The sequence below is a fragment of the Lissotriton helveticus genome, chromosome 3_1 (assembly GCF_964261635.1).
Source record: "Lissotriton helveticus chromosome 3_1, aLisHel1.1, whole genome shotgun sequence".
Lineage (NCBI taxonomy): Eukaryota > Metazoa > Chordata > Amphibia > Caudata > Salamandridae > Lissotriton > Lissotriton helveticus.
The window spans coordinates 1078320412-1078392500 of record NC_136061.1 but is presented as its reverse complement, the minus strand read 5'-3'; positions in this window follow the sequence as shown (position 1 = coordinate 1078392500).

The window sequence follows — 72089 nt, the reverse complement described above, 5'->3', positions numbered from 1 at the left end:
ACAACAGGAACATGAATTACCTAAAATTATCACAAGCACCTACGCTGAATTAGGTATGGATAGTTTGGGAGCTAGAGCATTAAAACCCCAACTCCTGAATGGTCCTGAGAAAGATAACACAAAGCAAGCACCTGATTCTACTAAGAAGAAATGGTACAACAACAATAATAAACATAAGAACAGATCCCAGTCCAGGGGTGGGTCTCCTCAACAGGAGCCCTCCATAAGGAAATACAACCTTAGGAATAGGGATAACATAAAAAAAACCTGACAGGTATCAGGATACTGATACACTTTCGTCTTGTTCCTTTCAGGATCCACAGAGAAACTCTGAGAGAGAAGGATGGTCAGAACACAGACAAGAAGAGCGGACAAAGTTTAGAGACACGCCACGGAATTCAAGCTACAATTCTGAAAAAGAAGACAAGCCACAATCTAAACCTCAGTTGAAAAGAAGAAAGTAGCAGGTCTCAAAGTTAGACATGCCCAGAATTCTGAGGTCTCCACTACTGATCAGAGAACGGGCTCTGACAATGCTAGACAGTGTAGCAGAAATAACAATAGCCCACCAGAATCTGATGGAATTTCTTGTGACAGCTGAGTTGAATGAGTACATCACGGTGGAAACACCTGATAGGAGGATAAGTGTCCCATATAGGTTACATGAAATAAATCTCCAAACGGAGGGGGGAAAACCCAAAAGACAAAAGAGTTAAAGGTCTCTTTAGGGAGAATTTGACTTTTGACTATGACATACTTTTAGCTGAACAAGATTGACCGCCTGCAATTGTTAGGCATAGCCCAAAGGGAGAAACTGTAATTTTACCATCTTTTTTCGACCACGTTCCAATTTACTTAAAACATACATACGCATGGGAGTGGGCCACAGCCTTTGCTCCAGCACTTTATTGCAACCATGTTGGGTGGGATACTGCGTCACCTCACCATATAATGCCAGTTAAAACTAATCCAGTTCCACAGAGACCGTACCCAATAAAACAGGCAGCGAAAAAAACAGGTCAGAGAGATCTTAGAACAACTTGAAAACTAGGGTGCAATGGAACCTTGCACCACTGCAATGAATTATCCTTTGTTTCCCATAATGAAACCCAATAATTCATGCCGTCTAGTTTTGGATTATAGACATCTTAACTCATACCCAAAAATATTTGCAGTACAGAATGCACAAAGGGCCACATCAATGAATAACATTGTGCGGGAAAAATATAAAACACTAGATATCTCAAATGTATTCTTCTGCCAAAATAAAGCGCCTGAAAGCAGGTATCTAACCGCATTCTCCACATTAAGTTCCAAGCGTCAATTTTGTTGATTCCCACAAGTGTATAAGAATAGCCCCGGGTTGTTCAGCGCTAGCGTAACAGAATTATTTCAAAATTTGGATGAAGAGACATTGTCCTAGGTAGATGATATTTATCTGATGGGCGATGATGTAAAGGAACACTTGACCAGGGTAGACCACCATCATTTTGGGATTCGCATCTGCGGGCTACAAAGTCATCTTTAAAAAATTGAAAATAGCCTACCTCAATGTCCTCTTTTTGGGTAGTGAGCTATCAAGTGACGGTAAAAGCAGGGCAGCTAATTTTTTTTAAAAGTGTGCCCTAATACAATCTCCTAAATCTTTGAAAAACTTACAATCCATATTGGGATTTTTAAATGTTGTCAGAACATGCATTTTGGATTACGCTGAAAGAGTTAAACCTTTCTACGACTTAATAAGACCTGATTTCTCAGTTAGGCATTGGACACAGGAACATACAGACATCCTACGTTCACTACAAGCTGACATGATATCTTCAAAACACTTGCAGACACGCATAAAAGTACGAAATCTGGTGATCCGCATTGTTGTAAGTCAATCCAGGTATAATTACCTAACCTTCAATGAAGGCAAAACGGTACCCTTAGCTTACAAATCACATTTGTATACAAAGGCTGAAATGCGTTTTACATCCACAGAAACATTCTGATGCAGTACAGACCATAGTAGAGAGAGAATGTGCACTGACTCAGGGGAAACGCAAAATTGTCGCAACTCCAGTACCAGCTTTAGAGGCTGTTACAAAGGCTAGCATTCCTAATGCTAAGGCTTTACAACCAAGATTGATACAATGGACTAATTCTCTCACTGCAACAGATGTAGAATACAGATATGACCCAAGGTTGAAAACACAAGTATTCCTGCAATATGAACAAGAATATCCTCTCCCAAATGAAATAATGCCTCTAGATCAGTAAGAATTTGTTATTTACACTGACAGATCTGCTCAGCCGGCCATAGGAATAAACAGCAATACTGCGCTGCTTGTGGGATTGTAAAAGGATGTATGCGGGATGGCAAGCTCCATCCTAGCAATACAAAAACACAGTCTCTAGGAGACTGCAAGGCTCAACTAGCAGAATTAAAGACCTTTTACTGGCACTAATAAATAGGGATCGGGAAATCTCCACACTCATAGTGTGCTATTCATTTTACTGTGTCCAGTCAAACAACAAATATCTCAGTTTCTGGGATCAAAATGGGTTTAAGCACAAAATGCTATGGGAACAGGTAGTTGAGTTAAACGAACTACTGAGAGCTCACGTGATACACACGCTGAGTCATCAACATGATGATGTTCACATTGCAGGGAATTCATTGGCTGATGAAGCTGCGAAAGGGGCTGTACGAATGGCTTCCTTAGCTGCAATCACTCGTTCAAAAACGAGAATAGACTGTGATATTATGGTTGCTGTCATTGCCACACGCAATACCTTGGCTGTACCAAAAAAGGTTCCACACAAATACTTCTACAAGTTAGATGCAAAGAACATTCCATATGCTAAGATTCTTGGAGTGGCAATAGAGTAATACCCAATATGGATCGCAGATTAGGTTTAATTCTAGCTGCACACGAGGGTCTAGGTTCCGCACACGCAAAAATTACCGTAACAGTTTAATTACTGAAACAAAACTATTTGTGGCCTGGTTTAACAAAACAGATGAATACATTTGTATTAAAATGTACATACAAGGAACAAGAGCAATGCATACGTCCATGTGAACTGGGTATAACTAATCAGTCCAAAAACAATGTTCACAGGGAACTCATTTCAACAATAGATGTGGAAAATATTATAAGGAATATTACTTCTTTTTGACAAACTTCAAATTATGTAGTTAGAATTGGGAGTTATATCCATCTAACTCTATTGTTATATTAGATAAACATAGGATCAGTCAAAGAATTTAGATTTGAAGCCCACAAACAATGAATTCACTTCAGCTGAAACTAGGCGTAGTTTTTATTTTGCAACAACATTCATAGGAAAAAATGTTTTAAAGCTATTACTGTGTATTCACACTATATATACGATATTAAGTGATCCAAGTGACTTTTGTACCCCAGGGTAGTGACAAAAACCAACAGTGAAATATTATCCAGTGACTAATAGAAAACAAAACAGTTGGTTATTGGAATATACTGGGAGGTCCCAAGTGGAATCAATTTATTAATTCAATCAATACCGATTTTTTTGGGTGTCCTAGGACTTTCCCTTTTTAAGAAGTCGACGACGTTTCAACCCTCTCGCGTTACGGGGTCTCTTCATGACAAGGGATTCTGGGGACTGCAATGGGACAACTAATTAAAATAAGGAATGCATAAGGAGAGCATTGAAAAAAAGATCATCTACAGTGGGTTTACCCCAGGAAAAGATATTAGCCGAAGGTTTTAATTAAGAAAATCTTGATGTAGATAGTCAAGGAGGTCAGGTAGATTGTGGCAAGTAATCTATAATTGTGGTGCTGCAGTCATTGTGCGGTCTTAAGATACCTATACATAAAATGCACTAATTAGATGACATCAGCATGATGGTGGACAAGGTGTATGGGGAACACTTCTTGTACTCATCAGGCCTGGAGATTCAGCTAGGTAGACGTTGGGCACAGTCCGCAGTGGTAAAGAACATCAAGATAAGGAATTTAACACAATGAGATGGTCCATCAGAAATGTATTAATGCATTGAATGTGACATCTGTCAGTAGATGACGGGTTCCACCGTTGCGCATCCAGGGTCCAGCGCAGACACCTGGATCACTCTGTCCCCCTACACTCGGATGAGGCTTGTAAGTACATCTTGGTGGCAGTGGATTCATGCCTGAAATTCCTATGGGTATGGCCTAAGCGCTCAGCTGACACTCAAACTGTTATAAAAGACGTTTGTGTCTTTATAGGGACATACGCAGTTGGCACATTACATTCTGACTGTGGCCCCGCGTTTAGCTCTACAAGGAAGCCATGAAAAGCTTGGGTTTAGCATTGCGGTACTCCTCTCCACACCCTCCTGAGGGAAATCTGGTCATGGAGAGGAAAAACTGTGACTTGAAGCAGTCTTTAATAGCTAGGGTATGAGATTGGGGTGGTAGTTGGGTCAATCACCTTTATGGGGTACAGCGCACCCTCAACAGTATGCCAAGAAGTTTTCTATGGGGTGTCACTCCTTATGAAGTCCAATTTGAGACGTGAATGTGGGTAACTGATCTCGATTGTGAAGGCACAGTGCCAGAAGAAAAACAATTTGACATCAATAAATGTTTGGCTGTTTCACAGGATCTGAATGAATCCAGAGCACTACAAAGTTATGTGCAGGTCAAGTGCACTGCCACTGGGGATGCCAAATCAGTCATGGCAAGACCAGTTTGGATCCCAAAAGAAGGGGTCTGGTCAGAGAAAAGCTTGAGGACAAGAAAGAATTTAGGCCATCATACAGACAGCCTGTACCTGTCAAGGCTGTGGAAGGAACAAGAACAGTACTTCTTCCGCCTCTTGCTGCAAAAAAGAAAAGAGATTTGTCTCCATTGATCTCACCCAACCACACTATGTGGCCGATACTGAATAGTAGGCCTCGTGGGCTCCTGGGTAGCCGATGCTCTCCTCTTGCTACCATTCAGGAAGCTCAGACTGAAAGACTCATGGCGATCAAAGAGTTTCCAATACAAAGAAATGGAATATCCAACAATGAAATGGAACTCATTCCTGTTCAAATTGAACATCAGAACTCAAGTGAAACACAAATGTCAATTTGACTAGATACTAATAACTACATAATTATGCCTCAAAAAGAGACACATGCCAGTTCCACAGCACCTGCTGAGCTATCAAATATAGATTGAATTGCATCTGGCTATTTCATTGATTTTTATACCTCTCTCTTGATCCCAGCCACCCTGAGACAATGCCAGCTCTAGTTTCCCATAAGCAAGCAATTCCTGAATATAACACTTTTCTAAATAATAATAATTTAGTCTCAACTTGGCTCCAGCTCTGGATAATATCTGCAATATTGTTTTTTCTGTTCTGGATTGGCCTAGTGACTGTTTTCTGATTACAAGTGAACGGAAATTATCTCCCAGTACGCTCTGCAGTATCCAATGTGAACTTGGTCTTGAAACCACAGACAACATTACATCGTGAACAAAGAGACTTGTTGCCCGTGAACATTCTAGCTGTTCCAACTCCTGATGGTATTGTTTGGGACAGAGTTGATTATGATGTATTTGGCCCTATAGAATTTTTGAAAATACCACATTTATTTAAAGTTTCTTTAAACGATATCATCACCTCCAGTACATTCTCTGACCATTGGGATTTTGAAACTGTTATTAATATGTTGTCTGAGTTAGAGAAATCTGATGCATTTTGAAGCAATGAAATTTTACAAGACACATTTGATTTTCATCAGATGTACTGTTATTATCATTATGGTCATCAGTTTTTACAAACATCAAGTATCCCTAGAAATGTTTACACATACCATCAATGGAAACATTGTCCAACACCACCAAAAGGTGTTTCAAAAAGTTTTGCACAGAAATTTTCATATTTTTCAGGGTTTTACACTTCTGACCTGACCTCATTTTCCTATAAGGTTGCACCTACACCTGCACAGAAAAATATGCTGACTAACACCAGACAGATTTACACTGCATCCTTTATTGCCCAACTATCTTAACAGGGTTCCAACTTATGGAAAGACACAAGAGACACAAAATCCGTCTGGGGTTCTAAGAATTGGCAAGTTCAGAGAACAGAAGCACTATTTAGAGTATGCCTCATCCTGCTACAAATGATATATATATATTTTTATAAACTTTATTTTCCTCTTATCATACAGCAAATGCAAATGTATAATCAATACAGTTATCTTTGGTAGGTACATCATAGATATTGTGTTATTCTGTATAGTTCACTTAGCAATGGATACAGTCATCTCAAAACATCAGTGATGGTTATAATATACAATACAATGTATGACACGAGCTTAGTAATCAATATGTCCTACGTCTAAATGTCCCAATATGTCCTGAGACTGGCCTGACATCTGCAATCATCCCAATCCGTACACAACAGAAAATGCTGTTTGAATAAAAATATGACCGTGCGAAAATCAGCTGCCTCATGTACATTTTCTCCTCGCCTGTCAAAGTTAATTCCATATAAACTATCCTGTACCCGCTGGTACAATCCAAGAACTAGCTTGGGAGGCAGAGGAGATGCACAACTTCTCGAGATATGTCTTGTATGGGTCCCAGATATCCTAGGGGTGGGCAGTGCTGGGCTTTAGGCTAGAGTAGATCTCACTACGTGTACTACAATGTGCTAGGCTATGCAACCAGCCGTGCAACGTGGGAAAGACTTTACTGCCCCAGTGTAACACTAGCTCCCATTTTGCTAGGAGTAGCCCAAGTGCAGCAAGCTTTCTGACTGGTTTGGGAAAATTGATTGTGTAACCCATCAGTGCTACTTCCGGTATAGGGACAAGTGTAAACCAAGAATGTCCCCTAATGCTTTGTGCACCTGTGCCCAATAGGAGTGAATGTGTGGGCATGTTCAGGTAAGGTCAGTGAAATCTGTGTGCTGGGCGCCACATTTCCAGCATGTGTATGGCCTACCGGGATCAATTTTATGTAATTTGGCTGATGTCATGTAGGTTCTCCTGAGAAATTTAAAGTGTAATAATTTATGGCGACTATTTAATCAGAGGTCTTTAGTTATTTTGCAGCAAGCAGTCCACTGGTCATCTAAAATCGGACGCTCTAAATCGGCCTCCCACTCAGCTCGAAATTTATCATCCACAATAGGGACTTGTGCTATGCATAGCTTATAAAGTTGGGAAATTATGTGTGTACCATTCTTAACCTCAATCAGGAGTGACAGCAATGTGAAGGAGACAGGCTTCAGTGGGAAGCCAATGATCATGGCCCTTAATGCCGAATATAATCTCTTGAGAATGAATTTATCTATGAATGTGGCCTCTTGGAAGCAAGCATCTTCAGTAGCCGAGAAGACGTTCCCGCCCGGGTACAAATCACCTACCGAGCTAATGTCAAATTTAGTGAGAGTGCATTGCACCAGTCTTTCTCCAGTTATGGGAAGCCAACGAGCATTCGGTAGTGGAAGGGCAGAGGAATATAAAACTGCAGTGCCAGTGTATCGGATGATTATCAAACAGTGAGCAACCCAAAATAACCCTTGAGGGCTTGGGTAATATAATAGAGGGGTAGAGGTACCTTCAAGGGATGTAATTTAAATGAGGTATAAATTATAACTTATAATTAATTCAAGCAGGAGAAATCAATCGTCCTAAAGTGTAACTAATACATCAGAATTGAATCGATCAAAACCATGAAATCACATGTAACAAGTAAAAACACATACATAACATATAAACAACAAAACACAAAGGTGTATATATAAAAATGAATTTTATCAAAAGTTTTTTTAAAAATTCAACAAAGCAGAAAATAGGAGATGCAGGTACACCAAAGTTGATGTCAAATTAATGTGTGTCACAGCAAAACCTAAAGAAACATCTATCCCAAATCAAGATTAATTAAACATTGCAGGGATAAGATGATAATGTCGACGTTTCGGTCTCTTAAAGCACAGTTTCCGAGACCATCCTCAGGACTGATGTCACTTATATGCTGCTAAGAACTGCGGTGTAATCCAGAATAAGGATATTATAAATGTGTCGCTGGGACTTGGCAAAGGGGATCCAGGATCGAAGGATGAACCTAGTGATGCAAAGATTACGGGCCTCCTGTAGGTGCTGAGAAGCTGCTACGAACGTGAGCGACGGACGTACTGGGTGCTAATCCGGTAGGGTGTAGGGGTGAACCACTCTAGCTTGAAAAAATGGACTTGGAGATGAAAGCGTCTCTTCACATCAGGGGCCCCAGCCTTGCTGTTCGTCAGATTGATTTCGGCGTGCACAGATACAAGCGGATCTGCCTACCAATTGAGCCGAGCAGTCCTAACATATCTACAAGTCAAGATATTGCTAGAGTTTAAAAGGTCAAAACTACATCTTTTTAAATATTTCCCTGACCTCTACCCCTCTAGTGTATCGGATGAGCATGTTCCAAGCCCAGCTGGTGGTCGACACTGTTTGTATGTCTACTTTACTCCTAGGTTCGCCCCTGGGGAGAACGGCAGCTAATCTCTGAGAGAGGACAAAGTCGGCCTCTGGGCGCAGAAATAGGATCCTCGCATCTGGGTGGTACCAGGCAAAGGAATAACTGCACTGCGCAACTAAATAGTATAAGTAAAAGTCCGGAACTCTAAATCCTCCTCTATCATACGGTAATGTGAGTATCTTCCATCGTACGCGTGGTCTCCCGCCTACCCACAGGGGAGGCAGGAGGCAGGCATAAATTAACCCCTGTAGTCTGCCTACCTATTGTTTCTGCAGCCCAACTGTAAAGGGTGACCGCGGCTCGGAGAAAGGCATGTGGAAGCTCCGAGGCCCGAGACGAATGGAGTTTTTGAACATATACGCTGCCGCTCTGACAGGAATATGCATCCAGACATCACGTGCGTCCTGGGCATTGTAACTAACTGGTTCTATTGTACAGAGCTCTGACACCTTCAGGTAATGTCCGCGCTTTAAAATGCACTCAATAAATAAATATTGTGGGGAACGAGACGTTGATGTTTTACTCCATGCCAAAGGCACGCAGCTGATTTGAGTCGTATAAGCTGCTAATGACCAACCTAATGCAAAGTCTTGCTTTTCACTCGTAACCTGCCCTCGACCAGCAGCAGTCTTTCTCACAACCCTCATTATTTGCGTGTTCTAGTTTTGTAAATGGGAGAGGTTCGTCTTGTGAGCATGGAAGCCACACAAGTACATGACAAGGAGAGACACAGCAGATCTCTCTCTGGCGCCGTTCTTTGTCCTCCTCAGCAGCGGCAGTAGCCGCAGTAATTCCTCCAACGGACCACCGTCTGTGAGCCTGGGTGGTTGGTGTTTGGTGTACATTACAACGGACACAAAATCTTCATGGCGCCACTTTGAGGTGCAGGCACCATCACAGCACAACTTTCACAGTGCACAGCCAGCAGCAATAACTCCAAATGCGCCCTGGCCCGCGCTTCCACAGGCAGTAGAGGGAACTGACAGACATCGTAATTTGATTGGTCACAGGGTAGGGTTAACACTACAGTGAATCTTGCTCAGCTATGATTGATGTGTAGCCCTGGCTCTGCGGAGCTGAAGCCCACAGCGCCCAGGGCTAGCTTTATTGGCGGGGGAGGTCCTTCAGCAAAGACTTCAATGGCTTTGCCGAGCTGGTGACGTCACAACCCTCAAGGCTGTGAGCTCCTCAGCTGGCAAATCTGTGTTGCTGGCTCATGCTCAGAGAGCATGATTTGTGCCTGCCATAAACCTGACTTGCGAACGAATGCTGTCTGAAGTCATCAGACAGCCTGAGTCAGTTTACTGACACTTTGGCACAAAGATGTTTTCCCTCATAGACGTAGTCACACTTGTACAATAAAATAAAAGCACAAATTAGGGGGCAGAACAAGGACGAGGGCGTAGCCCCTCCACCCATATAAAAGAACCGCCACTGCTCGATGCATAAATGAGCCAGATCATTCACTGAGTTTCCAGCATGTCTACTTCAAGATTTCAAGAAATCTATTCTGAGAACTAAGAGGAATAGAAATCACAAAAGCATAATTTGTTATGCCATGCCAATGTAGTATGTAGAGCTCTCTGCAACATTATAGCAATTCAACTATTTAGGGGACAATTCAGAGAGGTATATTATGGTACAAGAAGTAGTACTGCAGAAATACTATATTACCAACTCATTAATGAGTATGCGAATTAGCACTATAAAGTACAACCTCACATACTCATAAATGCCTTTGTGAACGGGCTCAGAAATGGCAACTTCCTATTAACAGAAGTGTAAAGGTTGCACTGTGCTGTCTATTTGTTCTAATTTTATATGAATATTTCCTGAATATTGCTATGAATTTAGATTTTCTTGTGTCCATTTGTAACTTGTCCACCTGCCATCATGTTGTGCAAAGAGCTACTCCCAAGTTTTCACTTCCCATGTGCCCACTTATTTTTAAAAATATAGTTGTGCTGATTTTTTATGTTGTTGAAAGTATTTGGATAGCTACATAGATCAAACAGTACATAGATCAAAAAGACTCTGTCATCCATACAGCATAGTTTATGGAATCCCAGTCCAAGACGTAAATGTGGATGGGAGATTGGTGTTCCCACCCACATATTGTGTACACACCATTGCACACTGCAAAGTTGTATACCTTACTTAATCAATCAGAGATTTGAAGAGATACTGCAGGATCACTGGGTTCTGTTTAGATAAATAAGCGTTCACGATGGGTTGAATGTTGTGACCTGCAATAACTATATGAAGTTTTTTGGTTCAAAATAGGCAGACCTAACCCTAGTATAAAGGGTTCTCATCACACTATTCCATTTCATCCTGAAGTAGAGTAGAATATCCAAATGATTAATGTTGGCCATTTGCCCTTTTTGCAGGCTCAACTCAATTTATTTTGCCTTTTTGCTGAAAGCCATTTTTGCTGGCTGTAGAGATCTGTGCACTTTACCTTTGATAACCAGAGTTGAAGTGCTTGTGCTTCTCCTTTCAACGTGATGAAATTGGGATACCCTTGATTGGTATATTTAACTTATCCATGATACGTCCGTAGTATATGGTACCCACAGGGTACCGGGATCCGTAAGTTAAATGTCACCAATGGGCTGCAGCATTCATTGTGCCACACACTGCAGTGAGCATAAGAACATGAATTGGGAATTAAAGGTGAAGTTGCACCTAGGTCCTGTTCAACTATAACCATTGACTCTCATTGGCAATTTGTGCTTCTTGGAGTTATTTCTACTTATAACTTTAAAAATTCATATCTCTGGTTTCCCTAATTTGATGTTTCTCATTTTGGTATTATTCTGTGTATTACATTGCACTCTAATCACCTAATTACATGTGGGACTTTTGTTGTTTTACATTTCAACTTCAGTACTGCTTTAGCACTGCATAAATACTTTACATTATGCTCTGTGCCACAGCTATTAGGTGTTAAGGTCAGGTTAATTTAGTCACTTTAAAGTTTAAACTTGACAAGGATTGCAATTATTACCTGATGTGGGAGCTTACCACTTTAACTGCTTTAAAAAACTGCAACGTGTTTTGTTCACAGACCAGTCACACCACTACTGCCCGGGTGTTTATATTATACATTTAAATTTTTCTTTTCAGATTTTATTCATGTAGCATAAGATTCACAATAATCCAAACTGCCTCAGTCAATTAATACACTATCATCTGCAGACATGAGCAAAGTAATTATATTGCCACTTTTTTGGTGAAAATACCCAACATACATTTAAGTTGTTAAATAAGTATGCTGTGTATTGAACAATAATGTGATTATTACTTGAGAGTTATTTATATATCATTGCACAAACAGGAATTTATTCAGGGATCAGAATTCTGAGTTGTGTTATAAACCTCAATGAAATGTATTACGGTGAAGACTATGTAAAGAAATAAAACATGCTGATTTTGGTGTGATAAATATAGACTATGAAAATTATATCTCATTTCTGAGGCAAAAACTCAGAACGAGTTCTTTACTACACTAGTGAATACCTAACACTGTGGTATCTGTTTTAGCAAGACATGGTAAATGCCCTTGTGCTTTGGAGGACACAAAAACTGAGCATAACTAGCAATTGGGCTGAAAGGTATCACCTCTTTAATCTGCTAGTAGATTTTACATTTTTTGAAAAAAATTCTAATTTATCTCCTTTCACCTGAACTTATGTGTCAGAATAAAGCTATTCAATCAAGTTTGAAAGACGTTTGCCTAATCTCCAACTATAATAATGATTCAATTACTAAATGGCATAAAGAAGTTAAAAACTTTGGCCAAAGTTCTATATTCTAGTTAATGATGTTATTTTAGAGGTTAGTAGACCCGGAGGCCATGTAGCTGTTTGAGGTCCAAAGTTTAAATATTTGATGTGTGAATGGATAACTCCTGCTAGTATGTTCATGGAAAGTAACATTAATAGTATCATAAATGTAGGTTTCCTAAACAACCATCAAAATGAAGAACAGATGTCCCTTATTTCAGTCCATGAGTCCTTTGGCACTCTTATATACTCTTATTTACTCTCAATATATACATGCATTTTTAAGAGTGCAATCTGAACGTTCCCTCTACTTAAACTTTTCTTTTAGAAAATAAGGTTTATTGGCAATATAAAATATTGAAAAAACCAGGAGTATACCAATGGGAGGTCTGTAATGAGCTGCAACAAGGAGTATATTTTTTTGGTTTGCTCAAAAGAGAATAGATTGAAATGGATGTTGTTATCTACATTCAGAGAAGTCCGACTGAAGAAACAAGAGGTACCAAAGAATGATTTGTTGATGCATGCTATAATATGGTGGCTCATCTCTCAAAAAATGAACAATCCTTGTGTTTTACAACTGTGCCTAATTAAAAGATTTAGGGGTTAATATTGAGTGTTCCACTAATTTGGGAGGAAAATACTATACACTGTAAATAGCGGATATTTGTTTTTTTTTCATTTATCTGGTGCACTATTAATCAAAATCCTATTTTTGCACCTAAGTGCACAACTCGGAATGTGCTTTGTAGATGCTCCCATATGCACCTTTATTGCGATTCCAGCAAGGGCTTAAAATAAAGATCCATTTTCAAGCAAAACAATCTAACCAAGGTTGCTCTTCAAAAATGCTTCCAAATGATAAGCACTCACCAGACACACTGACACACTAGGCAGATTGATGGTCAACTGTGCGGCGGAACTCGAACCTTAGAAGACACAGAGCAAGATAGATAGGAAGAAAAGGGAGAAAGAGGTAGGAAGGAAAAGAGGAAAATATTGAAAAAGGAGGAGAGCAAGCATGAGAAGGAACATGCAAGAGTGGGATTAAGAGACATTAAGGGCCTGATTAAGATTTTTGCAGATGGGTTATTCCATTAGCAGGGTGACAGATTTCCCGTCAACCGTAATAGAAATCCCATAGGATATTATGGGATTTTTTATTTCGGCGGACAAGATATCCTGTTCCGTTGTGACAGACTAACCAGTCTGCCGAAATCAGGCCCTAAGTGTAAGGTGGCCGAAGAAAGAGCAATGAGATAATATGGCGTAACCACTTTCATTTGAAAGCATAATGGATGGACTCCTAAGACAACTTGGGCCACTGGACTTAATATTATTTTTTATTTTTTTTACAAATCAACTACTAACAAGACACCGGTAACGCCATCATCTGTTGTGCTTCATAGTTTGTATTTAGCTTATGTACATCATCTCATTTATAGAGTATTCAGCATTTATAGTGTCAAGATTTTCACTTCAAAGGAGCCCTAATCTTTATCGAAATTCAGAAGAATAAGCTTTTGTTCACACATACGAGTGCTTTTCTTGATCTATTGTATAGTACGATTGACCGTTGAAATTACGATCAAGAACCACATTATAATCAAATGGTCTCTAGTCAGACATTCATGAAAAATTATATTAGATGGATCTCTTGCTCCGTTTACACTTAACTTGTTTTCATTTCCGTACATTTTTCGTTACTTTCTCAGAAAAGGCATTTTACGGTAATAGAAAATATCACGAACACCATTAAATTGTAGAAGTTCCTAATAATGATTACCTGTGGGTGCAATAATATTGTACATGGCTTTCTGCACTAAGTTATAACGGAAAACGCAAACATGAAAGTATGGCAGATAAATCAACAAATCACTGACTGGAACAGGTGCTGTTACAGCTCAGCCTGAGGGCGAGGCACAAGGGAAGCGCTTGTTTACTATTTCCTGAAGGCTCAAAGGAATCAAAGAGAGAAAAAGAAATTGGAATTACAAGTCATGACAAGACTTAAATGAAGAAGATCAGCAAATGCTGTGTGTGGGGCCAATACACTCGAACCTTCTGAAGGACATTTTCAAGGTTACCAATGATCTCTGTATGTTATCATTTAGCAACAATTAAAGTTCTAATGAGTAAGATTAGTTATTGCATATTCAGTCATTGAAATATTTAAAATAAATTAACGGAGATTGGAAATACTTCTTTATACAATAACAAACCAACTCTCAGAAAAGTGTGTCTAAATTCACTTGAGAAAATATGTACAGCACCGAGAATGCTGTGTTTTGTGCGCACATGTATGAAAAAGAAAATCGAACGAGTGAGGTTAAAAGCACAACCAATAAATAGTGTTATTTGTAGAGAGCAGCAGAGAGTTGAAGAAACAGGGCTAAGTGTGAATACACGGAAACTATTGTTGTTGCTAACAAAACGGCTGCAGTAATAAGGCAATGGAAGAATGTAGGGTGTCCTCTGTTGCTTTTTAAATAAGACTGCACTTTACTTTGTGAATTACCAGAACAATCAAACGAGTGCATTAGCAAACTATAATAAGGTTATAATGGGGTACTCCGTTGCCATACTGCAGACATTGTAAGGTGCCAAAAAACAGGACAAATGAACAAAATGAAGGAAAGACTATAAACAGGATATGCACCAGGGCGACATTACTTTCTGTAATATGATTTTTGATATTAAAAGTTTTGGTTTTGAAAGGTTTGCTCAAAGTTTCATCTTCTGAGGAAAAAGACATGGTTTTTAGAAGCATTGCAGGGGTACTCTGGGCTCTATAGTGAACACGTAAATGCTCCTCTGTCCTTCATCTGAGTAGTGGAAGACAATCATAGTTGGGGTGCAGTGGACCCCTCATATTCCTTAACCCGGGTGCCACTGCGGCTGGTGCACTACTCTCAGCTACCCTCTCATAGTCATTGTAGACCTGAGCACGCCAATCAAGGCGTAAGTGGAGAGGAGGGGAACTGGAGAGCAACAGCTTTGGAATTGAAATGTGTTAATGAAAATATATTTTTACCAAATGAGAATGTCAGGGTAGTGTGAGGGAACAAGGTGAAGCAAGCAAGATATTTCTGAGAATACTGACTGACTTTGGGACAGAAGACATTTTCTGCTACATATTGTGAGAAGGAACACAGCTAAGTGGTCCATAATAAGACACTGCAGGCATATTTCCAAGAACTGACGCATCTGCATTGATGCGTCAGATTTTTTGCGCCTGACGCAAATGCCATAATACCACCGTGGATGCACTGTATTTACAATACAGTGCTCCCTGGCGCAAGGATTCATGGATGCATCAGAATTTCTGACACATCTGTTGGCGCTAAAGTGATGCATTGCTGGAGTTGGTCGTTAGACTGACGCAACTCCAGCTTTGCGTCAGAACACAGAGGTTAGTACCATAGTAAAAGCTCTGTGTCAATCCTTACGCCTGGTTTGAGAAGGCATAGGGAGGGATTTTGACGTAGTCAAGTCGTAGAGTGATGCAGTAAAAAGTTGTAAATTTCACTGCATCAGTTCTACATGGATTTTAAAGTGGGAACACCTACCTGACGCAGGGGTCCAATGTGTCAACGTGTAACTGACACGTTGGGTCCAATGTGTCAGTTAGTAAATATGGAGCTGTGTGGGGCACTGGTTGCACTGCCGCTGTGTGAAAAAAATGCTGCTGCTGCATTAGCTCATTTTAAATATGCCAGATTGGCAGTTCAGAGATGATGCATGAAACAGAATTTCTCACTGAGGCATGTTGACAAGACAATGAATTTAATTTGATAATCAAAAGATCATATTCCACTAGACATCCTGGGTTGTATGAGATAACCATTTTTAGAGGGAGGGTCATTTAGGGAACACCTTTGACCAGCCTTTGCCAGAGCAGGAGATATCTTCCAACAAGGACATAAATCATTATTGTGAAATTGAACCCTGCTCAGGAGATACAGATTTTAGAAATGTAATAGAATTTGGGAGTGAAGTAGACGTTTTACTTTGCCTAAAAAGATAGGATCAATTTTAGGACATCACCAATGAAATCACATGCACAATGAGGTTGTATTGTTTTTTTAGTTCAAAATATTTTATTGATTTTTGAAAGTTAAAGGACAACACTAAAAAGTATATGCTATTTGTATATGTAACATAAATATGTTAAAACCTTAAAATACTGCATTCGAGTTATAAATATACTTAGAATACCTGAGAATCATGTAGCTAGAAGAAAAAAAATGTTGAGTAAGGAACAAACAAGAGCCACAGACTACAAATTACATTAATAACAAACAACACATTCAATTATTAAATATATTACATGTATATAGCAATATAGTCATCAACTGGTCTCCAAAGCTTTTGAAAGATTGGAGTATTTTTACATGGTCCCTTAAAAGATAATCACACTCCACTTCTAGTAAATATGACTGAAGACCACCATGTATGAACCGATAATGCTACGGTGGATTTCCAATTAATGAAAATGGATTTAATGGCTACATTGATCGTAAGGTTAAGAGGGATATTATAGGGTTCAGTTAATTTGGAGGAGAGTGAAATAAGTAAGTGTATCAGTGATGGGAAGAATTTTGAGTACAATATACCAAATTTTTTTTCAAAACTGTAATATTATTATACATTCAAATAGAACATGTTTTAGAGCCCATTAATGTTGCTTGCAATGCCAACAAAGAGGGTAGTCTATACACTAAGCCTTGTTTAATTTACATCTAGTCCATAAACAATTAACAGAATAAATGCAGTTGTTTGTGATAAGACACAGGAAACCACTCCATTATATGTGCTAGACAAATTTGCTTACATTCACCTAGGGATAATTCTATAGAGAGTTCTGCATTCCAGTACCTAGTAAGACAATTCAAGTTAGGTTCATGGGTAGTGTTTAATTGCCTGTAACATTTTGAGACTGTAAGAAGAGAAGCAGGAAAGGCCATAATACAAATCTCTGAATCAGGGGTAGTATGTTGGGGTAACAAAATGGGAAAAAAAATGGGTATAGCATTGCATAGAATATGATACGTATGGGCTCCAGTATAAGGTAGTAAGAATTTTGGATCTCATTACAATGTCGGGCAGACCACCACCAACAGGCTGTTGGTGGCGGTCTGCCTGACATTCAGGATAGCGGTCCGACTGCTGGATTACAATTCTGGCGGCCAGAGAGCAGTGGTCGGGGTGAAAAACTCCTACAGGCTTAAGGAGGCTGATGGGGTGGCGGTCAGACTATAATCCCTACAACAGATGCAATGCCTGTGCAGACACCGTCATAGGGATTGCAATGTCCCTTCCCTCAACATTTCCATGGTGGTCCCACCGCCATATAAAGGCAGACTGAAAGGGACTTTGGGGCCCCAAGTAGTGCCCCCCAAACATCCATGCACTGTGTGCCAGGCAACATATGGTGCTTGGCACATGGTGCATGGATGGATTGGAAAACATGCCTTTTGCTACTGCAGCTTTTGCTGCAGCCTTTTTCTGGGCTACAACACAAGCCACAGTAGAAAAAGTCAGTTTCCGACCACCAACATCGCGGTCTTATCAATATATGGCAGGTGGGACCGCCAGCTACTTTTCAGGAGGTCTCAGTCCCGCTTCGATGGCGGTCGTAAAGAGGCCCTTAGTTTGTAATTCAGAAAATGGCAATATAACACCCTTATCATAGATATCTTCAAGGTAACAAATATGCCAGCATGTATCCATGAATTCCAAAATTTGATAGTTTGATTACATTTCATTTTAGGATTGTGTCTTAGAGATAGTTTGATAGAATCTGAGACGTGATGAATATGAAGAATTAGGATCGTATTTTTAGTTGGTAGATGAAATAATGGCAGATGATTTAAGAAGTTTATTAGAGTTAGCCATGATAATAAAGTTGATAAAGGAAATAAGGAAACCAACTGTTATTCCACTTGAAGCCATTTACGTGAATGAATAACATTAATGAATGAAAACTACTAAGAACCTTGTCTTAAAATAAATGCTTTGTGGCAGTTTAAAGGATCTGATTAACTAAATCCTCCATTGAATTTGGAGAGCATAGGTTTGGCATATCAAAGTTGTGGTAGTTTAAGATGCCAAAAAAAATTGGAAATAATACTATCTAATTTTATAGCATGTGAGAGGTACTTGTAATGGGAGCATTGAAAAGGTATAACAAAGGAGAGGAGCTAGTACCATTTTAATAGCTGAAAGTTTACCCCACCGGGAGAGGCATAATGGAGACCAAATACAAATGTTAATTGTGATCTTGGCAATCACAGAATCTCATTTTAATGTAATTGATTGTTTAATAGAGTGCAAAAACTGAATTCCTAAGTATTTTAAACTCTCTTTTTGCCAAATATTATCAGCATTTTTCAACATATCTGGAGTGCAGGGAACCGATAGGGGAAAACTTCAGTTTTGTTAGTGTTCAAGGTATATCCAGAAACATAGGAGTAGTAGTGTATAAATTTGTGTACGGAAGGTATAAAAGTGGCAGGATTACTAAATAAAACATAATCTGCATTAGCAAATATGTTGAGTGGGATGTTTGTAATATTGATTCCAGTGATTTCATTGGAGTTTCAGATATTAGATAGTAAGAGCTCAATAGCTAACAAAAAATAAGGGGTGATAATTGGCAACCTTGTCAGGTACCTCGATATAGATAAAAGAATCAGAAAATTGTACCATTAATAAAAAAAACGAGCGGAAGGGGAACAATAAAAAGCTAATGCCATTTCAATAAATTCAGATAAAAAATTTAAAGAGTGATATTGTATGAAAGGGGGATTGTCAGTGAACTTGTCAAAAGCTTTCTCAGAATCTAGCACGTGAAGTTCGGAAGGTGAAGTGTATGTTGGGATTGCTTCTATCACAAGAAACAAAAGTTGTTTTTTATTGGCTGAGAATCTCTTTTTCAAGAAACATATTTGATCTATATGTATGAGTGATGATAAAATGTTGGACAGTCATGTACCAAAACTTTGCAAAATCTTTATAGTCTTGCTTATGAGTGAGATAGAGCGATCATTAGAGACAGGATAAGGAGCGAACTTTGCAATTTTTGCCGGGGTGTAATAAAGTCTATTAATAACAAAGAAATTTTTTTTTTTTAGACAGGCAGGTTTAACAGATCTGTACAAGTTCTTCAGTGACGATTCATATAAAAGGTCTGCTGGTGGCTCAAGTGGGGTTCCGGTCCACACTGCAACAGGGGCAGGTGTCTCATGGTCTTCAGCCTCTAACAAACTGTTGTACCACATAGAGATTTCCTTATTCAATGGGCGTATCCCTTGCAGCAAGTCTTCGATCCCCCTGTTTCCACTGATCTCCTGTTTTCTGCCTCATACCATGATGTTAACTGTATGTACTTGAATCTTGAGAGCCCTGTGCCAATCCTGGCCCTAAGGTAATCCCAGGGATATATCCCCCCAGAGTCCAACAGTTCACACCAAATTTTGACACCTGCCCTCTTTATCGGTAGTGCCAAACCATCCTGCAAACAATCCGGGGTTCCTGGGGCATCCCATACAGGGGCATTATCAGAGTAGTAACCAATGCCCCAGCTAAGCCTGAGCCTGCACCAAATCTCCAGAGATGTCCTTAAAACCTTCAAACGAACCCTCTTGAAGAACCTAGGTGATCCAAATTTATACAGAAAAGCTTCTCCATCTCCTCCCCCTTCTACCCGCACCATTTCGCCTAACAACCTCCCCCAGGCTGATTCTCCTGGCTTTACTAATAGCATCCGTATGCTTTTAAACTGAAACGCTGCTGCGTATAGCCTTACATCTGGGAGCGGTAACCCCCCTTTTCTTAATCTGCGTCTGAGTTTTTTCCACGCCAGTCGAACTCCCTTGTTGCCCCAAATAAAACTGTTGATCTTACTCTGTACCTTAATCAGACTTTTACTCGAGAATGTCAGTGGAATTGAGGAAAAGAGGTATGACAGTTTAGGAAGGATGACCATCTTTACTAAGTTGGTTTTCCCGTATATGGTCAGTGGGAGATTTCTCCATCTACTGAATAGACTGTCGATTTCTTTTACCACCCTCTTTAGATTTAACTCGGGGATCTTTTCAATTTCCTTCACTACATAAATCCCCAGGTATCTCATCTCTTCACTTTCGGTACCTGACCACTCCAGATTCCAACACATCACCTCCGTCTTGGTTCTATTAACAAGGAACCCAGAAAGTAATCCAAACTCATTCATACACTCTTCCACCCTTGTGATAGCTGTATCCGGGTCACTCGTATACAGCACCAAGTCGTCGGCATACAGAGCTATTTTTGATCCGTATTGTCCTGATCTGAAAGGATAAATTGACTCATCCAATCTAAGCATCTGGGCCAGCGGTTCCACATATAAATTAAACAAAAGAGGTGAAATCGGACACCCCTGCCTAGTTCCTCTCTGAAAATTAAAACTCGCTGTGAGGAACCCATTCAAAAATATTCGGGCAGAGGCACCCTGATAGCAATTCTGCAAAGTCTGTATAAAAATAGGGCCAAAACCCATAACCTTCAGAACCTCCCATAAATATGCCCAGCAAACTCTGTCAAATGCCTTGGCCGCGTCGACCGCGACAACGGCCAAGGGTTCTATCCTCTGGATAGCCAGGTCGATGTTACCTATAAGAAGCTGTATTTGTTCCTGGATATGTCTACCTGCGACGAACCCCTTCTGATCTGGGTGTATTAACCCGGGTATCAGTTTGGCCAATCTCCCCGCTAATATGCCCATAAAGATCTTATAATCGGCATTTAGCAGGGAGATTGGGCGATAAGAGTCTGCCTTTTTTGGATCCTTGCCTGGTTTCAATATCAGAACTATTATTGCCTCCTTCCAAGTTTAGGGACCTTTCCATCCAACCCATAGATTGAATTAAAGGTATCTTCCATGGGTTCTAGTAGCTCCTCTTTGAGATGTTTATAAATTTCATTCGGGAGCGCGTCTGATCCTGCAGCTTTTTTATCCTTAGATTTATTTATCTGAGCTAGAAAGAGCTGGAAGTTGCTTGTTACTGAGAAATGACTGAATCAAACATGGTGGGGGGACCAGGTCTTCCCTGTACAGTTCTGAGAACATAGAGAGAAGACAGGTCTCTATATCTTGGGTCTTATTTGAAATTTCCCCGCCGGCGTTTATTTTAAGTTCTTTTATGTCATTCCTAGCTCGGTCAGTTCTGACTTTCCATGCTAATAAAGCCCCAGCCTTTTCTCCATATTCATAATTTTGCATCTTACTTGCGTCCCACTGCGCTCTACATTTGGCTTCTAGTCTCCCTCTATATTCTGATCTTGCCTCTTCCAACTTCCCCAAAATTTGAGTAAGTCGCTCCTGGTCCCCATTGCCAGCTCCATCTCTTTCTCTCTCCAAGCCACCTATCCTCTCTACAATGCCCTTTAATACCCCTGCTTCAATCTTGTTCTTATAACAGATGATTCCATGGAGTTTCCCCCTGAGCCAGGCTTTATAGGCGTCCCAAACTACATCGGGTGTTGTTGAGTCGGAGTTCAACATAAAAAACTCCAAGGTCGAATCCTTTACTGCGGCAATCACATCAGGGTCCTGTAGCTTGGTCCTATTAAGGGTCCACCTTAATGACCGCCGCTGTACCTCCTCAATCTGATATACAATATGTAGAGGTGCATGGTCAGACAGATGACTCGGAAGAACTAAAATCTCCCTTATGTTGGCTAATGAACCTCTGTCTAAAAAAATATAGTCAATCCTGGAGGAATGACGGTACTTTTTACTAAAAAAGGTAAAACCCTTCTCGTTTCCCTTTATTTCCCTCCATAGATCAACTAGGTCCATGTCGTGGATCATATTAACTAATGCCCTTCGTACTTTTGCTGCCCCTTTATAATGACTTAAATTGGACCTATCTTTGAGGGGGTCGATCAGAACATTAAAATCCCCCCCTATCACATATGGTGGTGACTCCAGCATCAATATCGATTGTAATTTGTAGATATAATCTGGATCATCTGAATTTGGACCGTAAAAAGAGGCACAGACTATATCACGATTTTCAAATGCTAATGTGGCAGTCAACCATCTACCAGATGAATCTGACTGTGCTTTTTTTATATCGCATGGCGTCCCTTTTTTAATTAAAATGGCAACCCCTCTGTTTTGGGCTGTTTGTTTTGAAGCACCAAAGCTCTTTACCCAAGTAACATTCGAGAAAATTGCGATGCTTTCTTCATAGCTCAAATGTGTCTCCTGTAGCAGACATATTTGTGCTGTTGACAATTCTAAATGTTTAAGAATAAGCCTCTGCCTCCGAGGGCATCTTAAGCCATTGACGTTCCACGAGATAAATATTGCCCCATTAATCCTTGAAGTCACCCCTGCCATCCTTCTCTTTTCCTACCTGTCATTGTCGACCCTTTTGTGAGGCAAGACTTATCATAGTTACATAAAAGGTTTAGATGAGGATGATTTTTTTCTTCTTTTTTCCCACTGCTCCCCCACCGCGTGCCCTCCCTCCTACCCAACCCCCCCTCCCCAAACCCCGTGCCCTCTCTACCCATGAGGAACCCTCCCTACTAATAGGCGAAGGCCTATTCAGCCATCTCCCCCCTCCATGGAGCAACCGTATGATCACAGTTATTATTATTGTTTTAAAAAAAAAAGAATTCCTACTAGTTGCACATTATTCTAGTTAAAGACCCACTTAATCCACCTTAGTCTATTTCGCTCCCTGCCCCTCTTTGCTGTCTCTAATCTTGACTATAAGAGCGTCAGCTTCCTCCCCTGACCTAATCAGGTGCATGTGGTTGTTCCACATTACTCTCAGCAGTGCCGGAAACTTCAACTGTGCCTTGGCTCCTAAACCATTTAACACCTCCAGTCTTTTCCCTAACTCCCACTGCCTTGCTGCAGTAATATGAGAAATGTCCGATCTTATATAAAAAGTAAAGGGATTGGAACTGTTGAAGTGTATGGAGCCTACTTTTAATGCAGTGGAGAGAATCTGTTCTTTTATGGAGTATGTCAAAAAATTAACCAGAATTTTTCTGGGTTTCTGCTTTGTAAGATTTCTCTTGAAGGGGTCACGGTGAACTCTCTGTATGTCATGCAGCAGGTCCACCTCTGGCATATCTTTTAAAACTGTCCCCTTCAGTAGAGCTATGACAAACCCCTTGATGCCCCCCCCCCTCCAAGGACTCTGGCACATTCAAGATTCTCAAATTGTTCCGACGCGAATAATTTTCCAAGCGTTCAATGTCTTCCTTAAGCTCTTTATTCTGTGCAGACAGCTTAGTAACCTCCGCCTCGGTAGTTCTTACCGACTCCTTGATCTTAGGAAGCTCCAACTCCATTACCTCAGTCCTGAGAGTAACTTCATCTACTCTCTTAGTCAGTTCTTCACATGAAGCTTTAATTGCTGCTTGGTTAGCCTCAGAGACTGTAAATCTGTTGGCCATCTCGGCTTGATTAATTTCAGATACCTTAAACCTACCCGTGATTTCTTCCTTCATGGCCAATAGAATATCGACCAGCGAACCTGCATTTGCATCTGGTTTATTTGTATGTAGCACATCACCCGTACCCATACCTGAACTTTCAGAGGGGTCAGACCGGGATTCGGATACATTTTGTACTATGCTCGACAAATCTGTCGAAGATCGTTGTTTTATAAAAGTGCCAATACCAAATTCCAATGTGTGGCCTCCATCAAAGATACAGTTGTGTACCTACTACCTATCCTTTTTTTTTTTTTGTCCTCATCTCACCTTACAAGCCTCTGTGGGTCTTATGAAGCCGCCTTCGTTATCTGTCGCCCCTACGGCTTACCGCACTCGCTTGGGTCGTCCGACCAGTCCCATTGTTTTGTTAGGGACCATGGTGTAATCATAGGACCAATGATGTTACAGTAATCTTAAGTTCTTACCCCAGCTCACAAGGGGATGCCACATGTTCGAGATCTTATCCTCCACTCCATCATACTCCAGTCGTGCCATGGAAAATGCAGCTTTAAGCCAATCCTCCCTTTGCGGGGGTAGGGGGTCCTTCCACCTCTTACACACTTCCCTTCTTGCCAACAATATCAAATTCAATAGTAAACCCCTATCTTTCTGCGAAAGGTTCTGGCTGAGGCACCCATCATCTCCAAAGAAAACCAATTGCATATTTATCTCAATGTTGGTGTTAAATATGTCCAGTAGATTGTCACCCACCTCAGCCCAGAACCTTGTAAGTGTTGGGCATTCATAAAAAATATGTAAGTCGTTGGCAAGAGGTACTGCACATCTGGGGCATTTAGGGACAGGACTGGTTGGAATCAAGTGTGTTAGCTGACCAATACCTGGATGAACCACCTGAGTTTGAGGATGAACTCTACTTCCCAGACTGAGTGTGCTGCTGCCACCATAGAACAGTTTAATTATTTCCTGCAGAACCTCCTTCTTTGCAAACATAACCAAAAAGGCTAGTGGAACATTATGCCAGATTTATGCTGCCCCACCATTTTTTAGTCACATATATTGGCGGATCGCAATTGGAACAGTGTGCAGTGAAGAAGCCTCCACAATTCTTTCATGATATGGGAGATAACAACTGACACCCTTGCATGCCCATCCTTTTTTGCATCACTTAGCAGGGCTGCCCCAGAGCGATCATTAGAGACTTTAGTTTGGGCTTTATCTCGTTTAGGTAATGGTATTATTAAGGCTTCAGATAAAGATCCCCAAACCATATCTGATTTACTAAAATCAGTAACTAAATGGAGTAAATGGGGAGTAAGGACATTAGAGAAAGCTCTATAAAATTCTGTAGGAATGCCATCTGTTTCTGGAGATTTTTTGGACTTGAGTGAATTGATTACTGTTCAAATTTCTTCCTCAGTTAAGAGCATATCTAGTTTGGACATTTTATGTTGGAAGTTTAGCTGAGTCCTAAAAAGCATCTCTCAATTGAGAGTCAAGGAGGTTAGGTTTATTATATAGTGAAGAATAACATTTAAGGAATTCATCGATTAACTCAGGAGTAGATGAAGCAATTGTACTATCATCTTTATAAATAGCATGAATTTGTTTTGTTTTTTAATGTGAAGATAATCCACTAGAAAAATTCCCAGAGCTATTAGTATTAAAAGAAAATGTACCTTTTTGGTTTGAAAGTGTTGCTCCAGCTTTTTTAGTTATGAAGGAATTATATTTGTATCTACGTTTTTGAAGGGTAGTTTTGAAGTAATATTGGTGGAAGAGATAAATATCCTTTCAAATTTAGCAACTTGTTTTTCCAAATTAAAAAGTTTTTTATTAAATGATGTATTTTCATGGGCCATTATAGAGATTGTTTCCCCTCGCATATATGCCTTAAAAATATGCCACTGTATATAGGGGATGTAACACCTTCAGAGTTGAGATAAAAATAACCTTGGATAGCAGAGAATAACCTCTTGGAGAATAACATCAACATTCATGCACCATCGAGGGTGAGTATGAGAAGATATGTTTATCTTCAAACACAGTGAAATGATTGCATGATCATAAACTTTGATATTTCCAATCAAAGTTGAGGTATGGATTTTATCAAATGTCTCTGGAGGCCAATAAATAAGGAGAAAAAGGTAACATTTTTATGTGCTGGGAAATGTACTCTCAAAGCGTCAACAAGCTTTGTATCTTTAAATAGAGTTTTAAGCGAGTAAAAAGCTTTTGGAGGTATAAATCCTATCGAAAAGGGGATCTCATATCAAAATAAAGTCTCCACTAACAATAAGAGTCACATTTCCAAGTTGAATAATTGTAGAGGTGATGTGACTCCAAAACGGCATATCATCAAAGTTGGTCTGTATACGTTAATCAAATGTAATACTGCGGTACCAGGTTTCACTTTAAGAAATAGGAATTTGCCTCTTGAATGTGAAAGTTTATCTAAAATATAAAGTTGAAGTTTCTTTAAAAATAAGATTTGCACTCCATTTTTCTTACATATTGCAGGGAAGAAATCATTTGACCTATCCATTTCCTTTGCAAAGATTCTAAAATCTTATCATTAATTATGTGTTTTTTTGTAATAATCATATTTCTGCTTTATGCCTAAATAAGTAATCTGTAATTTTTGAAAGCTTAACAGGATTTTGCAATCCTTTAACATTTAGAGAAACAATTTTAATATTGTGAGCATTATCCATAACTTAAGGTATGAATTTAAAAGACGAACAGGAAAGAATGTTAAGAAAGGAAGAAAGGGAGAAATGAAGACCTATGAAGTAGCTCGAAAGAAAAGAAAAGAAAAAGGAAAACCTATACAATTCTAGCTAAGCAGAGAACATATATAATAAGGTTGAGACACACATGTGCATTCAGAAGATTAGCTTGGTGGTAGAGCCCATAATAATCATTATATCGTGTGGCCACGGCCAATAACTAAATCAGAAGCAGAGATCCCTACAATGTCTAAGTGGCATCAGGTTGATGGGTCTTGTGTATCCACTGAAAGTGTGAGCAAGAATCCAGAAATGCTTGAAGATCATCTGGTCAGTGAAATGATTTAGTAATGTCATCTTTCCTACTGTGCATGGTGAAAGGATCAAAAAGCCCATATTTAAAACCAGAGATTCTTAGTCTTAGTCGCACAGCTGTAAAGAATTTTTGGATGGCAACTGTTTCCTTAGCAAAATCTTGGTGAATAAAGACAATAAGTGAGGGGATCTCTCATGCTGCTTTGACTATCGGAGCAAGATGATGATGCCAAAGAGCTTTGAAAATTACTTGTTGTCATTTGACTTGCTAAGGTTTGCAATGAGATGGAATATGATACACTATATCGATTAGGCATTAGCACCTGCAATCATTGCCCTCCATGTCTTCAGGCAAATTGAAAATCTGCAAGTTATAATGCCTATTTTGATTATCCATATCCAAAATTACTCATATGAGAAATGTTTGTAGCAAGTGGAATTAGTTGGTCAATTCTTGTGTTATTGTCATTAATTATGTTATCTGGAGACTTCATGGAGAATCAGTCAAGTCTTTATGAATATTTTTTATTTCATTAACAACATTGTCAGTGTTAGATCTAACAGCTTGCAATTCCTCCAATATTGTATTAATTGAAAGTTCAGAAGAGTCAACAATTTTAGACGTCCGAGGTGGTGGAGATACAATGTTAAGCTGGTGAAAATTCACAAGAGCAGCAGTGGACCATCCAAAGCTATGCCCTTTCCTTGTGGAATTCTGCCTTTCTTGATAGGAACTCTGGAGAGAAAGTAAGCTGAGCCAGGGTGAGATTCTAGGCACGTCTCTGAGGACACAGACAAGGAGCTTTGCTGTAGAAACCCCACAGAATATACTTCAAGACATGGGAGTAGGATCTAATGAGTATTATGAATTACTGGCCCCAGAAACCAACCTAAATAATTCTTCATTCCTACTGGCACTCCGGAGATCACCGGTGGATGGCCATCTTGAATCACATGCTCGTGTGTCCCCTCAGTGAGGTTGTATTCTGATAGTCAAACTCACATCACTTGTATACAACTGATTATTTACATTGTCAGGACACTGCCATCTACAATAATTTGCCTTACATAAATGGAAAACTTTACATTCTCTTAAAAGCTAAACAAAATTAACAACTACTGCACAATAAACATTGCTTTAATAAAGTCACACTTACTAACCGAATGAGGAATTGTACAGTTTAAATCTAAGTAAAGTTCAGAAAAGTTGCATATAAAAAAAATAGAAGTCGAAATCTTCTGGTAAATACAGATTTGTGAGAATAAAAGCCAGAATCCCAATGTCAGCAGCCCTCCGGAAGTGGTGCACCACTAATCTCTCCACCCACCACAACATCGGGGGAAACACGCACAGGCCGGGCCACAGATTTCCGTGGTGGTACCCCACAGCCAGCGGCCGAAGAGGGTGGTCCGTACCTTCTTGCAGATGCGATAGGATCAAACTTCAATCTGGTACGTGCCACAGAGAGCACCGATCTCTGCTCCCCACTGGCCCTGGTCGCAGGTCGCTGCTGGAGTGGACACCCCGGTGGTCCCTGATACTGGAGTTGGGCAGATTATGCCAGGATTTTACAGAGGACAGTAGGGCAGCCGTGGAGCTCTTCTACCACGCGGCCATCTTCTCCGGTGCCAAACCATGACCGCCCATTTTTTTTAACTGAGCCTAGATTTATTTGAACGCATTTAGGTAATGACTGAGTTCACATACAGTTCTTGGTAGGACAATATAGTTGCTAAAACTTGAGAAACCAAAATAAATCAGATATTTGCTAACCTTTTATGTATACTTTTTAGTAAAATATACAAACACAATATTATGTTTACTTAAGGACCCCTTATGGTTATACGTTGAAAAACTGACACTTTTATTTTGAGGTGTCTCACAAATTACTTCTTGCACAATTAAATATCATGATTTTCTAATTGTATTGACCGGGCCAAAATTGCTAATAGCTGGTGAATTTGCTGTACGAACTGGAGAAGCTGATTGGCTGCAACATAAGGTATATTGAATAAGCCATGAAATGTAAAAGTATTTTGCCAAGGATAAATACCCATATTGAAGTACCCAAAAAAGTAAAGGGTTGTAAAATATAGTTTTATGTACGGAGTGAGGGGTGGCAGAAATATTAGATTGGTTCAGCCACAGATTTCAATAGGTTTGTAACTAAATAGAGATTCCCCGAATCACTCCAGGGGCAACAATACCTGGATGAGTTGCAGCTACTCTAACTGCTTGGAGTAGAGAGAATGGGCACATTTTTTGTGTTGTATTTTTCATATAAATATCTCATTTTTTAGATATACCTGTTAATTATTTGTATGTGCTATTGCTATTATTTGAATGCAATTTATTTTTACCAATCGTTTCATTATTTTTTCATTTTTTAAAGTATAGAATTGAATGTTTCCATTTTATTTTATTATTACGATATAAATATGTTTATATTATAAATGATATTAATATTTCTAACTTTAATATGCACTAAGTAATTCACTTGGTAAGGGAGGGTTGTATTATGGCTCTCCTTTTTTTTCCTCATTCACGTTAACAAGCTGGAGCAGGTCTTAATTGCATGGGGTCAAGATTTGCCTACGTTAGATGGCGAGCTGGTTCAAGGCCTTTTATATGCAGAAACTATGGTTTTAATATCTGGGACAACCCAGTGGCTCCAAGTTGTATTGGATTTTGTAGTAATTATATGGACACACTTGATTAAAGCATTAATTGTATTAAATCACACACAATGACAATTGTCCATGGTAACACCAAAAGCATAACCCTTATATAGGGCAGCACACTTTCTAAGGTTAAAACCTTCCCATACCTTGGCATCTTGTTTTAGTCTCCTATCACCTGGTCACCATATATTAAGAATAGGAGGCATGTTTATGCAAGAAGTATTGCCACAGTTTTTGATTTTGCCACTAAACTAGGACATAAGTAATTGGGGGCCATGCCTGAGATTTACAAAGCAAAATATGTGCCCATAGTATCATATGGTTGCAATATCTGGGGCTATGCTAATATTACCATTTTGCAGTGTGTTAAGAATATGTTTTTCAAAAGGCTTTGGGCACTTCCCAACAGCTCTTCTACATTTATTATCCATGAGGAGCTGGGACAGGGCTTTCTGTGTGATAAGATCTGCTTGAGACCCCTTATTTTATGGCTGTCCATTTGGCTCAATCCTGAGTTGGAGGTTAATTGGATGTTCCTAAAAAATACTTAGGGCTAGATCAGGCTTTACCCAACCATGAATTTTATATGTTGGGAAGTGCTTCCTCAAACTAGGTAGACCCTCTCATTTTGAAACTCCTGAGAGTACTGTGAAAGCGGTTCTCATCTGGGTACAGGAGGCATTCGTGGGACTGTTCTGTGATGAAAGGGAAGCACTTGATTTATCCATGATCTCAGTTAGCTTGCACACACCTGTACAGACTAATTTGGAAATAATGCCTAATCTTTTATATGATTTGCCCAATTCACACCGTTATTTATTAACCCCTTCTGTGCTCATGACGGAATGGTTCCGTCGTGAGCACAGGTGCAAGTGTGCTCATGACGAAGCCATTCCGTAACAAGCACATTTGCACAAAATCCCTCAGCAGAGGGATTTTCTTTTTTTTTGCCTTGGGAGGTGGAGAAGAGCTTCCCCAACCTCCCATGGCACGCTGATGTCATTACACTGAAACCAAACCTGAAACTTCACAGTGTCGGAGCTCGTGGGGCTATCTCAGCCCCCGAGCACCAAAAACACATGAGAGAGGTATCGATGGAAAGGGGAGAATCTCCGCTTTCCAATGGTACCCTTCCCTGCTTGGGGATTGCCCTAGGAGTCCATTCCCCAAGCAGCGATCCACCCACTAGCCACCAGGGAGAGGGAGTGGGCCCTTGGCTCCTCCCATTTAATCTAGCCACAGCCAGTCTTTCTGCTCTCCCTGAGGTACTGGCAGAGATAGAGTTCAAAATCTACAGCTAGACACTTTGAAAAAAAAGGGTCTGTTTTCACTGTAAAAATGTGGTGTGTCCAATGTGTGTTTTGGGTTGTTTCCTGTCGCCGGCACTAAGCCTTTCCAAACAAGTGGGGTACCATTTTTATCAGAATACTCTGGGAAATGTTGGGTGGGTGGAAGTTTGTGGATCCATGTAGATTCTAGAACTTTACATCACAGAAACGTGAGGAAAATGTGTTTAAAAAAAAATAAGGTTTAAGGTTTGCAAGGGATTCCGGGTAACAGAACCTGGTGAGAGCCACACAAGTCACCCCATCCTGGATTCCCCAGGTGCCCAGTTTTCAAAATGTATAGGTTTGCTAGTTTTCCCTAGGTTCCGGCAGATCTAGGTTTCAAAATCTACAGCTAGGCACTTTGCAAAAAAAGGGACCGTTTTCACTCTAAAAATGAGGAGTGTCCATGTTGCGTTTTGGGCTGTTTCTCATTGTTCGCACTAGGCCTACCCACACAAGTGAGGTACCATTTTTATCAGGAGACATAGGGGAACACAGAAATGTAGAGCAACTGTTATTACCTATTGATTTTCGATGCATTTCCACCATCCACATGTAAGATAATGTGCAAAAAAGAAGTCACAAAAAATAGAAAAAGTAGGTTATGTCTCAGTAAAATACCAAAACTGTGTAAAAAATTCTTCCTTTCTGATAAAAGTATGTCTTTGAATGGTGGGAATATGGTGATTTCAACCCTTTTTTTATACCATTTGCTGGAGAAAAAACACATGCTCCCTTCTGCTGAACTTGTTTCCAATTTTTTTTAAAACAAACACAATTTTGCTGTATTTTGGCTAATTTCTGGATCCCCTCCAGGGTAATGAACAAACCCTGGGAACCTTTAAAATCCTCATGATTTTGGAAGATAAGAACTCTAATTTGGCGTAGATAACTTATATGGTCAAAATGTTACAGGGGCCTAATCGCTAACTACCCCAAATAGACAATAAAAGGCTTAGCACGGAGAGAGGGAGGCCAAGCAGCGTACAGGTTAATATGCTTCAGGCTAAATATGGCTCTTTTTTTAGCATCCCTAGGGAATGGACTCGTGATGCTGAACACCATCCATGTATTTGTAATTCATTATCAAAATAAGACACTATGCACTTCATTTTCTTTTCTCTAATTTATAAGTATCTTACATTACGTTTTTTAAGACCATTGCTAGCCAGAATAAATTTTACTCAGGCTAGACCATCCCTGCTTTTTCTGCAATTACTTAGGGCAGAAATACAATGCTGGGTCGTTGGACCACCGGCCGCTATTGCGGTAGGCAGCAGTGGTCCGACTGTCGGATTTGGATTAGGCTGCCAGGCTGGTGGCCAGAAACACGGCAGAACCACAGTAGGGGCATGCCACAGACACGGAATAGGGCTGCAGCACTTGCCACTGCCAAGCAGCACCTCCTGCACGTCTGTGCATCGCGTCCCATGCACCATGTCGTGCATGTCTCATGGTGCACGGAGATAAGTGGGGGATCTATATGTGCCCCCAGGGGCTCTATGCATTGGCCTACGGAGGCATGTGGCCCTGTTTGGGGTCTGTGATCCCTTTCCGACAACCTTTTCATGGTGGGGTTCCCACTATGAAAAGGCTAACAGAAAGGTATATCAAAATCCTGATGGTGGTGCCTGCCTAGGCACCGATGCCATTCCGGACTGCTCCTCCAACCACTGCACCGTCGAGACCCATGATCCTGGCTGGGATGGAGGTCTTGCATTCGAAGAGTTGTCAGCGGTCCGACCACCACTGATAGCTTGCCAGCAGTCTGACTACCACTATCATAATCAGTCTCTCAGTGATCCTTTTATTTGTCAATCGGTTGTCTGTTTTTCAAATTGTGCTTTCAGACTGAGGTAACATATAACTTATGTTGCATTATGTGATAAGCTTGAATGTATTGCTTGTAAATTGTTTGAAATTTTAACTCTATTTGACTTTTATGGTTTTCAGCTTTTATACCGAATAAAGTATTTTGATGATGTTGATGAACTTTAATATCTAAATTGAATTAAACTTTGTGCTAAATATAGTAAATTCAATATATTCACCTGTTTTTTTTAATTATTTTATGGCCCACAATATTTTTGTTTTGATCGTTTTGTAGTTTACATCTAAAGCATGTAAACACATTTGTTTTGGCTCCCAATATTTGTGGCCACATTTAGTCAAGTCAAGTCAAGTCAAAATATATGTTTATTATGACCTTGGTCTTTAAACAAAACAGTGAGTAAAACGCCGATTTGAGTATGTAACATAAAATTGTACACCTATTATTTTTAAAAACGTGTCCATTAAAATATCATACACATCATTTTAAAACTACATAATTTATATACAAATGTTAAAACCTGTACACATTTTTATCCCTCCGAGGGTCTCTTCTGCTAAACTAAAAAAATACAGTAATGCAGGTTATTCTTTGGCCCTTAGCGCCCCAAGGGCCTCCTTTAAGAACTTCCCAAGGGCTATTACAATATCCAAGTATGGGATTTCAGAAAGGAGTTTCACCGCCTGAAACCTTGTTTTTACCTCATATTTTAGAAATACTGGGCGCAGCCACCTTTTCCTATATTCTAGAAGTACCACACAGTCTAACAGGAAATGCATCAAGTCCCCCTTAGTTCTCAAGTTGCACCTACAGTGACCTTCCTCATCTAACATTCTTATATTGAGGTCTCTGTTTGTTACCCATGGATTGATACCAATTCGAAGCCTCAGTATCTCTTGCCTGAGGCCACGGTTGGGTAATCTATCGAGATATGGGAACCAATTATCCTGGGGCCACGCATTTAGCATGTGTGCCACAGATTTTTTCTTAGTTAGGTAACCCATATCAGTTGATTTCGAGACCTCTTTCCCCCTTTGCTTCAGATCGCCTTTGGAGATAAGTATTTGGAATGAACTCACATCCAGTTCGATCTCCAGTGCATTGCAAATCCCCTTCAATTTTTCCCTACTGGACTTTGCCCATTTTAACTCGCTTTTCTGTATTTCTTTACGACACCAATATGCTACTTTTTTACTTTCGGGGTCGTCTAGTCTCTTCCAAAATCTGATCACAGCCATCTGGGTTAAAGTCACCCAAGACTTTGTACCTAATTCAGTTCTGATGGCTTGTATCATTGCCGATTGAGGAAGAGATAGGAGCCTTTTTATGCAGTTGCCCTCTATTGTGTCCCAAGATCCCTTACCGCTCAAGTAAAGGATCTCTGCGCCATATAAAACTTGCGGGGGAATCATTGCATCAAAGGCTCTGAGTAATGGACGGTGTGATTTCTCGCCATAGTCCCCATTAAACCTTTTTAGGCCGCATATGGAGGAGAGTGCCTTTACTTTTTGCGATTCCATGTGGGTAGACCAATTTAAGGCCCTGTCGAACCAGATACCCAGATAACGGTACTCATCTACGGTCTCAAGTTTAATGTTCCCTATGAACCATCTGAATCTGCATGGCTTTTTCCCAAAGCATAGGGTTTTAGTTTTGTCCAGATTGATGGTTAAGAATTTATTAGCACAGTAGATATTGAAAGCGTTTAGCTTCCTTTGGAGGCCTCTCTCGGTCTGGTCTACTATCACCAGGTCATCCGCATACAATAAGCAGGGTATCTTGTTTCCATCCATTTTAGGACTGGCACTACCTTCCACCTCAAGGTGTGCCGGGAGGTCTGACAGAAAAATCGAAAATAACTGAGGGGCCAGCACACAACCCTGTCTTAGCCCGTTGACAATAGGTATTTTGGGAGTTAGGGAGCCCCCAATGTCTTTAATTACTTGCCCCCAATTTTCCCTATGGAGTTCTATTATTATAGTGAGAAGGTCATTTGGGATATTTAGCCTCTTTAATGTATCCCAAAGGCTAACTCGATCCACAGAGTCGAAGGCTGCTTTGAAGTCGACGAAACAACAGCATAACTTGCCATTTTGTTCCGTCGACTTCCTCGCCATCGCCCATAGGGCAAACCCGTGGTCTATTGTCGAGTGGCCCGGTCTAAAACCGCCCTGTTCTATGGGGATTATTTGGTGCGCCTCAACCCACATATTCAGTTGTTTTAGGACAATCTTAGCGAATACTTTTTCTCCAATGTCTAGGAGATTAATCAGCCGATAGTTTCCTGGAGCGTCTTTGCTCCCCTTTTTATGGATCGGCCTGATTATGGCCCCTTTCCAGGTTGGGGGAATTACTCCTTCTTTTAGTACTACCTGGAACATCTTTGCAAGGAATTTTGCCCACCATTTGACCTCAGTCTTCAGGATTATTGCAGGTAAATTGTCTGGGCCTGCTGCCCGGGTTAACTTAAGATCTTTTATTGTGTTCTCGACTTGTTCTTCATTAAAGTTAACTAAAAATTCATCTGAGATTCCTTGCCAGGATTTGGCCTTCATCTCCTCTCTAGGACCCCTCACCCCGTATAATTCTCTTATATAGGAATCCCATGCTGCCTCACTCACCACACAGCTTAATTCGCCCTCTGATGATCCAGCTGCTGCCTTTACTAGCTGCCAGAATTGCCTTAGGTTTTTATTCTCTATGGCGCTTAAGAGTTCTTGCCAGCATTTTTCTTTATATGACCTTTTTGCTTCAAGGGCCATTTGCTTGAATTCTTTTTTCAGCTTCGTTAGGTACTCATATCTCTCTAGTGTAAACTTCTTTTTTTGTTTCCTTTGTTCAGCTCTTATCTCCCTTTTTTTATTTTGGCACTCCACAGAGAACCTTTTGCTACGATTTGAATGTTTTGCCCTTATCGGCTTATCCCTTTTTAATTTTATCTCCAGGCATTGAACTAGTTCTTCTAGTTTTTTCATAAACCATTCTAGTTTTTTATTCTCATAGCTTTCGGGGGCCGTTTTTAGGTGTTTTGATATTTCTGTTCCTGATATTTTGTCATAGAAACAAGGAATGCCATTTAAAAGGAGAGAAATGACCCATAATTTCCTTAATGGTAATATGGCATACGACATCAACAAAGGGATAGAACATTAATGAAAGATCGTATTTTCAATGCAGGCATTATTAATCACTGTGTACATAAAAGGATATACTAAGCACATTGAGGGTTGATGAATGTCCACATTTATACTCTTAATGTTTGGATATTTTTAAAGTTTGGATACTTTTTGTTTTCAATTTAGGAAACTAGGATTTACCAGTTATTCTGAATGGGCTTCTTGCTCGACTTTATTTTCTATAAAGCATTTAGATAAACTACTTTTGAATTTTGAGGCTCTGATGGTCTCAAATGGTCTCGTGATCTGAGTTGACAATAAATACTAATTATTTTTGGTAGAATGTATAATTTAAGAAAGTGCACTTAATTGCCCACTGAACAGTACAGGTACTTAATTTCCTTTTAAATGAGTTTACAACTGATTATAGTTCTGTGCTGTTGCGATTTAAAGCATACTGTTAGCCAAAAGCATCTTGTTAATTTGCATTACAATTTACACACAAATGACAATCCAGTGAGTTTTTTGTATGGCATTATTCTGGTTCACGCTCAGATACCTGTTGATCTGACAGGGTTACTTACTCTTGCGGGGAGATAACAATAAAGCAATAGTGTAACCAAACATGATGGGTCCATCTGTAAAATGTGGCAAGGAACCTTCAAGACGCCGATATCTCACAAATATTCATAGCCTTGGACTGATAGGGATCCTCTCGAAGGATGCCCCCTCCCCAGCACCAAAGGGGCTGCTAGGGCCTGTGTTACACGTCTGCATTAGTGGGTTAGCAATACATCCACTGAAGACAGTGGGGCATATTATCAAGGGGGTTTATCTCCGCTTTTTTGGCTTTAAAAGCCAAGAAAGCGGAGATAAAATTATCTCCCTATTACCTAGCTGTCGCTAACACCAGTTAGCGACAGCTAGTAGGAGATAGCGACCATCTTGGGCCCCACTTTGCATGTCAGTGATATTTATCACTAATGACATGCAAAGTGGGCGTGCCAATATGTTAGCGACTGGAAACAGTCGCTAACATCGCTATCTCCTATTACCAACTTTTGGAGATATTCGCGCTAAGCGCGAATATCTCCAAAAGCTAACACCTACCCTGAGCAGTTCTTAGCCATGTTATCCAATGGGAGGTGGATAACATGGCTAAGAGCATTAGCTCAGTAATGCATGAATATCGCGGACTTTTCAGCGATATTCATGCATTGCAGCCGTTTTTTATCGCATTTGCAATAAACATTGGTAATACCAAGGTTTATCTGCGATAAAAATCGCCGCAGCTCAGCGGTAAAATTTTGTCTCTAACCAAGCAATAGCGATAATTATCGCTATTGCTTGCTAATATGCCCCAGTGTTCCGCCAATCACATGTGCGACCACACTGCCAGCATCTTTTAGTTGAAGATATACAGTATTTATTTATTTATTTATTTATTTATTTTAAAGCTTTTATAACGCGCTCTATAACTAAAAAAATAGTATCCTGGCGCGTTGAAGGCAGAGCAGTGTGGGAGAGAACAAAATATCTGGAAATACTGATAATAGGGAGTTTTAGACAGTGATATTGAAGAGGTGGGTTTTAAGGCCTTTCTTGAAAGCACTAAGAGTCGATGCAGTTTTTAAAAAAAGAGGAAGAGTATTCCAGGATTTTGCTGCTCTCACTGAGATTGATTGGCCGCCGAGTCTGGAGAATTTGAACTTGGGAACAGACATTTGGCACAAATTGGCCGATCGCAGAGGGCGGTTAGGGACATACAGGTAGAACCTTTTTCTCAGGTAGACAGGGCCAGTTTGGTGGATAGCTCGATATGCCAACACTAGAATTTTAAACAAAATCCTGTGAGCAACTGGGAGCCAGTGAAGAGCACGGAGAAGGGGACGAGCACTGGAACGCCTTGGGACATTAAACAAAAGTCTGGCAGCGGCATTCTGAATAACCTGAAGACGGTGGATCAGGTAAGCCGGCAAACCAGAAAACAGTCCATTCGCGTAATCCAACCTAGAGAGTATTAACGCCCGAATAACAGTCTCTTTAGCTTCTTTCGGTAAAAGAGGGAAGAACCTGCGTAGAGTCTTTAAGGTAGAAAAACAGACCCCCGTGACTTTATTTATATGGTCCTCAAACTTAAGGTTCTTACCGAACCACACCCCCAAATTTTTCACCGGACCTGATGCGGCTTTTGGGGGAGGTAGGTCGGTAGGCCAAAGACATTTACTAAAATCCTCAGGAAAAGAGCCATAAGGCAGGATCTCGGATTTGCTCTCGTTACATTTTGGCTGGGCATTTGCTAGCCATTGAAAGACAGAGGATAGGCAAAGTTGGGCCGCCGACGTATCTAAATTATCTTTGGACCAGGTAAACAAAAGTTGAGTATCGTCGGCGTACGCCATAATTTTTGCCCCTAACTGCTCAGCAAGGTAAATCAGAGGGGTGAGATAAATGTTAAAAAGCAAGGGGCTTAACAGAGACCCCTGAGGAACACCAGTAGAAAGTAATTTAGGGGTGGACGCAAAGGGAGGCAACCAAACTTGTTGCGTGCGGTTATTTAAAAATGAGGTCAGCCAATCAAGTGCGGAGCCAATGATACCTATGTCGGCTAGTCTAGAGAGTAGAAGGGAGTGAGGCACCGTATCGAAGGCAGCAGAGAGGTCCAATAAAATCAGAGCCGCTCTGCCACCTCCGTAGTAGATCCCTAAAAAGCAACCCTATCCTCCTAGTATCGTATCTATTGACCAGTTTGACACCATCAACAATCATATTCGACTATAGATGTTATCATCACGTGTGACGCACGGTGACAATGTCCTAAAATGGTTTATCTCCTTTCACACAGACAGCTGTTTCTCCAATTGGACGGGTCCATATTCTGCAGGGGTCTAGACTCACTGCCTATGCTATTCAACCTGGATGTGTGGCAATAGGAGTAAAGCTCACCAAACATGATATTTATTTCCACAAATGCACAGTAGACAACCAGACCATGATAACAGACATAGTATCAATCAATCAAATAATCTTTATTCGGTTTCAGATATTAAAACCATGAAAGCACAAATAATAATAACATCTGATAATCAACAATCCTCACAGGGATCAGCCAGCATTTGAAAATAACTTGTAACATTGGAAATGCTGCTATACCAATAAAACAATTCAATCAAGATCAATACAGTAAAACACAGCTCTGAGGAGATGACCTACAGAAGAGCAAAACCATATAAAATACATGATACCATGGAAGGGATGGAGGGAGCAAGCGGACGCAGTAAGTAAGCATTGCGCCGCTTTGGGGCTTTCAGGGTTGACGTAGAATCGTGTGGGACATAGTGAGAATGTTTGTTTTTATAGTTTTTAAAGCAATTTTAATCTTTAACTCTGCACTTTATTTCGTATTTCACTTGCACTATTTGTACCCTCCTCCTACCTGACTGCAGCTCTCAGGGGGCATCTCGCCGGTCCGCCGCTGGGTTTGTTACCTGATTGATGTGGAGAGAGTTTGCTCCTTAGGTTCTGTGCCAACATCACTTCCGGATAGCTGCCATCTTGAGTCAGGTGATGGTCTAGCCTATCGCAGCACAGCAGTCAACTGCTTGAGATGGCCCAAACCTGGGTGCGCAGCAGACGCCCACAGACGGCATGCCACCGGCACGTCAAAGGAGCACCAATTGCAAGCCTGTCTGCACCCATCAGGAACACGCTCAGCACCAGCCATGCTGTCATTTTTCGGTCTGAAGACCTCTCTCTGAACCCTACTATACACTATAGCTGTAATATTCTTATGCCGCTCCAAGTGGGTGGTACGTTGTGCTCTGGTTCGCACATTGATCCCCACCTGATTCAGGGAAGTGAGCTGTGGTCAAAATGTGGCCTTACTGCCAAGATTACCTTACCATCTACATATACCCACACTACTTATAAGGCACACACAAAAAGGTATTTAATATTCTCATTAATGTCAGATCTTTAAATAAGGATGCTATTGCTTTTCGATAACTCCTGGAATCAAACCAGATTGAAATCGCCTTTGTTACAGAGACTTAGGCTGACGCCTCCTCGGACCCAAATCTCATAATGGCTCTACTCTTAGGGTATAAAATTCATATATTAGATCAGGAAGGGAAAAAAGGTGGGGTCATTGCCATTATTCTTAAATCTGGTTTTAAGTCAGCTATTAAAACAAACTTGGATATTAAGGACTGTGAATCGCTTAATTTTAAAGTTGAACTGTATGGCCAACACTCTTTTAGTGGGATCCTACTTTATCGACCGCCTAATCCCAAGGCCGCTTTTTTTGGCAACCTAGGCACTCTTTTAGCTCGCAAAGCGGAGCACCCTAAATTTACAGTGCTAGGAGATTTTAACTCTTATTTGGAAAAAATTGCTGAACCTGAGACCAAAACCCTTTTAGATCAAATGGATAGCACACAATTATGACAACTGGTGAAGGGATCAACTCACAGAGGTGGACACTGTTTACATGGTATCTTCTCAGACAATCCCTATCTTAGCTGGACTGGAGTCTTGCCCATGCTCTAGTCTGATCACCAGGCAATGCTATTTGACATACTACTGCTGCACAAAAACTATTTTAAAACCCCTAGAGAACCCTATGTCATCTGCCCTTGGAAGAAAGTTGAGGTTAACTCCCTTAACCCTATTCTATTGGAAACCTTATCGGACCTGTCCCCTGACTCTGATCTGGCCGCAGTTTAATATCACGATTGGCTTGCCTCGGCCATAACGCAACTAGCGCCCCCCCAAACAGTGACTCCGACCCAGGAGGTTTCCATCAGAACCCTGGTTCAATGATACACTGAAAGCCCATAAACAACTCTGTTGAAAATTGGAGAGAAAGTGGAGACTTGAAAATAATGTAAAGACTTGATTGGAAAATAAGACATGTCTCCAGACATAGAAGAAATTCATTCGCAGGGAAAAGGCTTTGTATTTTGCCAGGGAAATCACAGCAGCCTACAACTGTCCTAAAGCTCTGTCCACCACCGTAAAAAAACTTTCAACGCTACCGAATGCACCCGACATTAATATCAGTCAAGAATTCTGCAACCCTCTTGCAGATTTCTTTTTGCATGAAGTTAAGTCTGTCTTTGACTTGTTTGGTCAACAGGGTAATCACTTAGTCAAAACAACGGGCCAACTTTACAAGTTGCAAGCAATCCCTCAGGACTTAACACAAAACTCCTCTGAACCAATCATTCTGACTCTTTCTTTTTTCTCTATGCTAACAGTATAACAAATCGCTAAACTTATTGCGACAACTAAATCAGACCCCCCCCCTCAGACCCATGCCCGCCTAAAATCCTGCATATCTCCCCTGAAATTATTGCCATCCCATTAACAGCGAGCTTTAATTCAATGTTCTTTTTTTTTTTTTTAAGTTCAAGTTTATTGAAACCAAAACATAGCATAGAATACAGAATGTAATACACTCAGTCAATGAAAGGTATATGAGATACCAAAATAAAATTGAGAAGGCATAATAAAACGGAATCAATAAACACCTATATCTAAGTCATGGAAAAGGAAAACAAGGGGGGAAAAGGAAACGAAACAAAAAGGGAAGTGAAGTATGAACAGTTCATAAAATATAACATTGTATGCAGATATTAAGACTTAAATAAAATGTATACAATTGACAGCGAGTAATAAATAAGCATAAAACTTTATGAATCGAAGGGAAAATATAAATATGCAAAAGTATGGCGGCTTAACATCATCAGATGGATTTTGGTTGGTAACAATAGTATTTTGAGAAGAGGGAGAGATTTTGGAGAGGTAGGTAGTAAGAGGAATCCATAATAGGTCTCGTTTAACAGCTAACGAAACGGGGGTAACATAATTGGTATCAAGCCTATGGTGAAAACAAATAGCATTCCACCAAGCTGAATAACTGACTTTGGTAGAATCTTTCCAATTGGAGGTAATCAAATGAAAGGCTATGGCTTAACCAAGCTTTTTCGCATTGAATAGAAGGAAGCCTCTGTTCTTCCATTATTAAAAAAAATGAACTTGGATGCCTAGGAGACTACTAATCACAGGCCGATATCTAGACTCCCGTTCCCTGCAAAAGTTATAGAAAAGGCAGTGAATTCCGAACTCTCGGTTTTTATCAATGATAACACCATCCTGGATTCTTCCCAGTTTGGCTTTCGTGCTGAGCACTGAGTTGTCCCTTAGCACTGCCACTGAGGAGCTTAGGCTGACACTTGACGGTGGGGGGAACACAGCTCTGATCCTTCTGGACCTGTCAGCAGCCTTTGATATGGTTAATCATGGGCTGCTGGGGGAGCCGCTGACTTCCATCGGGATCAGGGGAAAGGTGCTGTCCCTGTTGGGCTCTTTCCCATCAGAGCGCTCCCAGGAGGTGGCCATAGGAAACATTGTATCAGCTCCCTTCACACTGCCTTGTGGAGTTCCCCACCCCTATGCTCTTTAACCTTCACGTTACCCCTCTTGCTAGCCTAGTAAGAAGCTATGGATTTACCCTGGCGTTGTACGCAGACGACACTCAGATCATCGTCTCAGTAAGCAATCCAGTCAGTCAGACAGCTACTAGGTTTCATGATTGTATGAACCATATAGCCAACTGGATGTCAGATAATTGCCTGAAGTTAAACTCAGCTAAGACCAAAGTTCTGTTGCAGGGGAACAATCCAACTTTTTGGACAGATAACTGGTGGCTAGTCTAACTTGGCGCCTTGCCCAAACCAGTGCTCAAAGCTAAAAACCTAGGAGTAATTTTTGACACCAAGCTGTCCTTTGAGGCCCAAATCAATTCGGCTACCTCAGCATGTTTTTTCATCTAGAAAATGCTGAGGAAAATCCTTCATGTAATACCCATGGACCTAAGGAAGACGGTGGTGACAGTGCTGAAATCCACAAGACTGGACTTCTGTAATGCTCTTTTTTCTCGTGCCCCTAAGCGTAGCATTAATAAACGTTAGACGGTACAGAATGCCGCAGCAAGAGCATTGCTGGGCAACTCCAAATATTACTCAGTCTCTACGTCCTTGGTGTGACTCCACTGGCTACCTGTAGCTAAGAGTATTCAATTTAAATCTCTGTGCATCGCATTTAAATCCCTTAACAACAAGGGGCCAGCACATCTGGCAAAACATATAAAACCATATACACCTGCCAGAGCCTTTAGATTCACCAATCTAGGATATCTACTTGTTCCCAGAATCAGCAGGGCCAGATGGGGTGTAAAGAGCTTTACGGTCACAACGGCTAGCTTATGGATCTCACTACCCTTCATGCTGAAAGAAGAGCCCAGTCTCCTTAAATTTAGGAAAGGACAAAAAACGTGGTTATTTTCAACATAATAGCACCTCATGGTTCCGCTCCAGTTTATATATACCAAAGGCAGCACCAAGACACCTCAAGGTATTTGTAGAGCTTTATAAATCCTTCATCATCATCATCATCAGCTGGTTAATCACAACTAGACCTGAGCCTGATGGCAGATTCTAAAAAGTTAAGTACATAAAAGACAGTGCTACCTGTCAGCATTTGTAAAAAAATAAAAGATGGGCGCACTTGCTTAAAATTAGCGTTTTTCAAAATTAGAATTAAGAAGGACTTTCTAGGAGTGTCATTAAAACTTCAAAACATCATAAAATGAATAATGACGTGTGGAGATTGACCATCTCAGCCCCAGAACAGTAAACTTCGACCCTTACTATGACCCCTGGGGTGGGTCATGAGGAGGTGGAAAAGGTCAAACCGAAACCTTGTCAGCAGAAATCTATCGCATGAGTTTATGAATCCCAGTAGGTACGGCTCTGCCTTCTTTATCATGACAAAGTGATGTACACTGGGCTTCACGAGCTCCTTTTCATCCCTTGCCATGGCCCGCCTGACATAAAAGGCCTCCTTTATAAGGTTCAAATCTCTTTTGGTTGTCCAGTCCAGGTTGGTAAAGAGATCAACTCTCCCCATTCTTTTTTATTTTTTTTTATTGAGCAGAGCAGAGGTCAGTGCAAGAAATACAAAAAAGTACCTATTTACCAAACATACTTCAGCAGGGATTATTATACACATCATCAGAATAAAATCAGAATAAAATCAAGCGCATGAGAAGAAACACAGCTAAAACCATAGAACCAAGAACATTCAATTTCAGTTACACTTAAACAGTTTAGCAGCTTCAATAATTGACACACGGCTAGTGCAAAAAACTGAATACTCTCCTCCAATTGAGCCTTTAACCTAAAGTGCTAAAGTGCTCAAGTGCTAAAGTGCATAAGTGCTAAAAAATGTTAAAGTGCAATCGTGCCGTATAATTTGTAATAAAGTGCTATTTTTTTTTTTTCGGTAAATAGTATTCGTTTCTATACCTCAGACCCTGTGTGTTCTTAGTATATTCTCGTGTGAAATGCTATGAGGTGGTGGTAGATGCACGAATAGGAAAATATTTCCAAATATTCATAAATTTTCTCGTTGACCCTACTCTTTTAGCATACGCCTCTTCAAATCTTTTCGTCCGTCGCATTTTATTTACCCATTTAAAATAAGATGGTACCTCCTCTGACCTCCAGTTTTGAAGGATTAGAGAACGGGCGACTAAAGTGCAGATTGCAGTGAAAGTTACTTCTGCACTAAGCAAATCCCTTCTCTTTGTTGAAATGCCAAACAAGGCTATTTCGGCTTCGGGTTCAATTACTTTGTTTATGGCCCTGCTGATTGAAGAAAAGATCTTACACCAAAAATCGAACAGCTTTGGGCATGTGTAAAAAATGTGCAACCAATCACCCCCCTCATGAAGCTGACATCTGAAGCATTTGTTTTCTACTCCCAAAAAGCGTTTGCTTAATGCTTTAGGAGTGAGGTACGCCAGCCAACAGGATAGGAACGACATTCTTTTAAAATTGGCCGCTCTGAGAGACTTACGACCCACTTCTGAGATCTGCTCCCACTCCTGCCACGAGAAGGAACAGTTGGTTTTCAGGGATATTTTGGCCAGGATTCCGTCGACTAAAGGAGAAGCTTCCCCCTTCCTAAGGAATTTATACCAATTCCCTAATCCTGTTAATTTTACTTTGTATAGGGCAATAGCCAGTGGCATTTCTCCTGCCGGCACATTATATTTATGTATAAAATTTATGATTTGAAAAAATTCCAAAAACCCCGTTTTTAGTTTATTATCGGACCTGGCCAGAACCTCCTGCCAAGTAATGAGCCTCCCTGAAACAAAGAAGGACCCCAAATCCCCAAAGCCTGTCTCCATCTGGTACTCCTCTATTCTCAAATAGCGCAAACCACCCCCCACTTCCTGATTAAGAACGGACTGTAATCTTTTTATTATATCTCTAATGGTCTTATATCTGGTCTTCTTTGGTAACTTTGCTGTTTTTAAAAATATCGGAACTTGGGAGCCTGCCTCTTGGACCATTTTTTCATAAAAAACATGTCAAGCTGTCTACTAGGTGCCAATAAGCGAGCTGAGATCGGGTGTAAAGAGCTTTACGGTCACAACGGCTAGCTTATGGATCTCACTACCCTTCATGCTGAAAGAAGAGCCCAGTGTCCTTAAATTTAGGAAAGGACAAAAAACGTGGTTATTTTCAACATAATGGCACCTCATGGTTCCGCTCCAGTTTATATATACCAAAGGCAGCACCAAGACACCAAGACACCTCAGGGTATTTGTAGAGCTTTATAAATCCCTCATCATCATCATCATCATCATCATCAGCTGGTTAATCACAACTAGACCTGAGCCTGATGGCAGATTCTAAAAAGTTAAGTACATAAAAGACAGTGCTACCTGTCAGCATTTGTAAAAAAATAAAAGATGGGCGCACTTGCCTAAAATTTGCGTTTTTCAAAATTAGAATTATGAAGGACTTTCTAGGAGTGTCATTAAAATTTCAAAACATCATAAAATGAATAATGACGTGTGGAGATTGACCATCTCAGCCACAGAACAGTAAACTTTGACCCTTACTATGACCCCTGGGGTGGGTCATGAGGAGGTGGAAAAGGTCAAACCGAAACCTTGTCAGCAGAAATCTATCGCATGAGTTTTTGAATCCCAGTAGGTACGGCTCTGCCTTCTTTATCATGACAAAGTGATGTACACTGGGCTTCACGAGCTCCTTTTCATCCCTTGCCATGGCCCGCCTGACATAAAAGGCCTCCTTTATAAGGTTCAAGTCTCTTTTGGTTGTCCAGTCCAGGTTGGTAAAGAGATCAACTCTCCCCATTCTTGTTAAGCTCTTTTTGATGTGCTTGAGCCACAGCATATGTGAGGCAAAATCGAGAGCCAAGCAGTCTTTTAAAATGATCTTATTTAACTTGTCCCCTTACCAGCCCAGATTTCTGGCCAAAGAGATACAGGGTGATACGCTATCAGGTCAGTTATATATGTCGTACCAAGCTCCTCATGTACAGTGAATGAGGGTGTACCCTGAGGAACGGATAAAAGCCATCTCAGGAACATATTTTCTGCAATTTGAAGGTCATCAGTGTTAGTGTACTCCTAGATTTCACTACCATATAATGCCTTGGAAAGACACTTAGCGATGTAAAGCTTTAGTAAGGCTCCCACGGGTCTTTTTCCCAATCTAGAAGCAAAGTTGAATATGGCTGCAGACTCTCTGGTTTAGATGATTTTTATTACGGGTAAGTTGAGGCTCCCATTTCATTTTATCATCTATCAAAACCCCCATGTATGAAAACACACTTGACCTTGGAATGGGGGCCCTACCTTAAAGGTGTGTGACCTACTAAGGATAAAGGACTTAGAATTGTTGACCTTGAGGTCCTGCTCCTCCATGAAATGGACGGAACGGTTTAGGAGCATTTGTAACGCATTTGGTCCTAGTCATCAATACGGCATAATCTGCATACAGCAAAACTGGAAGGCCATGCCATCCTACCTGTTGAAAGTCTGCCTTGGACCCGAGGAGAGTCCTCTCCTAGTCGTTAATATATACATTAAATAAAAAGGGAGTCAAGATGCAACCCTGTCATAACCCTCTTCTGATAGGGAACAAGCATGAGACCTTCATGTCACCCGAGAAATGCACAGCTACCCATGTGTCTTGGTGGAGGTCCTGTAAGAAAAGGACTATATCCAGACTATACAGTGGAGTAGTGTGGCTCACTGGTTAGAGGCGGCAGGCCCGAGAGCAGAAGTCGGCCCGGGACCAGGGTTCAATTCCCGACGCGGCAGGGTCGTGGACCTTGGTCAGCGGACTCGATAATTCTCGCTTCGGTGCTTACTCTAATCAGGGGTTCCACTCGGCAACTCTGGGCATTAGCTTGCCTAATCTCCACAACGGCCCCACCAATTCCGGGGATGCCTGGCTCCACCTTGGGGACTCCCAGCAAGGGACTATCCCACAGGGAAAGCCAGGACGGGTTCCCCAGAGTTATACAGCGCCAGGAGACCTATGGACCGGTAGCAGTGCGCTTTACAAGTTCAAAAACATTAACAAAAACATTAACAACATTATCCCTGTCCACCCCCAGGGAAAGCAGGGTCTGCCACAACCTGCATCTATTCACGCAGTCAAATGCAGAAGAGAGGTCCATGAAGGCCAGAAAGATTGTGCCGGGGCGAGCAACTGTATACTTGTTCGTTATCCCGAAAAGGATAAGGTATTGCTAAATTGTTGAACGGCCAGAGTGGAACCCATATTGGCATATGACAAGATGTTTTTCTCTATAGCCCAGTTGGATAACCTATCTAGATTCGTCCGACCACTTTGACCACAAAGTCCAACAGTGAGATAGTCCTGCAGCAATGTGTACTGTCCCTGTTCCCCGTTTAAAAACAGGGACAATGGTGGAGGTGGCCCATGAGACTGGGGAGCCAGACCTAACAGCTGCTTTGATAAGAGAGGTAAGCACCGGTGCCCAGAACTCCATATTGGACATGTAGAGGTCGGGTGGAATTCCATCCGGTGCAGGGGCCTTGTTACGCATCATACCGGCTATTCCCCGCCTCACTTCTCCCTCCGAAACTGTCAGTCCAGACTTTTCATTATCACCCCTGCCAGGAAAGCTCTGGTCCGGGGTGCCCCGGAGCATACCCTTAAAGTGGCTGGCCCAGCCATCCTCCATAATGTTTACATCAAGAGCACTTGATGTCTCTACTACCAAGATTGGGCTATTGATGATACCCCAAAACATAGTGCTATTCCTTATTGTGCTGGATTTTATAAGCTTGCCCCAGGCATACTCCTTCAAAGATTCTTTTAATTTTTTAAGGGCTACTTTATACTGCATTCGACGGGTTCTGACAAGACCTCTTTCTCTGGGGACAGCATGCAATGCTTTTTTTAGCTGCCTGGCTGCTTGTGAGCATGCTGTGTCAAACTATCTTCGAGCCCTATCTTGTTGACTTTTGGAGGAGGGGATCGTCATTAGGTCAGCGATGGAACGAGAAATGGATTTAAAGCTTTGACAACTGTCTCATACGGCTGCTGCTGTGTGGCCAGACAAACCTGGATCTCTTCCTGGCATTTGGCTACGAAGGTCTCATGAAAAAGACCAGGGATAATCTGCACCCATTTAAGCCTTCTACCCCCGTCTGTGGGCTGTAGGGCACCTCCTCCCCCACTCCCCTTCTTCAGACCCAGTGCAAGCCATCTGGCTTTAAGACATAGGTGCTGTGAATACTTGCTTTAATTGAAAAGTCTGATATTAAGTAAGGAGTGGAGACAAGAATAAAATTAATAAAAGAGTCACTGCCATGCCCTTTAAAAGTGGGAGTGATGTCACACTGGGCAGGGTCCAGTTTTCCCATCGCCGATTGGAGGTTAAAGTCACATACTAGGGTATTTAAGTTGTCCCCCTGCCCATGATGTTCAAAAGGCATGCCAGAATTGCGGGGAAAGGCAGAACCCCCTAAACCCTACGTTCTCGAGCCCCCACAAAGATGAACATTAAATTCACCTACTAGAACAAAATTAGGGGTATGACATGTAGAGGCATTGAAGCTATTCAGGAATATACCCAGATACACTATGTTGCATACCTTAGGCAGGGATGAGACAGCATTATAGAAATTCAGAACCAATAATCTACTGGACCCTCGGGAATAGAACGAGGCTGCAAACAGTGATTATCTATATTCAACTCAACAATGCCGCCTTCTAACCTAAGCGAAACATCGACCACAAGTCCCCCCTTGGCTCGGCCAGTTCTTGATGGGCTTGCAGGCACAAAAAAGATTTATACCCTTCCAACAGAAAAGAGTTGTCAATAGCCCAGGTCTCCTGCAGAAAAATAATGTTGAACGGCTGAATGAAACTGCTCCACTCTGAAACTGGAAACTTACTTGTCAGGCTGGCTAAATTCCAGGAAATGAGAGAGAGATGATTTATGTCCACAGAGTAAAGCCCGGGGTTGCATGATCCACCTGGTACATGAAGTCCGAATGTAAAGAAGGTACCATGGGGATCGTAGACACAGCCCCTCCCAGGTAATCACAGTTATCAAGGAGCCCCAGGGGAGCGAAGGCGTTAGAGACTGGGACAGGTGAAGGGACCTTATGCCACTTGTGAAATGCCTGCAGAAGGGTCTCCTCGAGTACCATGAATTATGTGTTGATGCCAGGGACAAAGTTCTGTAGAAAAAGCCCAAGGGGAGGGCTATGATGGAAGTCACTGGGCCAAGGGGGTGAGCGAGTTGGCACCGTAAAGGATTCTCTCTACTAGATGAGGCCAGTTAAAGTTGATTATCACAAAGTCCCTAATGCTGCTCCTTTTAGACCCTCCAATCCTGGCCACCCTCCGGACCATGATGATGTGCCTCTCAACTCTGTATCCCAGGGTTGTGTTGGTATTTAGCCAATACAAAATGTTATTTTTTAACTGCTAAAAGTCTTTGGTGGAACCTGGCTTCAACACTGGTACATTGCCCAGGACCACAATGTACAGTGTTGCTTCTGGGGGTAAATGGATTGTGTTTAAACCCACGTGCTGAGTACCCGGCTCCCCTAATGCTGGTGTGGAGGTCTCTCATCCACCAAGCCTCGGCTTTCCTTCATCCTTGTAGACTCCAATTGTGAACCTTCCTTTAGCTGTGGAAGCGTGCTGGGACAGAGGTTGGTGGAAATAGGGGGATTAATGCTCCTGAGCGGGGAAGTACAAACTGTACAGACTTCACCCGATGCAGGTTGCAGAGTGTATTGAACAAGGGCCATATTTCCAGCACTGACTGGTGAGACCATTTGGTCGGTACTGGCTATATTACTAGTCATCATGTTATGTTGGAACCACTAAGAGAGATCGCTCTCAATTGTGGCAAGACGTTGCTTAATAGGTTCCAATTTAGAGTCCAGTCCATACATGAGGGAGCCCACACAAGCTTCCAGCATAGCTGCCAGCTCGTCTTTTGAGGGGGATACTGCTCCAGGATAAGTTGAGGTTGAAGAATCAGCCTTAAGTCTTTTTGCCTTGGCCCCCCGTGGTGCATTTACATTTAGCCCCTGCTACAGACCCCCTGCTGAGTGCCCCCTCCTGGACATCCATTCGGGTCACTGCCACTGCTGGATTAGTAACCAGCAACCCAAGACCAGGCATAAATATAGGATCTAGATGTGTTTTGTTGGACCCCCCCGCCTCCTGAGTTTCAATATTCCTTTATTGGCCTAGGTCTTGACCAGAGGGAGGTGGGGGAATTTCTGCCAGTTTGTCAATTTCCAGGGTACTTAACAAGGGGCCTAGCCACTTGCCTGGAAAATAGAGCGAGGGCACAGCTGATTTACCGGATAACGAGAGAGCCACCGAGCCACTTGCTCAAGTTATTTATCAAGGACCCCCCGGTTGCTCGCGGCAGCAGAGTTGAGGGCAAAAGAAAGTTTGTGGCGTCCCCCGCTGAGGGAGACTGGCGTGGTTCTTGGAGGCGAGTAGAGCTCCTCCCCCTCACGGCAGCACATGTGAGGACAAAACAAAGTTGTTGACGTTCACTCTAATGTACCCTACCAGTGTTTACTGTTGGTAGCCTTGGGTTAGCCCAAAAGTCGAGCTGGAGACCTTTTGATGGGTTCAAGGTACTCCTGCCTGGTAACTCTCCTGACCCCCCCTGCAGAAGACCACAGGAGTCTGCTGCTCCCTTCCCCCACCTCTCCTCCCTTCCGCACACCAAGGAAGGAGGGACAATAATTTCAGAGCAGGGGCAATGTCACTGGAGCAGTGGGCATATAAAGAACCGTACCGTATGACAGGGAAAGTGGCGACACAACACCAGGCCAGCAGAGGCATACGGGTCCGAATAACAGAGTAAAAACAAAAAAAACAAAGACACCAACCTGTACCACCGTGGCAGGCTCTCTGACTCAGTATCAGGTTCAGTGCAATTCACTCTGCATAGGTCTCCTATATCCTCCACACTGCCTGGATCTATACAGGCTACTGAGGCAAAGGAGGAGCAGTGGGAAATGATGCAATGTGCTGTCAAAAGGAAGTAGAAAGGCTTAGGCAGTGATTAAGCAGCGGACAGCTTGAGGGGGGAGACCATATATTATTTGCTGTGCAAGCGGGGCACACCAGGAACACCCGAATGCTGCACTTTTGTAAGAGAGGCTTTCTTCTCAAGTTGTTCATTACATAAAAAGCATTTTGCTACCACTCAGTCTTACTACACTATAGAAAAATGCAAAATAATTAAATACTATGAAATGTTAGAGTAAGCAACAACCTGAAAATGAGGAGGAAAATGAAAAAAAATAGTTTGGAAACCCTGATTATCAGATGTTATTTCACATTTCTCAGGAGCACTTTAGCAATGAACAACAAAACCTGCAATGTTGATAATTCCTAGTGCAGAAATATCAAAGTGACACTCGTAAATTCCTTACAATAGTGGCACCAGAGTGCTGTTAAATCCTGACTTGATATTACCTTCAGTGCAGTATGAATTCAGCCTTCTGGTATTGGGGTTGTTGCTCCTGCCAGTTGCAGGCCATTAAAAAAATATATTTTACTACATGTTCATTATTCATTTGTTAATGTTTGGTTTTAGAGTATTGCTTATGGCATTCACTTGACAATTTCATTTTGAGTGACAGGAAAATAACATTTAGTTGAGCAGAAGATAGGTTGAACTGCCAGCATGAACTTTAGTACAATTTTAGCATGCTATTATTTCCATGACATTTGATATTTTTATTCATGGGGCATTAGAAAGAATGTCATTGGTCATTGAAATTAGTTAGATTAGGCATTTCCTGACTGATTTTTAGAAAGTGTCTACACTGTTAAGTAAACATTGGCTACAAAACATTTTAGATGTATAGGGTAAGTATGGTAAGCAAGCCTGAAAGCCACAATTAACTTACTTGTAAGTACCCAGTATGTGGCACAAAATGTACCCGGGACCTGCAAGTTAAATGTCGCTAGGGGACTGCAGCACCTATTTTGCCATACACTACAGTGACAATGAAAACTATGAATTCAACCACAGCACTCTAGTTTCACTAAAGTAACATTTTAACTGCAATTCAACTTGTCAAAATAAACCCTTTTGACAGGCCTAACCCTTCATCTTAAATATTAATGTCACCCCTAAGTACGTGTTACTGGCCATGAAACAGTGTGCCGGTATCTAAAGGGAGGGCATTTAGAAACGCATAATGTTAACATGTCCTTAAAGTGAAAGAGCCTCACAGCTGTTTCACTTTAGCAGGGCAGGTTGTTCCATAGGAGAACACAGAGGTTCTATATCAAACCTAATATTGTTATCTCTGTATAGGAAACTCTAGACATTTAAATATTGGACTCTTTGGAATATTTATTAAAAACCAAATTTATTAGTGAAGTCAGATTTGTAATATGTGTTATGGAAAAGATACTTCTAGAAAGCTACCATTTTCCTGCCACATCCATTGGAGGCTAATTGCAATAAAGTACAGCTTACAGCTGCAGCCTTCTGAGGCCTTAATCCAAAATGAGGCATTAAAACTGCTCCCAGAGCATGAAATAATGTTTGGGTGTGGAGAGCTGTTTCTGTTTCTCTGACAGGATGACCATTAGGCCAGTGCCCTCAAACCTAATTAACTAGAAAGAGCTTTCCCTTTTCACAGGCTGAAGTCACATAACACACAAAAGACCCTTTTTGTGTTCCCCTGGATAACCAGGCTCCAATCACAGTAGGGATAGTGTTACTCCCAGAATGTGTTTGATGTGATCAGAGAGTGGGAGTTTCCATGGCCATATGTCTGGTATTTGCACACAGCCTCTACACAACTGGAGAAGTGTTTCAAAACATTCGATTTTGGCAGAGAGGGGCACTGTGGGATTATTTGCTGTAGTACTCTCAGGAAATGCTACAAAAGTGGAAAGGGTAACCCCAGGTAAACTTTATACCATTAGTTGGGGAGGGGCAAGATGGCGGCCGCAGCATTGGCCGTGTGAGTGCTGTGAGCTTCCTCTCCGCAGTGGACAACGCCAGTAGCCGTTAACCAGCTTCCCGCTTTCCTTTTGTATGGATTGCTAGCTCCGGGTATTCTGGGCTTACTGGGGACGCAGGTCGCCGTTTTCACACATCGGGAGAAAAGGAAAAACACACCCGTGGCAAAATTGTAGCAGGATTGTAGCAGTATCGAAGCTCTGCAGAAAGATCTTGTCGGCGACTTGCTTTGAATTGGGGCAGCTTACCTGCAGACATGAAGGGCTCGGCAGTGCACGGCAGTAGCACCGCCCGGAGTTTGGAGTGGATGCGGAGTAAAGAACCGTGGTCAGTCTGCCGGCAGTCGTTTCTTGTGTGGATCAGATCAGCGGGACTATGGTTCCAAAAGGTAGGGGAGCAAAAACTCGCGGGGCGGCTGGAGCTGCGGGAGCCGCGAGTGCAGTGAGTGCTGCTAGCGCGGTAAAGGCAAGCGGTGATAGAACTGATGTGGCAAATTCGGGCAAGACTAATGGGCTAAGCCCGACTGCTACGGACACCATAGGGTTGAACAGAATGGCGGCCCGTGGTGGTGGTAATGGAGTGGCAACAAGGACTGCTGAATCCTTACACGACCCTGGATTTGTAAATCTAATTCCTTCTCAACCGCTAGATGACCAGAATGAAGTAAGATGTGATGTCTCCGTCAGAAATCCTACTGTTCCTGCAATTTTTTTGAAAAAGGCCAATACTAAAGTTATTACCAACACTCTGCCGGTAGTGAATGTGCAGTCTTCAGTCACTAATAACCTTAACACTGACACAGATAGTTTGACTCTGGGTAATGACTCTGCAAGTGCTTCGGCCGAGGTTCTAAATGCTCTCAGGGGCAAGGAGTCTCACCCCCACACGGTGAATAAAGTGTCAAGTAAAGTGAGTGATGAGGCAATAGATTCTGAGTCAGCTTTGTCAGAAGGCAAATTCTATTTGATGTCAGATTTATCAATTGTAGCTGAGGATGATAATAGCAGCTTCACCGGTGATTGGGGAGATGAAGGTGAGTCGGTGGCCAATGATGAGGAATCAGAGCAGTCTCTGACACAATCTAACGGATAGGGCAATGACGTGCACGAAACTGTCAGACGGAATCAAGACCTCGACAAAACTTCTTCTGTGTTATCTCCTCTCATGCAACCGAGGTGGGAAGGGAAATCCCCGGATGGTCGCGATCAAGAACAAAACCACAGTTTGTCTATTCTGGAAGAAGAAGGGGATGTGGTTACTTTGAATACTATCTACAAGAGCATAATGGCACACCGCTCAGAGACTAAGGCAGAAAGTAGCCGTACTCAGGGAGCAGTGCGGAAGCTCCAAAACACAATGCGACGCATGGCAAAGTCCTACAATGAGCTAGTCACCAGAGTCACTGAAACTGAGGAGCGTATTTCTAGCGCAGAGGACTCGCTGACTAAACAACAAGCAGCTATAGAGACATTACAGACAACAAGATCGGATGTCGAGTGGAAAATAATAGATTTAAAAAATCGCGCAAGGCGCAATAATTTACGCGTTTTGGGCATACCCGAGTCTTCAGAAGGGAAAGATGTCCGCAAGTTTATTATTGAAGTATTTACAGAAGCTTTCCCCGAGTTAAGTGATTGGCAATGGGAGAATGAGGTTGTTAGGGCACACAGATTTCCTTTCACCCAGCGAAAGCAATCTGGAACCTCTAGTGCAGCAGGGGTGTCAAACCCCCTGCCTAGGGCAATTTTAATATGTTTCAACAATTTCATACTGAGAGAGGCAATTTATGATCTGGCGCGTCCAGATAGACGTCGCACAGGTAAAGGGTGTGAGTTTTTAGTGCGTCCGGACTTCTGCCCTGCCACTGTGCAACAGAGATGGCAATTGCGGAAGCTGATTTCTTTGTTTCAAGCCAAGGGGGCACAAGTATTTCTGTTAAATCCTGCCAAACTCAAAGTGATTCATAAAGGTCAAACTAAACACTTCATATCTGAAATACAGGCGCAAGACTTTCTGAAGTCCTTGGATGGTTAATGATATAATGTAATATATAATTTGCAACAGGTTTTTTTGTGTGCTGGGCCCTAAAAATCACCTCTACCGGTATAGGAGTGCTTAAGTAACGTTTTTCTTTACTCTTCCTTAGTCGTTCACTCTTTTTTTATTTAATAGTTTAACCACACACACAATTTATGTATTTGTAAGCAATAACTCAGCTTGCGAGGTGATCAACAAGGATAATTGTTATTGAGGGAAAATGACTGGTTGGCAATTTCTTTTTGATTAAAGGTTTAAATGTATTAGAGATTCCTCTTTCTCTTTTTGACATGGTATATTATACATTGCTCATTATTGAGGATATGGATTCATTTCTGCCAACCAGTGCTGAAATATATGTTTCTTTTTAGGAAGTGGGTTAAGCAAGAATAGCGGGTGGCGGTCTGGTGCGGTCCCTGGGGGAGGGGGGGGCGTGGAGCATTCACACACTCTCATCACTGAGGACAATGTCCTTAAGCCCTGTTTTTGGTAGTAGGGGAGGGGAGGGCGCTAGGGAGGGTGGGGATGGCTCGGGGGGGCCAGGGTGGGGGGTAAACATAAAAGCAATACATGAGTGCATTATCTTTCTTTATTTTTGGTATGCAGGGTGGTGGATGAATGACATTATTGTGTATTTGAAACTATGTAATGATAGCTAGAGATTTAAGACTAGGTACACTGAATGTCAGGGGCCTGAACTCCATTAATAAAAGACAGCGTGTAGCTAGGGAACTTCAGTGGCTTCGCTGTGACATTGTATGTCTCCAGGAGACACAGGTAGCATGGTCCAAAAGGAATCTTCTAGCTGAATTGGGGTATAATGTTTTAGTATGCACTAAACAAACGTGTACTTCCCGTGGTGTTGCTATTCTGGCAAAAAATAATATTATTGGATCTGGCCGGGTATTAGAGTATGGTTTGGGAAGATGGGCAATAACAGAATGTGTTGCTGGTTCTTTAAAATTTACGCTATGCTCGATATACGGATCTAATTTTGATGAATCTGTGATTTTGGATTATCTTAATGTCGAGCTAGCACTCTGGCCTACCCCCGTAATAGTATGCGGAGATTTGAATATAAACCTACAACCAGATTCATTATGCAATGACAGCTATCGTTATGTAGGTAGAAAACCAAAAGTGTTCAAGTCATTGCAATCACTTCTTACTGCGCACGGGCTGATTGATTCATGGTTTCATCTTAGGGGTAGCAACCCCGGTTATACTTTCTACTCTCCACCTCATCAGAAGTTAGTGCGGCTTGATTATTTTTTGGCTCCACAATATCTACTTTCTGGCGCACATATACAGGTCTACCCGAGAGCCACTTCCGATCATGGTGCTGTAGTCCTGACTTTAACCTCAATATCCGCAGCTAGCAAGTCCCGGCCATTCTCTTTTGACCGCAAATTGTTGCTGGATACAAAATTTCATGATTATATGATGAATTGGATTGCTGAGTTCTTTAATCACAACAGGGAGAGCACTGAGATGAGGTTCGTTTGGGATGCATTTCAGGCCTCATTCAGGGGAGAGGTTCTTAGTTGTGGGCTATATGCTCAAAAGCAGGCACCGATGCAGTTGCAGGTGTTATATCAAGGCTTAGGGCAGGCTGAAGAGCGGTTGGCAAGGATATACATTTTTCAAAAGACACTCAGGACTCTGAAGAGGAAGTGGCCCGGTGTAAGGCGAAGGTAAATTACCAGTGGAGTCAAGAGGTGGCTAAAACATACACCACTAAACAGCAATTGCTTTATGAGTATGGGGAGGCAAGTGGCAGGTGCCTGGCCCAGAAGATGAGATCTAGGGAAGCCGCACAAAGAATTAATTCTTTAAGGGACTCCAGTGGGCAACTGGTAGAGAGCGATGTGGAAATAGTGGAAGTGTTTAGGCAGTTTTATATCAGTCTATATACTTGCGAAGCCTATGATGTTAATAAAGCTGCAAAACTACTAGAACGATTTTGCAAACATGGACTTGGACATGGAAATAGCATCGAGGCTAGAGGCTCCGATAACGATGTCCGAACTTGAAGCGGCAATAAAGGGACTTCCTGCGGGTAAGGCGGCGGGTCCTGATAAGCTTCCGCTTGAGATTTATAAAAGTTTTTTTCAAGCCCTGAAGTATGATATATGCTAGTGATGTTTAGGCTGGCGCAGACTGGTGTATACCCTAAATCATGGGACAAGGCCAGTATAGTGGTCTTTAGAAAAAAGGGAAAACCTACAGATCAACCTGCCTCATACCGGCCCATTTCATTGTTAAATGTGGACGGAAAGCTTTATTCTAAAATCTTGGCGGCAAGGCTTTCAGGAGTGATTCCTTTGCTGGTGCCACCGCGCCAGCATGGGTTTATACCCAAGCGTGGAACAACAGATCACGTTAATCGTGTGATCACTTTAATAGATTACGCTAATGGTATGGGTGAAGCCCTGAGCCTTATACTTTTAGATGCCGAGAAGGCTTTTGACCAAGTTTCTTGGCCCTTTTTATGGGATGTGATGAAAAGGCGTGGGTTTGGGCCACAATTCATTAAATCCATACAGACATTGCATCAGCAATCTAACGCTCGGATCTCTACAATGGGGTTACAATCGGCTGTAGTTCCTATACAGAGGGGAACAAGGCAAGGTTATCCTTGTTCCCCTTTGCTATTCGCCCTTTATATCGATCCTTTTTTAAAAATGATTGAGAGCAATCCCAAGATCCCGTCAGTCAGAATACACCAGCAAGATTATCGTGTACTTGCGTATGCGGACGATGTGGCTGTAATCTCCCCCAAACCATCGGTGGCGATGCCTGAGATTGAAGAAATAGCAGTTTTATATGGCTCGGTATCTGGGTACAAATTAAACACTGCTAAAACTCAGATTCTATGTGTGAATATCGGATCTCATAAAGTTTTGAGGGTTTGCTCAGAGGTTGTTTATCTGGGGGTACAGATCAGAGCTTCAGCATCTGCTTTGGTACAATCTAATTGGCAGAGGTTATTGACTGGGATTCGCAAACAACTTGATCATGCTGAATGTCTGCACCTGACATTGGTAGGCAGACGTAATATTTTTTAAATGATGGTACTCCCCAAAATTTTGAATTTTTTTCGGTGCGTACCATTAGAGACCCCTCTAGCCAGTCTCATGCAAATACAGTCAATCTGTATGAAATTTTTATGGTCCCGGGAAAAACCTAGGCGTGCAAAAAAATTCATGGTTTTATCAAAGGCAGTTGGTGGTTGGGCGGTACCTGATTTTGTTTTATATTATTATGCTTGCATGCTCCAACACATGAATATACTACTCACTGGAGCGGGACCTTCTGACCCAGCCGAACAACCTTCAATATACAGTTTACTGTTAGGTACTGAAGTAAGAAATCGCCTTTTTCTTAATCTTGATTGGAATTACTACAAACAGACAAGATTTAAGGTAGTAATTGCAGCTTATAAAGTGTGGAGTGCTATAAAAAAATTATATAAAATTGAAAAGGTTTCCAGATATACCCCACTGACTGCCCATTTTTTCTCCCTAGTGTCTTTTGGGATAGCGTAGTGGTTGGTTGGAGATGGAAAGGTCTAAATTGTTTGGGTAACCTATATACAGCGGGCGGGCTTAAATCGTTTGAACAGCTTAAGGAACAATATCAGTTGTCAAACTCGCATTTTTGTAAATATTTGCAAATACGTGACTATCTGTTGAAAGCTCGCCCATCTATCCAATCTAATCCGCTAATTGAAGCCAATAAGAAAGCAGCAAGGGTAGGGGTACTTTATAACTTAATGTTGGATGCTATGCCTAATGATCTAGATTCACATGTTAGTAAGTGGGAGAATAGATTAGGATGCCAAGGTATCTCATTAGAAACCTTAATTGATTTAGCTGGACGAGTACTTATGCCTGCTAATTTGATTGTGCAACATTATAAGACTATATTCTATCTGTATCACACGCCAGACAAAATTTCAAAATGGGGGGGTGAGCCGGATGGAAAATGTTTCAGATGTGGTGTAGCATAGGCGGATGTGCTACATATTTTTGGCACTTGTGTAGAATTGAGGCATTTGTTAGGGCATGTGGACACATTTTTGTCTGGGATTTTGGGTACTCCTGTCCAGCTTTCATTGGCACAGATTTTATTGGGCATAGAAACTGGGATGGGTGAAGTCCCGGCCTCTAGTAACACTGCTTATCTGATATTTGTAGCTACCGCTGTGCTGAGGCTTTGTATAGCTTCGTGTTGGCTACAAAAAGACGCTCCTTCATTTGAAGCATGGCGGATGAGGTTCCTCTTTATGTTTAACACTGAATATAGCTTATATGCCATGAAAGGGCGACGAAAAAGGCTTTTGGGACAACAAATCTGGTGCTCGGTTAGCTCATATATGGAAACAAATGGTTGATTACCCCTGACCTGACTAGGTTATTAGTTTCTTAGTTTTGTAGCATTCATATGTATCTCTATTTTATTTACCGCTTTGATGTATGATTTTTTTTGTAAAATGGTATAATTTCTGGTACAGCGGAACTTGGTGATGGATGTACTATAATTCATTTGTGTCTTGAACCATCATTTTCCCCCTTGCAATCTTTTGTTGTGAAATATTGTTCTGTACTCATGTATTTTTCTCAATAAAAAAAAAAAAAAAAAAAAAGAGAGGAGAGCATCTCTGGCAGGGTGGTCTGGCTCATGACACTCTGGATCTAGGTGAGCTTAACCTGTCAACAAGAGGAGTGCGAGACACCTTTCTGTTTTACTTTTCTATGAAGGGGGGGGGTACAAAAAGCATGACTCACTTGCAGCTAAGGAAATCTTTATGGATGTTCCCTTCAGATCCAGTGCTTCGAAGACGACCGGACTTCAAAAACAACCAGAGTGGTCTTTGCCCGTCTGAAGGGTTTGAAACTTGATTGGTGAGCACATAGCAAAGACTGGGATTCAAAGAGGACTTGCTGCAATTTCTCACTTGTCTTTTCCAGAACTTTTCTAGGGCAGGGGGAGTTTAACATGTGCAGGTCACTGCTGAGGGCCTTCAGGTGGGCTGTAAGCCACTTCATTGCTGGAGTTACAAGTAAACTGAATATATGACGACCAGGGCACTGGTTGCCATTTAAGGTTTGTGCTAAGTCTCTTTAATGCCGAGTAGGAAAGCTGAAATGTTGGGAAGGGATTTGGTGAGAGGATGGATGCTTTCACTCTGCTAAATGTGGCTATTGGGTTTAAATGAGGTTACATTACTCTGTTGTGGCAACTGATGGGTGGGTAGGGTGATGTGTAAGTCCTTGGCTGAGTTTGTGTCCTTGTTTCTATGTAAAAGAAAGAAAGGAATAAAAGATGAATTTTCTATGAAGTATTACAAAAAAAATATATATACCGTTGGTTGGGGAGGAGCCAAGAGCTACCCAACCAATACTTTGGGGCTAGGCATAAATGTGTCATCCACTATAGACTTCTCAGAAAACTAGTGGACTTGTGAAAGATCAGAAGAGGACTGAACCTAATGTCTGAGACGTTAGAGGAGCCCTCAAGGACTGGATCCTTTTATACCCAGGACAAAAGAGGGGACTCCAAGAGTCATAAGCTCCCCAGTTCAAGCTACAGGGACATAACAAGTTACAAGAGACTTTTCCTGCAACTGCCCAGCTGACCAGTTCCAACTGAACCTGCCCTACACCCTGCTGGTACCTTCTCCTGGAGTGAGCCTTGACCCCCAAGCACTGTTCCTCAGGTCCTGGAACCCTTTGACAATCAGAGAGTACTCCTCCTAACATTCCCACAATCCTGGGGCATAGAACATTTTCTGCTTCAAAGACCTCTGGAGGACCAGGACAAACCTGCAAATCCTATCTGTTGTGGTTGGACCATATACACAGCAGCACATCCAATTTAGAGGGACATCACTGTAATGGTATCTGGCCTCATTGAACCCTCTTCTGCTTCACCCTACCATCTTGCTCTGCTAAAGGAATCTGAGCTCTAAAAATGTAATCAAGTCAGAGCATAGACATTATCACATAGGGAAGGAGCAAAAGTATTCAGCTGGTGAGGGTCTTCTTTGGGTGTGAATTTCAAATGTCTCCCACTTGGTGATTTCCTGTTGAAGAAACCCGGGTTACTTACAACCACCTGCTATGTCTTCCTAAGAATGAAGAGTCGGTCAGACAGTAGAGAATACAAACTTACATCTTTATTAGCAATACTTTGCAGAGGAGTCCATCATGACCTGCACCCTAAGATGTCTGCCGAGGGACTGGCCCCCCAACAGTATACAGTGGATAATCATTTCTCAGAGAAGCCTCCAACCACACCCACAATGGAAAACCACCGGCCTGGGCCGAACATAAACAAAAAGGCACATTAGGATGAGCTAACACCTGCCAGATGGGTACATGTTATCAGGGATCCAAGACCACGGTACCCCTTGATGTCAATAGACCCCAGAGCCACCCTGTGAGGTACCAGGAACCGTTATCTTGGTGGATTTCTGAAGCAAGTCTGTATAATTTCTGTATTGCAGAGTATAGTGTAGGGGTGCTATCAGGAATGTACACGCAGCAGCTGATGCCGATGACGTGACAGGCCCCACGCCTATCAGCCAGAATGATGTCTAAAACCATCCGATTTTGAAGAGTAAAGAGCCTCGTAACCTGAAGCTTGACTGTAATATTAGTCAATATACCTGCAGTTATCTTAATGACTCCCTCAACTACTCTGGCCTGGCGCTGAATATTACAGCTATTGAACATGAGACCCCAGAACGGCAGAATGCCCTTCATTATGTCAGTAAATTGTTGCAAGGAAGTATCTGTCTGATCAATATCATCTGCGTTGACTACTCTCTTAACTCGGGGGGTTAGGACACCCCTAAGAACAGCACCCCAAATACAACTAGCAGGGAAAGCAAATTTTTTATGACAAACACTATTTTACTCTTAGTGGACCAAGTGGACCAAACAGGCCTATCTCAAGTGGGACACAGAGCCGTAAAGGGCTGCTCCTCATCAGGGATAGGAAGACCAAAGGGATACATTTGGAAAACTTCAAGGGAAAGTTATACGTGTCACAAAAAAAAGAAAAAAAACGGCAGAGCCACTATTGCAACAACAGTACCAGGGGGCAAATGTCACCCAGTGTCCTTCAGAGCCTCACTGGTAGACTCCTATTGTTCATCAATGATGGTGCTATGAAGCACTCCCACGGGGGAGCTGTGGGATCGCAGCCCCTGCTGAAAAACAAATCCTCTTCTTGGGGTCAGGTGGGCAGCGAGACTAAGATTCCGGTGTATTAGGGACGTGTTATCCAGGGCAGCCCTTATCTCTGGTGGGATCACCTCGAATAGGGCTGCGTCACTTTCTTCATCCGTCTGCGCCCACCGCAATCGGGCGTCAGAGAAGGGAATGAAGCGTAGCACCCCTCTCCTTCCTGATCAGTGATGCCTTTGTTGACCCAGTGGTCATACGGGAGTGGTAGAGGTACCTGTTTAACATGCGAACTATGGATCCAGTGCTTTCTGCCATCTACTTTCACTGCTGTGCGTGTGGCGAGCAGCACGTGGAGACGTCCCTTCCACCACGGCTCCAAACAACTTCTTAGTTGAAAATGCTTTATCAGGACAAAATCTGCGGTCTGTATTTGGTGCCTGGGCCCCTCTGGTCCTGGCTGCAACATGGTGTGTATCTGTTGGTGAAGAGAACAAAGATCTTTAGACAACTCATACCAATAGTCTACAAGCAGGGGGTACTCTATCTCGGAAAAGCGTTTGGGTCTCGGAACGCCCCAGACATTAGCGGGTCGTCCGAACGCCACTTCGTATGGGGACACCCCTGTTCTAGAATGCGCTGTCACTCTGGTAGATAAAAAGGCCAAGGGTAGCGCATCTGGCCATCACAATCCTGTGCTTTCTTCAATCTTTGCTAGTTTCAGCTTGAGAGTACCATTCTACTTCTCAACCAGACCTGCATACTGGGGTTGGTTTGCTGCATGAAACTTCTGCTTAGTATGAAAGCCGTTGCACACCAATTCAATGACTTTGTCGTGATAATAAAAATAATAATAAAAGTGCCTTCGCCGTCGCCATATCTGTATTTTCTTTAGTGGGGTAAGCCTCAATCCATTTACTGAATGCGCAAATCACTACTAGCACATATTTCAGGTTAGTAACTCATTCCATTTCGATGAAATCCATCTTGAGATCCTCAAAAGGGAAGGAAGGCAGTGCAAATTTACCAGCGGGCATAGGAGTACCTTTCCCAGGGTTATGCTTCAAATGATACATTGCTTCACTAGGGCCTAGATGTAGGTAATTTTATTTTACCACTTCTTAAATACCGAATTTTACCGATTCGGTATTTAAGAAGTGGTAAAATAGAGGGGGGGGATGTAGGTATTACAGATTCGGTAAATACCGAATCGTTAAGATTCGGTATTTACCGATTCCGTAAATACCGATTCGGTAATGCCCATTGATTCCTATGGGCATTGAAGCCCATAAGAAGCAATGGGCATTACCGGATCGGTATTTACAGAATCGGTAAATACCGATTCCAGCAAGGGTGCAGGGGGTGTCTCTTTGACACCGTCTAGCACCCAAAATAGAGGCATGTGTGCCATGTGGCACACAGACATGCCCTAAGGGCATGTCTGTCTGTCACATGGCATAGGTATGCATGCACACATGTGCAAGCACACCAGGATTCGGTATTTTACCACCCAATTGGATTGGGTGGTAAAATACCGAATCTGAAAGGCCTTTGGGACTCAGAAGAGTCTCACCTACATCTAGAAGTTACCGAATCGGTAAAAATACCGGATTGCTATTTTACCGATTCGGTAAATTTACCGAATCGGTAAAATTGGCCCCCTACATCCCAAAAACCCATTTACCGGTCGGTAACGGCCGAAATCGGCCATTACCGGCCGGTAAATGGCCACCTACATTTGGCCCTAGGTGTGTGGCTACCTTAGCGATATTATCATTCTGCCATACTGGGTCTAGTTGCCTGCATATTCCTTTGGCACTGATATGCGCTGGGCCATGGCCATGGTAACAACAGGGAGCACGTATGAATTGGGCAGCAACCATCACTGATTCCCAGACAAGTCAGCCCAACACCCATTCTCATCCAAACAAACTGTTCTCTACTCCCACATTGCCGTGTAGGAGGAGTAAAAGCGTCTACACGGCGGTAGTATGAAAGCTTAATGTTAAGTGAAGGCGAGAACTCACTTTTGGAGTACCCCTGCATCCTTCTCTTCCCCGGGGCGGCTGGTAGGAACAACTAGGATGACTCTGGTTCACACAGAACGAGTGTCCAAAAGTGGAGTGGCGGCATATAAGTGCAGCCCTGATGAAACTGCTTAAATTGATATGGCAGTGAAACATGTCGGCACTGGCAATAGGTAATGGTATGCATGAATAGCTACCAGCCTTTTTAGTATTGCAGCATATAATCACTTCCCTATAAATAAAGTTGGTTAAGGGAACCCTATGCTGTGTTTTATGCACTTGTTTATGTTTTATGTTTGTCACTAGCAGATGCCTCTGCTTTCCACTGTTTGTCACATACCTTTGGTTGTTTGTTTTGGACACTTCTTTTCTTACTTTCTTTGAGAAACAAGTGACTACCGATGATGAGACAGGGGCTTGTCTGGAAATTACATAACAGTTACCACGTTGGTGGCCTCTCCTTGCTGAAACAACTCCAAACACTCATTCTCCCCTATGTCCCTCCTGCTTACAACATGCACATTGGTTAAGCACAAGGGGTGCACTTGAAGCACCTCCCCTATTGGATCTGGGTAACCGCTGAGCCAAACCCAAACCTCTGCCTCTCCCAACCTGCTGCATCAACATCTTCGTCTTCAGAACCTTTGACTTTTTCTCAACCTTCTCTTTGTACTCATTCTCTCTATGCTCATAGTACTGACTCAAAATCACTGGTGGGGATGAAGTTGTCCAAGTACTTTCCGATGCCTGTAGTCTGGCTGCAATCTCGGGAAGCAAATTAGTGACAAATCTGTTAACAAACAAATGAACACCACCCTCCTGTGACAGGACCTGACCACTAAAATCTAGAAAACCCCTTTGAATCTAGTAAAGAAATTTAACACATTTTCGTCCTTCTTCTGACAACAATCAGTCAACTTATCCCAATCCACTCTCATTGGCAGGATATGAGAGTGCATGTAAGTGATAATATGCCCTGTAAAACTAAGAGCACTGCTTTCGGCTTATTACTGGGCTTAGGCTCCACATCCCATGCCTGGATCTAATCCCATGTGCCACCCAGCTCCAGAGCATGGTCCTGCATATGTACCTGCCTTCATATGTCTACCGGTACCAGCAGACCAAAGAACAACTCAATATCAGCTAACGTCATCACTGTGGAAGAGGCCGCCTCCACCAATTCTTTATAATATGCAGTGGGCTTTTTCCGGAGGTCCAGCACCTGACTCTTTAAGGATAGAACCTCACTCCTCTTCCAAGGAGTATAGATCCACTGTGCCTGAAACCATACATCGACTCGTGGTCTAATTACAGTGTCCGTCGAGTCACGCAGTTCTGGTATTTCAGGATGATAAATGGGATGCTGTGATCGTCGGAACCTTTTGGAGCAATCTGCCTCGGTAACCCATCATAGTCGTTACATTGCTAAAAACTTCATTGGGAGCCTTTCCCGTAGCATATACCCTGTTCAGTATGTCATAGATGATCTGCGGGGCACCACCCTGAAAACACTGTTCCCACAGTCCTATTAGCGTGGCTGACATGCGCTTAAGAGCATGCTGCTGTATGAATGGCTCATAATCTTTGATCACACTCCACACATCTTCCACACTGTAGATCGAGTTCTGAACCCACTGAGCTGCTTGATTCGCCACCTTTTGCTTTTCCTCATCACCCACAGCCTAACACACCAACACTCTCTCCATGCGGTCTAGCGCTGCTGCCCAATTCACCCCATGTACCCCACACAGAGGCGTTTCAATATCCGACATTCCTTGGGGTGCCACACTCACAGGGGAAAGAGCAGATTCAGAGACAGGTATCATCATGTAGGGAGGCAGAGTTGTAGGGGGGAGTATCAGTCGATACGGAACCAACAGACAGGGCGGGAGAGCTAATAGCACCCGTCCCTGTGACTGGCGTGGGTAGAGAAGAAGCGAGTGGGGCCGGGCAGAGGCAGTAGTGCTAGAAACAGAAGCACTGGAGAGAGCGGCACTAGGGGTCAAAGACTGGGATGTAGGACCTGTCGGATATATCTGTTCAGGGGCATAAGGAGGAGGAGGGCGAGAATCCAATAGCTCTTCAACAAAATCATTACCCTCCTCTCTGGTAACAAAACATTTATTTGTCCGTAACCAAAACTTTCTATCTGCACATTCTGTGCCCTTCTCTATCTTTTCCCTTTCATAGGCTATGACTTTCTGGGTTATATTTTACGTCTGTCTCTTCCAGGCCACTTTCTCTGCTCTCATACATTGCTGCTTTGCTTCTTTCTGCCATACTCTTAGAGAATCAAACATCGACTGCCTGCTCTTTTTAGTGAACAATTTATCCTGCAAGAAGATCAATTTTTGTTCATCGAACGATTCTGTAAGTGGCCATTGCAGCTCAGCATTGTCCCTCGTATATTTATGCTAAACATAATAAGTCCAATACTACCGTGTTTGATGTATACGTTAAATTTGGTGATCCCTCCTGAGGTGCAGGCTGGATCTCTTCCAATCGAGCATCAGTAGAAAAACATCGACATCCAAAACACCCGAACTTACTTAAACAAGGCATCATAATATAAGACACATTCACCGTCCCCAATTAACAAATATAACATAAGCAAAAATAATAGAAGGAAAATAAACAAGAGAACAATTGTTCAAGAACCAAAACAAAATGGTGCGCAAATCGCCCACTGCAGTCCGGAGACTGTACCAAGTTCAAGAAGACAGGCTCTAGCCCCAGACCTTTTGCTAGGAAAACCAAATTACCAGTTGGTCTGGCAGATTGTTAGCAAACACTCTGTATCTTTTAAAAGGGTCACAAACCCACCAAGTTCAAACCAAACCAGCCCAAAAAACCGTACCATGACACAGCCCGTCAGCTTGTGCCATTCAAGCAAGGCAGTCTAAAAAATGCACTGAGGCAGTCAAGAGACTGTGTATCAAGACACAGCCTGCAGGCTCATGCTGTTCAAGAACGGCGCCATTTTCTAAGAATCAAATCACTCACCTGGTGCACTCAGGTCGAGTCAAATTATTCACCACTGCCGACTGTTTGGACCAAACGGTCAACTGCAAAGTTTTGCCTTCTCAGGACCCCAGCCATTGACCACCAGATGAGGAGTCACCTGATCAGACGGGCGGGGCAGCTGCAAGAACCAAGCTCAATCATGTGGGGTACCCCGATCCGCCAGACCGACCAGACGCACCCCAACCCTGCAAATCACCTTGCGGGGTCTCTGTTCGGGTGCCAGCTGAAGGAAGTGGCCCTTAGGGGCCACCGAGGTTACTTAAAACCACCTGATATGCCTTCCCAAGAATAAAGAGTCAGTCAGATAGTAGAAAATACAAATTTACATCTTTATGAGCAATACTCTGCAGAGGAGTCCATCATGACCTGCACCCTAAGATGTCTGCTGAGGGACTGGCCCCCCAACAGTTTACAGTGGATAATCATTCCTCCGAGAAGCTCCAACCACACCCACAATGGAAAACTTCCAGCCTGGGTCAAACATGAACAAAGAGGCACAGTAGGATGAGCTAACACTTGCCAGATGGGTACATGTTATCACGGATCCAAGGCCACGGTGCTGGGTCTCAGCTTCTCCTAACATGGGAGCAGAAACTACACATTCAGATAGGTATGCGTGGGCAGAATGGCCTATTAGTTAGTAAGTCAAGAAACAAAATTGAGAGGGAGAGACAATAATAACGAAATACAGTGTTCTGCTGAGGCGAGCAGGACAAGGAATGAGGCCTAATTGGGCACAGTCTAAGTAGCCTACTAGGTATTACGAAATGTAAAATGGAGTCACACTCGCTAACTGAAGCCTGCACATTATGGGTATAACTCAGTGGGTTGGATAACGTGAATACAAATGGCATCCATTTAGCCACACACTGCTCACCTAATATAGCATGGAACAAGTGTGTTGCAGGGATAGGAATTTCAAACCTAACACTGTCAAAAGTTAACAACTTCGCAAGACCTTGTCCAACAGCTTTCTGATATCATGGAGATGCCTTCGGCCACAGCCTGTTACCTCTTCGTGCTGAAGATTGTTGGCTTCCATTTCAGAGTAAAAGTCCAAAGGTAAAATGTCTGATCAGGTCAAACCTAGTTTCTGCAACCGGCCTTCGATCCATTGTAGTCTGCCTCTAATCATGCCTGATTCCCAGTCTACCACGACCAGTTGACCACGATTGGCTCATAATGCTTGTAAGTGCTATTCTTATTTAAATATACCTAGCTGTGATTTTCCTTATTGGAATTGTGTCATTTTTGCATAATTTAATTGATTAAAATATTCTCTAATTTCTAAATTGTTTGGTGAATTTGTTGTCTTGTGTTTTTGTTTTGATAGTGCATGAATATTTTACACATTGCCACTTACTCTTGCCTGTGTGCTCTGTGCCACAGCTGCCATGGGGTTAAGTTCAATTTTATTTAGTGACTTTAGTTCACAAGGATTGCGACTATTGCTTGAGATGGGTAGTCACCCCCTAAACTAATACTCCAATTTCCTACAATGATGTTTAGAGGAATAATCCAAGACTTGTGTTTTGCAGTACCACTCAGTGTTTCTGTTTAAAACAAAAAATTCCTTTATAATCTCATATGAAAATTGATTTTGCATTTTTGAATTAACTTTTGGTTTGTTACTTGAACACAACACAGATGACCTTTTGTCACACTCCCTGACTTTAAAACTCAAGTAGGACCATCACACATACCCCTCATCTACCCATCTCACCCCTGCACTACTTAACACCTGTGAGAAACACAGATAAAGGTGCAAATAAGGTCCTGTGATTTTCCTGACAACCAATGACACACCCTGGTATGTATATACAAATGTCAGAATCCCACTAAGGGATGTTTGAACCAATGCTGATCAAAATCCAATAACCAAACACAAATCTCACTAACAACATCCAAAGAAGTCCAACAACCTCAGTCATGTGCAGGCAAATATTGGATAGGCAATGTGACCCTAGACAGAACAGGAATACACATTTTCTCTCTGGATAAATGCACAGACACAATACCCCAACCCATTTAAAAATTGCATTATCAAACACCAATCATGAACACTAACTGTGATCAATAGGACAAATCTGATAACAGAGACATAGACACCACACCAGTTATCAAGTGAGCATGGTGTCACATGCATACCACTGACAAGTGACAGATCAAATATAGGAGAACATAGCACAATTGTGCACGCAAAAGAAGCTCATGTACAAGAATCCACATTGCTGCATGCGACATTCATACAAGAAGTGCACACTACAAATTCAACACACATCAGATTATATTACAATGCACAAACTACTCACACACAATGTAATACAAAAAGAACATAACACACACATGCGCCTGTAAGCAGAAATAGCCAACACAGGCCAAACACTGCATCCATCAACAACAAAACACAACATATGCACATACCAATTCATCACATAGCAAACTCAGCTGGACATGAGGGGGATGCACACCAGGCAAGTACAAGGCAACATACACTGACAGCAGTGCATGCACAACAAGTATCACACATATCTGAGTGCTCCACCATGAACTTCCACACCACAAATCATCACAGCACACAGATCACATCATACTCAGGAAGGGTGGCAATACCTCAGCAAACAAACATGCACCTTAGCCATCAACCACATCTGCACAACTCAGGAAAACCCAGGTGCATCCAACACGACTAGAGGACTGTGCTGGTCAAACAAATGCACTGCACATCAGCAACTATGACTGCAATCAAGTAGAAGAAAATACCACTTAACAAATTGTGATAATGTCCTGAGTGGTACAATATTCCTGTACACAGATCATCTTCCCACAGTATAGTGTCACACTATGAAGTGGTGGTGAGGGTCACACACTGGCAAGGCATGGGGCTGAAGACATGAGTCTGAAGTGGTGTGTACATCAATATTGGACAGGTGAGTAGTGTACAGTGCAAAAACACATAGAGGAGTAGCTCATAATGTATAGGCATCAAAAGCACCTAAAGGGGATGGTATGACTTTTCATACCACATACTATACTTGTCCCAAAAATGTGTCAAGTGGCATCATGTATGAGAAAAGTCACACATAACGTCAGTGTGGCTGAGGAGGTCAGCACAGGGAGCACAAACTTAAACAAGACCCATGGCTAATCAACAAAACACAACACAGACATTGCAGTGGCACACTCTGCAAACTTACAACTGACAGCGACAACAAGTAGGTGTACCCCAGGATTGCAAGGTCACACCGGCACACTGCTCAGTGCTCAACCTACAACTCCTACATGTGCCCACAGTCTGAAGCACATGTCTGATAATGTAAACAAACAGGCACTCATTACCTGGATCATACATGTGTGTAGGTGTCATGTGCAGGGGCACATACACCTTAACACTTCTGACAATGACATGCCAATCACACTGTATGACTACTCAAGTGCACACATTCAAATGTACCCATATGACTATGAAGACCGGCCTACACATCAACACTGACGTTCACACATCAAGAAAGATCCCACAGATATGACGGACCCAGGCCACCCCGAAAGTTATCCTGTGGATAGAATTCACCTATTTTGTGGCACTGCATCCTAATATGACATGTCTACAATTTTGCAAACCTGATAATAGAATGAATAATATAAGAGTAGATCATCACAAACAACCATCATTGCACCCTCATACCTCAGAGCCAAGAAGCACAAAAGTGCCTGTAACCTCTGAAAAAGTAAATCAAATAATTGCCAATGCGAATGTGGCATACAGAGCATGTTTCACATGAACATATACCCATACAATAAACTTTTAATTTAGAAAGGGCAGCGACAAAGCAGACAACATGAGTAAGAGTCTTTATTACATAATCTCTTCATAGGCATCAAAAGTGCAAAACATCAAGGCCGTTGGCCAGTCCAAATGTTCTAGTCCGCACATGTGTGCATGAGAAATTCCACAGGAAATGGCATCAAAAGTGCAAAACATCAAGGCCATTGGCCAGTACAAATTTCTAGTCCGCACATGTGGGCATGAGAACTTGCACAGGAAATGGGCATCAAAAGTGCAAAACATCAAGACCATTGGCCAGTACAAATTGCTAGTCCACTCATGTGTGCACGAGAACGTGCACATCAAATGGGTACCACAGTCCGCTGCCATGGTAAATCCCCACAGCTCAGGGGCTTCATATGGGCAGTCCAGGCACCGCTGTGAGAGAAATGCTGTGGGGAGGGGGACTTGGCTTAAAATTTGGATTTAAGTTGAACTGGGATGGGGCTGATTGTCAAGACCAGTTGGAGGACTGGATCTGAGAGGGAGAGAACCGGCTGAGGTAGAGGCATCCGTTGCTGAGGGAACCTGAGGGCTGCTTGGACCGGGTGGAGTGGTGGCATGGGGAGGTGGAGACATGCGGCGTGGAGGAACCGTGGTTGGGGGTGAATGTTGAAGGCTGGGTCTCAACTGTTTGGGGATCTAATAGCCCACAAGTGTCTTGACCGGAGTGGTAAGTGAGGTGGGCACAACAGCCTCACTCTTCCCCAAAGGTCTAGCAGGTGCAGGTAGCTCTCCCCGTGGGGATTTCCTGGACCTGGTGGTATGCTTGGGGTGGCCTTGCCTCTTCTCCTGTTTCCCCTGTTATCGAGGTACACCCCCACTTTGCTCTCTTGTCCCTACATCACAGG